We start from the raw sequence: 72,089 nt of genomic DNA on the forward strand, positions 1-72,089 counted from the left end.
GTTGATTTATCCAAACAGTGAAACAACGTAAGAGACGATATAGGGCACTCCTTAAGAACATGAGTTTTGGCATCACCATACCAGTGTTTGAGTTCTTGCTCTGCTTTGCATTAGTTGTAATCTAAGCTATCTGATTCTCAAACTTTTTTTGCCTTGCTTATTTTATGAGGGAGATTTGGGCCCTGGTGAACTCTGTTACGTACAACTTCTTATAAATCAGTGGAATGACACTCTCCAAAAAAACCTCCAATTATCTTTCTCATCTGTAAAGTTAGAATATTAAAAGTAACATACTCATTGAATAATTATGAAAATTAAAAGAGAAAATTTACATAACTTTTTAACGCAGTGGCCAGCACATACATATTGTATGCTCAGTAAATATTAACTTATATAATAATCATTATTCCCATTTACTTTCTTGAAAACAACAGAAGAAGCCATCTCAGGAGTATTGAGGACATTTTTATTTGACTCCAGTAACCACTACTTTCTCAACAAATATTTTCTTTTTTCCGATTAGATAAATTAAAGGTCATTTCATCTTGCTGGCCTCCTTACCTAGTCCAACCACCAGGCTGTTCTAAAGCACAGTGACATTGACCACAATAGCAAGGCTCCCCTTCTACTTAAATTTAGTTAGATTTCTAACAAATGAAGACAGAATGGAAAGGGTGTTAATTAATATTTATTGTTTTCCTTTGGTGGCTACAGGCATAAAAACCTGCTTTAATTTGGAAAAAAGCAGGCTTCGCATGTGGCCTAGAGCTGGGTAGATGGAAAATCACTGTGGTAGGGTTTTATGAAGGCCAGTTTCTCCATGGGCCAAGACAGTCCCCAGCCCAATAATGAGGCAAAGGTACTAATGATTCCATATAGAGGAATCTGATCTTCTTTTATGGATCCCTTGGTGTATGTTTATTTTCTTTAAACAGTTTCACTTTATGCATCAACATTTATTGTGATTTATGTGCCCAATATTGATCCTAAGATAGTATGTTGACTTAAATTTAACCCAAGATGTAAATGTCCATCAGCTGCTAATTTCCTGAACCACTTTTTATATGTGGATGATGGTCCATGGGAGCTGACAGTAAATAGATTGCCCTCAAGAGAGAAAATAGTAAGATCTCTGAAGGGAAACATTTATCATTTAATTTCATCCAGCATCGGCCTCTATATTGGCTAGAAGAGTGTTTCTTAAAGTTTAGAGGAGCTTTAAAAATTCACATTTCTGAGTCCTATCACACAGGTACTGAATCAGTTCTCTGATGGGGGTGGGCAGGACTCAGAGTCTGCATTTGTGTAAGTTCCCATGTGATCTTTTGAACACTCAAATTGGAGCATCTCCATCTTAGAGAGATCAGCTCTATGACAGTGTGCACAGCCATGGAGAGAGAGGTTACTGTGCAGGCCTGCTGGGAGCAGACACGTGTTCACACTCTGCCTGCCTGCCTGCCTGCCTGCTTGGGAAGGATGCCATTTAGGAGGTTGCCTCTGCTCTCCATATTTATAGCTCCCAGCATGGCTCAATGCAGCCGCCAGCTCCTTCCTCATTTTAATATTTTTTCCGGACTCCCTGCCCACTGATAATATTTTTCTGTTCCAAACTTTTAATTTATGAATGCTTCCCTAAAGAATGCAGCAACTGTTATTTGCTGCACCCAGGAAAACACACACACACACACACACCAATGCCACAAGCCACCATATTAGAGATATGATTAATACTTGCTATTCCCACCCTATTTGAAAGCCTGGTGTTCATTTATGTTAGTAAAAATAAGATGCCACTATCATCTCGACCCTTTCAATTATGCTTGCAGGTGCAGCTGACATTTCCCTGCAAATTTTTCAGTAACAGCCATGGGGTGCTGCTCCCAGGTCCAGCTGTACTCTCTGCTTTTGCATTAGCTGGTCTGCACACATTCAGACCTCAGTTGCCCACAGCACAGCTCTACGAATCTTCAGTCGTAGTTCTAACCCTTTCTTTGAAGGTCCTGGAGAGCAACCCTTAGTGGCATGTCTGTCCTGCTCCCTGGCTCCTTTCCTTTAAGTACCCACTCTCTCAGACCACACTTTCTCTTTGTCTCTCTTTCTCAGTGGGTATCAGCTCACAGGGCCCACCCCATAATGGACTGAATTAAGCTTTGGGAGAGGTCACTTTAGCTGTGGGGAGTCTGGCCTTGGGACTAAGCACAGACCTTACATACTGGTCCAAGGGGATGCCAAGCGTTTGGCACAATCACTTCATTCAGGTCACTCCTGCAGCCAGAGGAACATGGCAGGCCCTCACAGCACTCTCCTTGGACCGCCTAGACTCTGAAAAGCACTTCCTCAGAGCCTCAGATGTGGAGAAGAAAGTTCACATGGGACACCTTTATTCTTCAGCCTCATTGGGCTGTGCAATAGCTATTAACCAATTGCACACACTGGCTGCCTCTACCAGCCAGGGCCTGAGCGTCTAAGGGCAAACGGCAAGCGGTCTGGCTCATGCAGGCTTTTCAAGGTTCAGAGAAAGAGCAATGTCAAAAGCCAGAGGATGCACACAGGGCTCACTCTGTGCGCAGACATTTTAAAATGTATAAATCTTTTTTCATTATGTAGCTTTTCAGAAGGAGAGGAGAAGCACATGCACAGTAACGGATCTTTTGAGAATGTGTATGTGTGAAAGAGACAAAGAACTATGAAAACTGCATTTCTCTCTTTGGCCACACCAAGGGTATCAGCCTTTCCCTAATGCCATGTGGTCAGGGCAGCAGTGTCCTGGGCAGTCCCCCCACTTCCCATTGCCCTCCCAAGACAAACTGGGGCCTCACATCATTATATGACATTGACAATTTGGGGAGATAATTAACATCCTAAGCAATGTTTGAGTATGGGCAGTAACGTAGCTTACTCAGTTCTAAGCCATGACTTGAAATAGGAATCTGAATAGCTTTTAACTTTTCAAATATCCTGAGAACATTTAGCAGATCATCTCTACTACTGATATCATAGGTTCCTCGATCTACTCTCTGATGTGAAATTAAATATAACATGTCTGAAGAGATCAGACGGTTCAGGTGAAGTTTTATCTAACACTGGATCAGATATACTTTTTATACTTAGTTATTTTCACTTATTTCTGATACCAATTTATGCATTTTGAGTGTAGTTGCTGTGTTTGCTCATTTGGTTAAAAGATTCTCCATGCGCACGTGCACACGCAGAACTAATATGCTGGCTGTTTCCATTATAGCCAAAAGCAAACGTGTAATTGAAAACACTTGATCTCTGCTTTTAATTGACCCTTGCCCCTCAGACTACTCTGGGCCCTGGAGGACAGAGATATCATTGAGAGTTTTTCCAGGGAGAGAAGATTTAGGATGGTTACTGGGAGAGATGAAGCGAAAACGTAAAGTGGAAAAACCAAGAGTTCAATTGCCAGGTGAAAGATGTGGAGGTGAGAGGAGGTCTGCTCTCAGGACAACTACAGAGGAGAAATGGACACAGAAGTTAAGAACAGGAAATGATCAGAGGCAGGAATTGGAATAAATCTACTAAGCTGTTGATCAGGTGTGGACCTGCTTTAAAGAAGCAGATAGCTTTAAGGGGTGCAGAAATGCAGGGATAGAAAGATATGTTACCTTCTTCCAAGTTCATTTGTTGGCCATAGCTGGAAAAAAGAGGTATGTACACAAAAACGTTAATTAAGACAAAGATATATGCCCGATAGCCTCAGAGCAAATAGCTGGGGGTTGTCAAGAGCTAGCAAATGATCACCATTTGGAAACAGCTACCTATCACAGGGAAACCCATTAGACAAAGCAACAACTCTCTCACATAATGTTCTGCATCACCTGCAAGTGTGACAACTACTGCCACATCCTGAACCATTTTAACAGCATCAGCATCCTTCCTTAAATCCCCAGAAACTCTGACTCATGTTGCTAAGTGCTATGGACTGAATGTTTTTCTCATCCCCGAAACTGATATGTTGAAATCCTAACTTCCAGTGTGGTGGTATTAGGAAGTAGGGCCTTTGAAAGGTAATGAAGTCAGGAGGGTAGGTCCTCACGAATGGGATTAGCGCTTTTATAAGAAGAGATGCAAGAAAGCTTGCTTCCTTTCTGCTCTCTCTGCCAAGTGAGGATACAGTGAGAAGATGGCTTTCTTCAGTCAGGGCACCAGATATACTGGCATCTTGACGTTCGACTTCCCAGCCTCCAGAACTGTCAGAAATAAATTGCTGTTTAAGCCACCCAGTCTGTGATAACTTGTTATAACAGCCTGAAATGATTAAGACACCAAGATTAACTAGTCATCTGTAGTTGTCTCTAGGCCCGCAATAAAATCTCTTCACATAGTAACAAGCTACAGGGCCTTGGACTGGCAAGCAGGCTGAGAACAATACCCTTCTCTACTAATCAAAAGGCTGGAAATCCCTGGGCTAGAGCTCCCCCATTATGAATGCTGTATATCAGAGATGGGACCAAATATGGTAGAGAAACAGAATATTCTTACGGAACCATACACTTTTTATGTACACATTAGTAACCTGTATAGGAGCCCTTGTATATACTGGCTCCAGGGTTAATGCTTCAGGTTCTCAACATATTTTCCCTTATTATTGGAAAACAAAAAGATCTTTGTTTTTCCAACTAGCATCCAAACTTTCTTCTTTTTACTACTTAGCTGTGACCCAGTGCTTTGCTTCTTATCCATCTACCACTTACTTTAACCTCTGGAGTCTGATTTTCACCCTCATAACTATATTGAGACTTCTCTCTTGAAAGTCACCAGTATAGTCCTCTGTCTTATAAAATACAATTCTCCTTAACTGCACTATTTGACTCTTTGAAATCTGTTTCTTCTATAAACTTCTTGTTTCCTTGGTTTCTATGACATGGTACTTTCTGAACTCTTCTATTTCTCTTATCCTTTTTCTGTTCCTTATTCCCCCGTATTGTTTTGGCCTTCTTGCCTCTCCTTCCCTGATCCTCAAAGATGGCGGCTCTTTAAGATTCCTGATCTTGCTCTTTGCTTTTCTCTCTTTGAAAGTTCCTCTTTGATTAAGGTCATTTATTTTGTATCTGCAGCATCACTGTGAAGATGAGCACTTCGAAATTGGAAATTAGCAGCATAAATTTTATGCTATAGTATAGGTCTAATATTTCCAAAGTAATAAACGTCAGTTTACCTTAAAGACAACATGTTATAATTCTTTTTTTTTTTTTTTTTTGCGGTACGCGGACCCCTCACTGTTGTGGCCTCTCCCGTTGTGGAGCACAGGCTCCGGACGCGCAGGCTCAGCGGCCATGGCTCACGGCCCCAGCCGCTCCGCGGCATGTGGGATCTTCCCGGACCGGGGCACGAACCCGCGTCCTCTGCATCGGCAGGTAGACTCTCAACCACTGCACCACCAGGGAAGCCCTCATCTATTCTTACTTTGGGCCTGTAGCTGGGTCCAACCGTTCAGTAAATGATTTTCCTCACAATAGCACTGCTGCTCTCTGCCTCAGGGTTATTTTCCCTGAGGACAGAGATTTCTAGGACAGCCTCAGTCTGGTGCCATCTTCCGCAGCTGTTGGTTGTCTTAGACTCCCCTCCTCTCCTTGCCAGAAATTAGGAGGATCTATGTGATACTTGTCTCCCAGTTATAGCTGCCAGTGGAATGAATATTCACTGGGGAAAGAGAAGCCTTGTTACCAGACTTTGGAGTCTTCTTTCAAAATATTTGACAGATTAATTCCCAGGAACCTGCTTGCTCTGAGATAAGAAGTGTGTGAGAGTATGGGGGCAGGTGGTGGTGTATTTACAGTGATGGCCATTTCTCAGTCATTCAACAGCAAGCATCGGCTGAAAATTATTGTAAAAATGACAGTGTCACAATATTCAGGGCTACAGAAGGTCTGGGAAGGGACTGATCCAGAATGAGGGGCCCAAGACAATCCACGACAGACCCCAAATATAGGCAGGGAAAGAGGCAGCCCTGGGCTCTGCCTGCCCCCTTTGGCGTTGCACCAGGGTTAGGGTCCTTCGCCTTTTCACCCTCTCGGTCATACTCAAGTTCAAAGAGATTCAGAACACAGGCTAACAACGGAATCTTCACTTGGACCTGAGCTTTCTGCTTGAATCTCTTTCTGTTTCTCTGTGATAAACTGTACTAGAAAACACCAACAGTGACCATTTAAAGATTGTCTATTTACTTTTAATATATTCTACCTCACTATGTCCATAAGTGCATCTGTTTTCGTCAGAACAGGCCCCAGATGAGCTGGGTGCTCCTCTTGCTACTTTAAGCTGTAGGTTTCCAAGAGCCAGCTCCCTCTTCTGCCCTCCTTCCTCCCTTCTCAAAACACGGGCACATGTGAAATCCTCTGGAAGCTTCTAAGCATTTTTATATTTAGAGTTATTATCGTTATGATCCTGTTGCCAAACATACTGGTCCCTACTGTGATGAAGCCAGTAAATGGGCAATGGGCAATGGTCTTCTTTGCGTTTAGCTGACTCAGGTGATTAAGTTCTTGCTAATGAAAGGTAAGCAAATGTGTTGCATAGAAATCCTGGGAAGTCTCTTTCTTCCTTTCTACTTTTCTTATACTGATGCAAAAATGTGGCTGTGATAGCTGGAACTCCAGCAGCCTTTTTGGACTATGATGATGAGGGCTGGATCCTAATAATAGCAATAAGAGCCTGAGTCTCTGGTGACCATGGAGCTATCATTCCAGCCCAGGCCTGCTGACTTCCATGCTTCTTTTCTTATGTGTATGAGAAATAAACTCTTATTAGCCCTTTCACCTCCAGTTGGAATATTATTTTTAATCTTATATTAACTACAGTATGTCAGCATGTGCTAACATACTGGGTTTACTTTTCTCCTATTGTTATTAAATTTCTCCTATTGTTATTAGATTTCTATGGTAGCTCTTAACATCATTACATATCTTCTTCTATTTTCAATTTTCCCTTAAACAAACTTCAGTGGAAACCAGTGTTCCAGAAACTATGCCAGACTACTGGAAAACAAAGATTAGCAATGTAATATTTCATGGGTGTGAGACATTCACCAGATCCCCCATTCTAAAGAAGTACAGGTGAGTGATATCAGATGAATATCACGACCATACAAATCAGACTTGCTGTTGGCATCATAAAAAGAGTAGGCCTGGTCTCTGGCTTTGGAAAAAAATTTAGCCTAATAGAAAGGGAGAACAGAAGGACATAAAATAATGAATGTTTACAAGCAGCCAGGGAGAGCTAGATTAGTGCTTCTTTTCCTTTCAGGCTTATTGTTGAAAAATTAATAATCTCCTGGAGGTCTGCTATTGCAATAGAATCAACAATGACCTAACAGGGAGCCCATCTTTCAGACTGGGCTCCATCTTCCCTTCACTGGCTGGGTGCAATCCAAAAGCAGGATGATGATGAATGGCCAGACATCTGCAAAACAGCTTTTCTTTTCTCTAATTCTTGCAATTGTTTTAATATTTATTTGAAACAAATGTACTTTCAGTCCTTGAGCCCTATTAGAGTATTCTAAAAATATGGCTGAAAGTATAAAAAGGGAAAATTACACTTTTTTCTCACTTTCTTTAATTTAGGGTTTTTGAGGTTGGTTTTAGGGGACAACATGTCCAGTACACACACACATTCTTTTTTTATAATTGAAGTATAGTTTATTTACAATATTGTGTTAGTTTCAGGTGTACAGCGAAGTCATTCAGTTATACATATATATTTTTTCAGATTATTTTCCATTATAGGTTATTACAAGATATTGAATATAGTTCCCCATGCTATAGAGTAAATCCTTGTTGTTTATCTATTTTTTACATAGTGGTGTGTATTTGTTAATCCCATACTCTTAATTTATCCCTCTCCCTGTCCATTTCCCCTTTGGTAACCATAAGTTTGTTTTCTATGTCTGTGAGTTTGTTTCTGTTTTGCATATAGAGTCATTTGTATTATATTTTAGATTTCACGTAAGCGATAGCACATAATATTTGTCTTTGTCTGACTCACTTCACTCATTATGATAAACTTTAGGTCCATCCATGTTGCTGCAAATGGCATTATTTCATTCATTTTATGGCTGACTAATATCCCATTGTATGTATATACCACACCTTCTTTATCTATTCATCTGTCAATGGATGCTTAAGTTGCTTCCATGTCTGAAGCCAAGTGTTCTTGATGCTTATGAATGGGTACTGGGTACCGAACCTGTGTGTATTACTATGATACTGACTTGTCCGTCTTTCTCTTCTCCTTACTGCTATGGCTGCTGGCTTTGATCAAGTGCATATTGTGTGCTAGGTAGTACATGTGTTCTGACTTTACATGAATGATCTCTTTTAATCCTCTCAGCCACTCTATGAGGTTATATTTTACAGATGAGGAAAGCCAAGCTTGGAGAGAGGATGTAACCTATTCTAGGTCACTCAGCCAGAAGTGTAGCCAGGGTTTGGATCCAGGCGGCATGACTCCAGAACTCTTTGTTTTTAACCATGACATTGAAGTTTATATGAGCTCACAAGTATATGGAAGGATCAGAAACTTGTCAGGTCAGAGAGTTAGAGCCCCAGGGGCAAGCTGCCTCTCTGTCTTCTCCCTTCTGTCACACCTATATGGGAGGTTACAATGAGGGAGAAAACTGGAAGAAAAGTTAATTTCAACTTGGAACATGAGAGGCCATCTCTTTGTGTTGAACTTGGCCCAGGCCATGCTGTGATTCCCGTGGTGGGCTGTGTTCTATGACCAATAAAAGCATCTAATACTCTGTCACTGATTGGCCTTTGCCTCCTGGATGCTTGAAGGTAATTTTCATTACCTCAGGACTGCAGGGACCATTACTACAAGGACGAGTAAGAGATATGCCCTGGCCTGTTGTGATTCTTCCTCTTCTGATGTTTTCTCTTTTCCTTGGAAGCTGAGAAATAGTCTCTCTGCTGGGTCCCTGTCCTCTGCCCTCATGCCTTTGGGCCAGCTGAAAGGATAACCCATCTGAATGGAGGCCATGCTAACACACAGTTTTATCGCTGTGGAAGACTGTCTGGGTCAGGAATCAGGCTGCTCGTCTCACAAGTAAATAAAGAAAACTGACAGCCTTTGTGTTTGCTCTTCTCCCTGCCAGGAATGTTCTCCCATTCTTATAATTCAGCTCTCAGTGCAAACGTTACCTCCTCATCCAGGATTGCTCTGGGCAACCTCCTTAAATATCTTCCTCCAATATCATCCCACAGTGTTAATTTCCTTCAGAGAAAGTGCTTTTATTCTCTGAAATCACTAGTTATAATGATATATCACTAGTTATAATGATATATACTAGTTACACCACTAGTTATAATGATATGACTAATGGTGTATAATGATATAACTAATGACTAAAACTATAACTCGTTATAGTCTCCTTGAGGACAGGGGTCTTTTGTTCAACACTATATCCTCAGCTTCTAGAATTAATGCCTGGCATACAGAGGGTAGGTATTAACTATTGGTTAGATGGATGAATGATTGAGTCCCATTATTTTCTTTGGATAGGACTAGCAAAAGCAGTCTGTAAAATGCAACTAGAGTTGACAGAACTTGTGCATAGCTTTAGTATGCATTTCCCTTTACAATAAAGTTCAGAAAGTGGGGAGCTTCTTTCCTCCACCTGACCAATATGTGCGTTATATCGTGTGGCCAACCAACTTTCTTCTAAGAGTTCTGAGAGAGGGGCTATTGCACTCCCTGCACCCTTGCCCCCCATTCTGCCAGAGGAAAAATGACAAACTCTCTTTGAGCTAATTGCTCTGTTTGATACCATTGTCTTGTACTTTCCTGTGTCGTGTGTGTGTGCGCCCATGCATGCACACACAGGTGTGGTACCATCGAACATACTCTCTGTGCTACAAGGTGCTTTCCTATCTGTCCTCCTGACAGATGAATCCAGCAGGAGAATGCTTGTGACATGGGCCAGAGGCTGATAACAGTAGGCCAGGAATATTGCCAAGCAACTCCCTACTGGAACACTTCCTTACCAGATAGCACCCAGGCATGAGGGGAAGCCATCCTGCAGATTTCAAAACAGGAAGGCAAAAACAAGATAAACTTCCTTTTGCAACCCAGAATGAAGTTCTTTGTATAAGCTACTGCCATTTTCCACCTGGTGCTACCTCTAGGGCTACCAGGGGACCTAACCCATGAAGAAACACAGGCATTTTAGGTTCCCAATTGATTAATCCTACAAACAATGCATTATTCATTGCAGACCTGCAGTGCTCAGCTTCAATGCTACCATGCTCTAGGGGATACAGATGACATGGACCTGCACTCTAGGATTTCATATTCCGAGAGGATATATGAGACCAACTCTATTTAACACAGAATATAATTAAGGCTAAGTTGGTTTTCAGGACAATATTGTACTGTTAAAGCATTGTTTCAGGTTTGTAAATCTTGTGTCCAAAAAAAAAAGATTGTAAATTACAGGGGTGCCGTGAATTACTTCTAAATTTTTAGTGACAGCAACTTGTGCGGTCCTGGGTACAAAATAGACCCTCATGGGAAGAAAATAGTGGTTGGAATGTTATGGAGCCCTATAGAAGTTGGTCCAGGCTGCTTTATTACTAATTGAAAGGAACGGTCGGTGGGGCAGAATTTCTGTTCTAACCCTAGGGCACCTTTCAAGAAAAGAGTCACCTGAGCCATCCCTAGAAGTGCCACTGAATTGCTGAAGGAGATTGGCTTCGAGTTGCCCCAGAAAGTTTCAAGGTGTCCCCAGAAAAGGTGACAGCTATGAAACTGTCCAAGTCATGCCTGGGAGACCAAATAGTGCTTTGACACTTGGTATCCTGAGCTCCCTAATTAGTTACACTGTTGCCAAACTCTCGGGAGCCCTAGCTCTGTCAGAGGCCTGGGAAGCTCCGCCTGACCTCGGTGCCATTGTCTGCCTGCTTTTGTTGTTGGTATGCCTGCTCTTTTAGTGAGTTTAAGTTTGCCCTTCTTTTGTTCAATTCCTTTTTCTGACCAGCTGCCCTGAACTTCATTCAAATGCCATGTGCGTGTTTTTGAAACCTGGCCATTTAATTCACAGAAGAGCCTCAGGTCACATTGCTTTGAGTTGCAGCTTCCAATTGATGTTTAAAAAAGACTAAAAGCAGGACTCCAGCTGCACCTTCAGAGTTTCACCAGGTGTGTTAGCAGAAGACGGCGAGAAAAGGAGTCAGACAGATTGGAATCATATCACAGTATTTCAAATTGATGTACTGTACTTGTACTATGGTATTTCATAGGTGGTTATTAGTGTTCATCACAATAAACTGAAAATATAGGAAGAGAGGAATAAAAAAGCACTAATGAAAATGATGGATCATGTGTTCCTGGGATCCCCAAGCTGAGAACTGGAGAGTTCAAGATTCTAACAGTCTCTGCTTTGGGCTGTCCTTCCCACTGAGGCTTTTGTGAGGCCCCATAGTTTCTGCAGACCTCTACACCCTTATCTGTCTAAAAGAAGGAAAGAACCCAACCCAAGTTTCCAGAGCCTTAGGCCTATGAGTGAATGACTCAGTGGAGAGATCGGGAAGTTCATACTGTTTGGAATCTCAGTAATAGAAGTAAGGAACATCTCAAGTGGTCTCACACCATTTTTTTTTTCCAGAGCACTGTTGCAACCAGCCAACCAGAAAGACAGTTATTTACTGTTTTATTCTGAAAATGTTTCTTGGAAATTAGATTTTTTTTTAGTCAAACCTTATTTCCCACTACCTCTTGTTGAACACTGGGGTATATGTAGGACAACATAGGCTAAAAGCTAAGAGAAGTGGATGGAATGAGCTTCCCTGAGTTACCGTTCCAGCCAGAGACTCATTGGTGTGCACACCTGGGGTTCCTCTTCTGTATTGTCCTTGGGATCTGCTCCCTTGGGTACAGAGTTGTCCCTGAAGAATTATGCGATTGTTACAAAAGATGTCATGTGCATGAGGGAGTGTAAAAGTTTAAGAGGAAAAGGGGTTTCCCTTTGAAACAGAGGAAGCTAGCGAGCATGGCACTCACGTTTGCAATCAAACCTTTTTCGTCACCATTTTAGGTCTCTCTTGGTTCATGGTAAGAGTTGTGCTTTTAGTTACATCTTCTATACTTCATAATGAACCGCTAGACCTTGAAGCCAAGCCATGTCAAGTTGAAAGTATTTTAAGCTCTTCATTCATCTAAAACCTCATCTCAACACAGAACTTGTATTTTCTCTGAAGCTTTTCAAATTGACTTCTTTTGCAGGGGAAAAAAACCTTTGCATGCATTAAGTTCTTTGGACTTCCCTATTTTTATTTCCTAACTAGCATATTGTCATTTCCTCTGTCATACACAATCTGGCCTTATTGTATTCCTTGCCATTTGGTCTCCTGAAGTAGCCCAGCTTCATCAGCCTCTTCTCTGACTTTGAGAGTTTTTGCCTTATGCTGAATATAAATTACCACATTCCAGTTCTATGAAAAACTAGAGAGTTTCAGATTTTATCTGATTTGCTCATAATATTAAACTTCAAGAACATACTCTCAACAGCTGAGGTCCAAAAAAATGATCAGAGCTAAATTTGGTAAAGACCAAATTTGCTGGCTATTAAATTCTTCAGTTGATTTTATATTTTGTAGTTTATGCATCTTATCTTAGTTATCCTTTCTTGGGTCTCTGACATTCCATCCAGCAAAAGAATAGATGCCCTCTCTGTTTAAGTGACTTCTGGAGAAATTAATAGTACTTACTTCATTGGGTTGTTGATAGATTAAAACAGATACTAAATGTTCAGTATTTAGAACAGTGCTTGACATATGGAGACTGCTCCAAAACATTGTTGTTATTATTGTTGTAATAATTATTCGATGTGTTATTGAAATGACATTTGGTTCCAAATATCAGATGTTAAAAATGTTGAGATCATTTATGACAGAAAAGGACTTTCTGAATATACCTAAGTGATACTGAGGCCCTCACGGCATATCCTGCTGGCGTCTTGGACTAGTCACCATCATGTGACATTAGTTTGCCCTCTCTCTAATTAATAGCCTTGCTTTATTACTCTTTTTTTTTTTTCACTTCATGCTCCAAGTATGTTTCCTTGCTTAGGCTAATTACATTGTGTTACCCTAAAAATGCCTACTTTTTTATCAACAACTTTCATTTTCCCTTTGTATCACAGGGTCTAAAGGAGTCTGAGATCATTTAGATCCTCCCTACCATCAGATTGATGCCAATTCAGCCACCTCAAACAGGTAACACACTCTTTTAGAGTACCTCGAGGGAAGGGCACTACACAACACCCTTTGTAATTTATGTCAAAATACCAAATAAAATTTTTGTTTGACAGTTATCTTCAAGTCTTATTAGCTTTGCTACTCTTTGCCCTAGTATGATTCTTTTAAGACACTTAAAACAATTTCTCCAAGGAGCATCCTGTGCTTTTCTGGTCTTTAAGTGATATCCCCACTGATTTTTCCATGGAGTTCATACTATCTGTTAAATTCAAGTGACAGAAAACACAATTCAAACCTACTAAGAGATTTAATATATAATTTAACTGAGAAGAGCAGAACTAGGGTGGCTTCGGATCCTGTTTAAGCCACCAACAGCACCAGGATTGGTTTCTCCTCTGTGTCAATTCTCTACACTCTTCCTGTTGGTGCCATTCTCCTCCAGGTTCCCTCTTCATTTCCATAAGATACTACAACAGTTCTGCACTTTATTCTCAGCTGGTAGTCCAGAGGGAAAGAGAGAATCTTAGTGAAACAAGTTTAGATATTTGCAAACAGCATTAATCATAGAAGTGTGATAGAGAATTGGTGATAAGGTGAGCTGGGCAAGGTGGTGGGGTAGGGACTTTTGGAAGGTGTTTTTTGACTTCAGGCCTAAATGAGAAAACAGCCATGAAAACATCCTGAGAAAGATTGTTCAAAGCAGAATAAACAGCAGGTGCAAACGTCCTGAGACAAAAATGGGCTTGACCTATTCAAGAGGCAAAAAGAAGGCTGGTGTGGCTAGAACTGTAAATGAGGAGGTTTGGAAGAAGATAAGGTCAGAGGTTTCAGGGTCACATTTTGTGGATTCCTGCAGACCATCACAAAAAGGAGTTTTAGGGCTCCCCTGGTGGCGCAGTGGTTGAGAGTCCGCCTGCCGATGCAGGGGACATGGGTTCGTGCCCCGGTCCGGGAGGATCCCACATGCCGCGGAGCGGCTGGGCCCGTGAGCCATGGCCACTGAGCCTGCGTGTCCGGAGCCTGTGCTCCGCAACGGGAGATGCCACAACAGGGAGAGGCCAGCGTACCGCAAAAAAAAAAAAAAAAAAAAAAAGAGTTTTAATTTTTATTTTGTAGTAAAATAAAGCCACTGGAGTGTTTTTAGCCAGGGATGAATTGATTTCAAAAGCTAAATGTGGCTGCCCTGAGGAAGATGGACTATGATAGGTATGTTAGCCTGCTGCCCCCAGGCTCCCCCATGCTCCCCAAAGTAAGGACTAAGGCAAGAATGTGCACATAGTGTATATAGAAGATGATCCCAGGGAGCCTGAGTGAGAGACCTAAGTTAAAGAAATAGCTATATAGAAACTAATACAAGTTCCAGAAATAGCCACCTCATTTCTCACCACCTCTGATTAGGTTACTTGCCGGTTCTCTGTAGCAATCACTCAGGGAAATCCTCTGATTGAATGTGACCTAAGGCACATAATAACTCTGGAGTCAACAGCCAAGCCTTTCCCAAGTGTGGGAGCTAACCATGGGGGAAGGGTGATGGCTCAGAGAGGACCTGAGGCACAATTACCAGAAAAGTGATGAATAGGTAATAGATGCCATAAATAACGGAGGATCATCTTCATAGTTCCTCTTCCTTAAAATCCATAGAAGGTTGGGTCCCCAAATAATTGCATCTGGGTCTTATATATTGGAATTTCTTTATATTATTCTTCTATGATATGGAATGGTGGGCTTTTGATTTTTATTGTATTTAAGTAATACAGATGAAAAAACACAGATACACAGCATCGATGGTAGAAAAATGTTGAAAATAAGAAACCTGATAGCAAGTTTTAAGATACTCTGCAGGACTTGATTAGATGGCATTGTTACAGTAATTTTTGCTGAGCAATCTGTTATAGGGAAGGATATTTATTTAGCATTTTATGCATCTGTGAAAGGAGGCTTATGTTTTGAAAGAAGCACTTTAAATATTTCATATCTCTCCGTTATTTGGGATCTAAATATATCATAAAATAATCTTTGAACTAATTTCAATTTCAGATTATTTTCAAAGAACCTACCTCTTATTCTCAAAAAGAAAAGAAAAAAAAAAGCGAGCTCAGAGAACACAGGAAAAGTTCTGATACTGGAGGGCCTGGCACCATAGTTGAAGATAAAAGAGTGACACATCTGTGTGTTTGGCGATCACTAACAAGGTAAGGCTCGGGAGAGATGTGCCTATCTTTCCATGAAGCAGAGGGTCAGCAAACACAGAGAAAGAACTCAAGCCAGGAAACATTTAAAAGGATCCTACTAAAAGATAAAAAAAGGGAGATCCCAGACTGTGAAAGATAATATTGTTCAAGGTATGTGGAAGCAGTCCCAGTAAAAGGAAAAAAAAAAATCAAGAAATAAAGACACCCCAAGTAGAGAGGAATAATGTCTCACACATAACTCAAAGGTCATATGGCTGTGCTACATCTACTTGGAGAGGTGAAAGAGGAAGGAGAAGAAATTATTTGAATTTGGACTAGTGCCCATAGGCTGTCCTGCAGGGACAGTTCTCCCCTGGAAGACTGGTCAATGTTTTTTTGTGGAAGCCTGATTTTCTAAAAATTAATTTCTTTATCCTGGTCTTATTTGCTACTTCCTTTAGTGTCACTATTCAAGTATAAAAACTTGACATGTTATTGTTGAAGGACATGCTTTCCTTCCTGTGGTATCTAAGATTTCTCACTTCCTCTCTCATGACCCTAAGGAATTTCATATCCCCAGGCTTGGAAGCTGTTTATCCTAAAAAAAGGCTGTCAAACTCCAGGTGGGTTTGACATATAATTTGTTTTTCAATATAATTTTCACTCTGTGGGGGCTTGTTTAGTAAGATCCATTGCTCTGGCCCCCAATCTTCAATACAGTCTCCAAATTGGAGCCTAAGCCTAAAGATGTGATAGAGAAGCAAAGAAGATAGATACAAAACACAGCTGAGACTCTCAACGCGGAACAAAACAAAGCAAACAACAGGAAAGTCTGCGCTGGTTTTGTATTTGTTGAGGTAAAAAACACTAGTTGCTGTGACAGCCAAGACCTGAAATGTCTGTAATTTAACAAAGTAAAATGTTTTTCTTGCTCATCTCGGGACTATTCTAGTCAGCACGTGAATGAGTGGGTAGGTGGAGGAGTCAAGTGGGAGGTGATTCTGTTCTACAGGACTATTAGGGAACCAGGTTCCTTGCTTCTTGTGTCTCTGTCTTTTGGGATCACTGAGTCTTCTCCCTTAAGCTAGCAGATGAGAAAAGAGAGCTAACATCTCATTTGGGGAGAGAGGTGGGTGGGAGGGCCATCAGTTAGGCCTGAAGGTGATGCACTGCACTCCCACTCATATTCTATTAGCCAGAACTCAGTGCACATGACTGTATCCAAGCGCAAGAAAATTGTAGTACCATTGTTTTCCCCCAGGGGTACCAGCAAGCTCTACCACAGGGTGCTGGACTGCTTCTGCTCCCACCTGTTCACTGTCACTCAGACCATCCTCCAGCTGGTGGGCTGGAGAGGACTAGTTCTAGACCAGAAGAGCCAATTGCCAAATTTTCAGGAATTTTGAAAGCTGGTTGTTAAACACAGCCATTATTAAAAACTAAATTATACAAACCTACTATTTGAAAATGTTTAAACCTACTATTTAAAGGTTAACTACTACTTTAAGATTAAAGATAAATGCTGAAAACCCATCCATTTTAAAATTATGCTACCACTTTGTTTCTTAACTCAATTCTTGAGGTGACTAATCTCTAAAGTATCTGCGTGGTGGAAGCACCATAGAACAGTGTGTTACTGTGTATATTTCCCCAAATTCACATTCATTGACTTTACATTGGTAGCGTGAAATCAGCCAATATGGGAGTATGTTCAGTCTGGCAATAGGCAATGCTACAGATCAGGGGATGATTTATTGTTCAGTTGATTGTCTGGACTTAAGAAAATGTTAATAATTCAGATTAAATTTAAAAGTATCTTATGCTTACAGCCTTTACATAGTGGATAGGATAGCACCTTTATCTGAGGAAATATTCTTCCAGTATTAAACACGATCATCTAATTCAGCAAAGAAGTTGTTTGCCTCACTGATGAAAGAGTGAAGTTTGAAATACGGTAGCGCTGAAGCCAAAAGAGTTTTCTATTTAATAAATCAAATTTGTATAAGGACGAAAAATAGTTTAAAAGTAAGTCACACATCAAATTTAGTGGCAATAAATATATTAGGTAAAGTTAGTGGATTGGGATGCTACTCTCATTGTCAAATCATGGTTAAATTGAAACTATAGGTTGCTCAAGCATGTAAGAATTCAGTAAAAGTTTTTTTATTGAAGTATAGTTGATTTACAATACTGTATTATTTTCAGGGTACAAAAAAGTGATTCAGTTATACATATTTTTTGCACATTATTACCATTGTAGGTTATTATAAGATATTGAATATAGTTCTGTATACGTGTATGTATGTATGTGTGTGCATATATATATATGGCACATCTTCTTAAGCCAATCATCTGTTGATGGGCACTTGCACTGTTTCCATGTTTTGGCTATTATAAATAGTGCCGCTATGAATATTGGGGTGCACGTATCTATTCAAATTAGAGTTTTTGTCTTTTCTGGATATATGCCCGGGAGTGGGATTGCTGGATCTAGTTTTAGTTTTTTATGGAACCTCCATACTCTTTTCCATAGTGGCTCTACCAATTTGCAGTCCCATCAAGAGTGAAGGAAGGTACCCTTTTCTCCACACCCTCTCCAGCATTTATTTATTTATTTATTAAAAAAAAATTTTTTTTTTTTTGCGGTACGCGGGCCTCTCACTGCCATGGCCTCTCCCGTTGCGGAGCACAGGCTCAGCGGCCATGGCTCATGGGCCCAGCCGCTCTGCGGCATGTGGGATCTTCCCGGACCAGGGCACAAACCCGTGTCCCCTGCATCGGCAGGTGGACTCTCAACCACTGCGCCACCAGGGAAGCCCTCCAGTATTTATTATTTGTAGACTTTTTGCTGGTAGCCATTCTAGCCTGTGTGACATACCTCATTGTGGTTTTGATTTGCATTTCTCTAATAATCAGCGATGTTGAGCATCTTTTCATGTGTATGTTGGCCATCTGTATGTCTTCTTTGGAGAAATGTCTATTCTGCCCATTTTTTGATTGAATTGTTTGATTTTTTGATATTGAGTTGCATGAGCTGTTTGTATATTTTGGATATTTAACCCCTTGTCAGTCACATTGTTTGCAAATATTTTCTCCCATTCCATAGGTTGTTTGTTCATTTTATTAATGGTTTCCTTTGCTGTCCAAAAGCTGTTAAGTTTGATTAAGTCCCATTTATTTATTTTTGCTTTTATTTCTTTCTACTTGGGAGACTAATCTAAGAAAATATTGCTACAATTTATGTCCAAGAATGTTTTGTCTCTGTTCTCTTCTAGAAGTTTTATAAGGTCATAAAAGACCTTATATTTAGGTCTTTAAACCAATTTGAGTTAGTTTTGGATATGGTGTGAGTGAGTGTTCTAATTTCATTGATTTACATGTAGCTGTCCAGCTTTCCCAGCAGCACTTGAAGAGACTGTCTTTTCCCCACTGCATATTCTTGCCTCCTTTGTCATAGATTAATTTACTGTAGGTGTGTGGGTTTATATCTGGGTTCTCTATTCCATTCCACTGATCTATATGTCTGTTTTTGTGCCAATACCGTGTTGTTTTGATTACTGTAGCCTTGTAGTATAGTCTGGAGTCTGGAAAGGTTATGCCTCCAGCTTTGTTCTTTTCCCTCAGGACTGTTTTGGCATTTCTGGGACTTTTGTGATTCCATATAAAATTTAGGATTATTTGTTCCTTTAATTTTAACATTTTAACAATATTAATACTTAGCTATATCAAGTCCTCTTCCAGGGCCTGTCTGCCTGAAATAAAGTGCTTCACTGTTACACACTCTTGTGGTGCCACCCAGTACATGCGCTGACAGTATCTGCCTGGCTAGACCCATCATCCCTGTGCATGCGCTGACAATGGTCGTCACAGTTTAGCCTGGATCACACCTCAGGTGCCCTGGTCTGTTTCTGCACAGCTGGACCAAACATCTGGTTGGGAAATGTGACAAGGCTGCAGCCACCAGCAAAGGTCTCTTTCTGCCCTGATTGTTAGCAAGCCAGCGCACGTGCACTCCTCTTGAGGAGATTCTAGGCTTCTCCAGCCCCTCTGTCCCAGAAGATTTTGCACAGTCAAGGGGGCTCACCAGGGCGAGGGTCTCATTCCCTTACAGATTCCTCCCAGGGGCATCGGTCCTGTCCTGGTGCCACCCCACTTTCTTTTCCTGCCCTACCCAGTTATGTGGAGATTTTTCTTGCAGCGTTGGTTGCATAGGATATCTTCTGCCAGTTTCCAGTTGGTTTTCTGTGAGAATTGTTCCACACATAAATATATTTTGATGTGTTTGTCGGGGTTGGGGGTGGTGAGCTCCATATCCTCCTACTCAGCCATCTTGATCCCCTTCCCCCAGCAAAATTTTTGAGAATCTCTTGGCTGTAAGGAATTAGCAATAAAGAGTATTTAATATTATTGTTATTTGTAAATTGTGGGCTACACATCATTCATATTAAACTTTACAATAAACTTACATATGTATATATTATATGTATATATAGATATCCATATATTGTGTATATAGACATTTTTTCCCCCTAGAGACCTCTTGTTAAATATTTACCAGCATAACTGCACCCACCTCCCATCACAGTGGGTGAAATTCTCAGCACTTTTCCTCTGTTACCTGATCTCCCTCTCACTTCCTTGCTGTTTACCCTAGTTCCTTCCTTTCTTCTCCCTTTACCCATCATTTGCACATCTTATTTCTTCAAAAATCACCTCAAGTGTTTTTGTCTTCAGGGATTCTTTCCTGGGTGAGGTTTCACCTTACCCTACCACAGTGAGTTCAGGTATCCCTTCTTTATATTCCCACAAATGCCTTATGGACTAACTGCTATTATGATTTTCATGTTTAGCATTGTCTCACTTTTTTTATAGTTGTAACTCATTTAAATATATATCTAAGGAATATATTGTTTTAAAATTTATGTAAATTATATATGTGGATTCTTCTAAATCTTGCTTTTTTTTAATTCAACATTTTGGGTCTGATATATATCCAAATTGAAGCCTGTAGCTATAACACACTTATTTTCACTCCTGAGTGACATTCCATTGTATGAGTCCACCTCAATTTATCCATCCTCTGCCTACACACATGTAGATTTTTTTCCAATTTGTCACTATTAAAAACATTTGCCTGTCAGAAACCTGAACATTATGACATGAGTTTTCTATAGTTTTCATGCAAGTGAAGCCAAAATTAAACTTTGTAAGATGATACCAAATAATCTTTTATATTGTTTTATTAATTAATACTTCTACCAGCAGTCTATGTGCATTCTTATTGATCCACATTCACTCATTTGCTTTGACCATTTTTCTACCAGGTTTTCTTTTTCTTATTGTTTTTATTGAGCTTCCATTTTCATTTTCTTTGTGGTATATTTTGATAACCAGAAGTTCATAATTTTAGTGTATTCAATCATTTATTTTATGGGTTATATACTTTAGGAAATTCTTTTGACTCTTAGTTTATAAAGATATTATTTTATATTTCTTCTGAAAGTCCTTAAAGCTATGCTTTTCTCTTTTAAGTCTAATCTAATTTTAGATGACTGATTCTTTCCCCAGTTCCATTTATCAAAGGGTTTATTCTTTCCACCCTGATCCATCATATATTATGTTTCAGTATATGCATGGGTCTGATTCAGGGCTATATATTCTGGTTCATTAGTCTTTATCTGCCTCTGCACTAATACTATGTTATAATCCTAATAAGTTTTTAAAAATCATTATATTTAGAAAGGAGAGCTGTTTTATCTTGTTCGTATTCAGGATTGTCTTGGTTATTTGGGGCCAATTTTATTCTATATCCATTTATAAGAAGCTTGTCAAATTTCATGAAGTACTTCACTGACAACTGTTAGTACTTTCATTTAATCTTTAGTAGAACTGTAAGAAAAGTGACATCTTTACTTTATTAAATCTTTTTCTATGTGGACATAATCCGCTTTCCTTTCCATAAGTCTGAAAGAGTTACCCCATCCTGCTCAAAGCCCAGAATTACCTGGAGAGTGCACTGTGCTCTTTATAAGATTTTCAGGGCCCTCATGGTCCAGCAACCCCAGGTCTAAAAGACAATTTCTCTCATATGGGGATTGTAGGGATGATCCATTTTGCCCTCCATTCCAAATCATAAGACTCGTTACCCCTGATGTTGGGAGTGCTATTGGATGACAGCCCTCAGTCGCCTTACCCAAGATCATGACACCTTCTGAGGTCTAGTGACAGTTCTGTGTGAGAATAAAAGTCCAGTTCTCTCAACCCATCTCAGTGCTGAAGAGATATCCCATCTTTTGGATCCCCCACTGGGAGGCTGAAGCTTTCCATAAGACTGTCCCTCTTCATCTTCTCAGTCCTATTCCTTAGCTTTTCTCCACAGGTGGTGTTCCCAAGAGCATGTTCTAGTAAACCTCCTGGTGCAACCTCTGTTAGAGTCTGCTTCCTGCAGAAAACATTCTGTGACATTCTCCAAAAGCAGAATTAGGGTCTAATTAAAGAAGTTGTTTCACTGCTAGGTGGAGGGACCTCAGAAAACTCACCCTGTAGAGTTACTTCATGGATTAATGTCTGTGATGTTTCTCATGCTTCCCTTTTCTGAATGGAACTTTATTTGGCTGTTATCCTTTTCCCACTGCTCCACTGTAGAGTGGCTTGTCTTCCACAGGGGTGGAGGAGAGCGTGACCATAAAAGGGTATCATGGGGAAGTTTCTTTGGGTAAATGAAACAGTCCTGTATCCTGATTATGGTTGTAGTTACATGAATCTATACATGTGATGACGTTTCATAAATCTAACCTTTATTTTATTTCATAAAAGAACATATAAAAACAAGTGAAATCTGAATAAGGTCTGTAGTTTAGTTAATAGATTTGCACCAAAGACAGCTTCCTGATTTTGATCATTTTATTATAGTTATGTAAAATGTTATTTGAGGAAGCAGGTTAAAGGGTACACAGGAGCTCTGTACTATTTTTGCAAATTCTATGTAAGTTTAAAATGATATCAGAATCAAAAGATTTTTTTAAAAAGCTTCTTTTCTCATTGCCTTTAAACTCAGACTCATGGTAAATATTAATTTAAAAATTATCCAAAGCTTTTTTTTTTTTTTTTTTTTTTTGCGGTACGCGGGCCTCTCACTGCTGGGGCCTCTCCCGCCGCGGCGCACAGTCTCCGGACGCGCAGGCTCAGCGGCCATGGCTCACGGGCCCAGCCGCTCTGCGGCATGTGGGATCCTCCCGGACAGGGGCACGAACCCATGTCCCCTGCATCGGCAGGCGGACTCTCAACCACTGCGCCACCAGGGAAGCTCTAGCCAAAGCTTTTAACGAGAGTGAGAGAAGTCTTTTTCCACACTCTTAGCTACATAAAAGGAGGTGTAGATTGATGTGTAAGAGGGTGCCATTGACTGTCTCGGTGTCAGTCAATTATCATGGTAGGACATTCACTTCATGTCTAACACTACACTTTGCTTCCAGTTCCTCGGCCACTGAGACTCTACCATGTTTGACCGCCAGGCCTCCCATAGACTAGGTTTCCTATCTCTGAACTTCCCAGAGGCCACAGATTTGGGGACACTTGGGGATGGGAGATAGGTATAGGAGAGAAACCAGTCCTGTTCCCAAACTTATCATCTTGTTTGGGAAGTAGAAGATGGCCACCTGAAAGGATTTGGCAATCTCAAAATACCACATGAAATAACTATAAATGAGTAGGTAAGTAAATAAATGTGGGAAAAGGAAGAAAAAGGGGTGAGGAAGAAATATGAGGGAAGGACCTAATTCTAATCAAACTAGATGTAATGCTTAAACAAGGCCAATTTGGTCTTGTGGTGGATTTAAAATGACTGAAAATTCTTTGGCATCCCTCCCATCAAGAGGTTGGGTCTCTTTCTTTTCCCCTTCAACCATCTGGTTTGTGACTGCTTTGACCAATGAGGTACAGTGGATATGATGTTATGCCAAGAGGACTGGCAGCTTCCTGCTCCCTTGAGGCCCTGAGCATCCTTGTAAGAAGTTCCTATATCCCGTGGAAGAGACTGCATGGTGATGTAAAGGGGGTGAGTGTAGTTCAGCTTTCCAGATGCCCCTGCCAAGGTGCCATTCATGTGATTGAAGCTGTTTTGGGCCCTGAAGACTAGTCCAACTATCAGCTGAATACCACCCAGTGACCCGATCAGCACTCGAGGACATACGAATCATCTAGCTGAGCTCTGCCCAAGTTCCTGACTCACACAATTGTGAGATGGGTTTGATCAGGGAATGAAAGACCTAAAATAAGTGATTTATTATAGAGTTAGACATTACAATACTGTGAGAAAAGTTGGGGAAGTAAGTCTGGCAGGGATGGTTAAAGGATCAGAGAAGTCACTAGGGGACACGAAGGGAAAGAAGTCAGAGAGTCTTAGTTTGTTCACACTGCTATGACAAAATCCCACAGACTGGGTGCCTACAAAGACATATTTATTTCTCATAGTTCTGGAGGCTGGGAAGTCCGAGATCAAGGCACCAGCATGATTTTATTCTGCTGAGGGCCCTCTTCCTGGTTCATAGCCAGTGGCTTTTTGCGGTGCCCTCACATGGCAAGACTTCTCTCTGGGCTTCCTTTACAATGGCACTAAATGACCTAATGGGAGCCCTCATGACCTCATCACTTCCCAAAGACCTGGCCTCCTATTACCAACAGCTTTGGCCATTAGGATTTCAACATATCGATGTGGGGTTGGGGGACATAAACATAGAAACCACAGCACTAAGGAAGGTTCTCGCTTCTGCAACTGGGAGGGGGTATAATCACTGTCGGTCCCCAGGACAAGCAGTGGGAAGGAAAAGCTAGATGTAAAGCAGGGACAGACTGGAATCTGCAGGGCGAATTGAATCCATAAGGACAAACTGGAACTCGCATGAGTCTCTCCCTGTATCTAACCTCGATGACGGGGATGATCTGCAGAAAGATCTGGGGCCCTTTGCTGCAGAGTTGCACAGGTACCTGAAAAAAAAAAAAAGAAAGATTATGTAGCAGTTGAAGGGCTACAGTCCCAAGTTGCTGCTGTCTGATGCAGTGAGGTGAACCATCAAATCAGCAGCAGAAGGCATGAGTTTTAGAGACTCCGCATGAGCTTAACGGCTGCTACTACACCCCACCTCCACAGCGAGTGCAAATTCTTCTGTGGCAACACTAACGTGAACCATACAAGGAGGGAGACCTGAGAAACATATTGGGTTGGCCAAAAAGTTCATCTGGGTTTTTCCATAAGCTGTTACTGAAAAACCCGAATGAACTATTTGACCAACCCCAGTAGGTCTCACTTAAGCTAAAACACCTGTTTTATATTTTGGTTTTCTACTTACTATTTAGGGGCTTAATGATGGTCAGAATAGGGCTACGTGGGCCTCTTGGAAGAACTGAGTGACTTGGGAACTACCACGAAAAGACACATTTTAGAATTTAATCAATGGAAACCAAGACAAGGAAAATGAGTTGGATGTTTTAATGAGCCAGAGGTATAAATGGAAATGACAGCTAGGGTCCTTGGCTCCGAGTTCCCTTTCCTCCTTTATACCAAGTTGAGGAAATAGCAAATTCATTCATCTCACTGTGTCTTATTTCACAGATCCCTGAGAAGCTCAAAATTATTTAAATGGCTTCTTTTCCTTCTCAGAGAAATGTTTGTTGCATTACCTATTTCCTTCCTGGCAGGACTAAAAGTTGCATCATTAGCAGATATCACCATTTTCATTTTTTCTCAGGGGACTTGATGGGTTGGAACTTAAGCATGAGTATTCAGTAGAGACCATACCCTGTGATTCAGGTTAAATGTGACATAATTCCATACATACTCAGCGTCTTCACACTAAAGCAGCATTATCAAATAAAGAAGGTTTGCCTTGGCTTTCTAGGATTCAGTGTGACCTCAGAATCTTGACACTTCATGTTTCTTTCGAGGGCAAGCTTGAGCTTTCCTCTCTTGTTGTGTTCATGTCTAATGAATGTGTTTTTCTTGAGAGACTTTGATGTCAAGTTATTTCTCACCCAGAGCTACACTTTAATGTGTTGTCTGCAGAGTGCAACTACCAGAGCTTTACAGTGTCATTAATTAGGTAGGTGTGGGAGCTGCTGCAGCAAAGCAAGGCTGGAATCTTTTCATTTTACTATTAAAGAATTCCCATTGGAAAAGGAAATGGGTTGCTTTTAATTTTTATTTGGTCTGTGGCCTTATGAAAAAAGGAGAGAAGAAGGTTTTCCATTAACATTGTGCCATTATGGGATTTCAAATAATATACTATACAAAGGTGATTACAGTTAATTTTAGCCTTTGTGAGAACTCAGCTACCAGGGCCCGTCTCTCTAAAGAGGTTGGATTGCACAGAGAACAAGAGAAATTACTGGGTTCAGAATGGCGGGAAAGTAGCAACATCAAGGAAGACAACTTCCCCCTTTTCTTCTTAATGCTTTGGGAGAGGATTCCAACACCGTTCTTGTTATTCCTAGTGCCAGTCGGATGACTGAAACAGACTTTCAGTTCTTGGGATTTCTGAGCTCCTACAAGTTAATGAGCATCTAGACTAATAGCTCTGTTGAGAATTTAATTTAGAGTTTTATGTAAGGTAATATCCACTTCCATGGGAATAAATATTTTTTATCTACACATAGGGTTTAGCTCTTAGGATTAAAACAAAGTCATCTATTGAGTAAATTTCTTCTGAAATTTCTTGCCCAAACTAAAACAGCAGCAAAATCCAGCCCAGCCTTGTGATAATGATGATGATCATTAACACCTTCATTTTTCTTTCCGTTCAGAATAGCTTATTCTTTAGAGCAAACATAAAGTGATTTGAGTCTATGCATAGGAGTATCATAAATGCCAAAAGAAATGCTACTCTGCATTAATAAATGCATTGCATTAAAGTCAGCTAGTAGTCTCTTGGCAATAGAAATGTTACTGGATGTCATTATATCTGGATTTAGCTTTTGTGACCTTTAGAGGCTACCTAACATGGAGGATGAAAGAAAGACATATCTTACTGAGCAGACAGTGCACAGTGTAAGACAGGTTGCAAAAAGCTATTGCTTTCATCACATAAATCTCTCTGCCTCAGTGAGGTTGGAAAGATCATAGTGATTCATGGCCACAAACTTTAATTTACTATTTTTCCTGGGTGCCACTGAGGGATGGTAGGAAGGAGAAACCTTCTTACAAGGAGCACTGTTCTTCTATTAGGAAAAAAATGAATGAAGAGAAGATTCAAAGGTTGCTCTCATCATGCATTTGCTTGTTATCAAGAAGACTAAATAAAATCTCTGTGCATAATTGTTTGAGAAGTCTTGCAGCATCATTCATTTTCTTCTGGATTGCACAAATACACCAAAGAAATAGGCTGGTGTCTTGAATGGTTAAGTTCTCTATTATGTCAGGATAAACTGAAGAAAATCATTTTCATGGGCATACTGTTTTATAAGCACCCGCTGTTGTGAAGTATCTCGAAGTAATATGTGTAATAGATGAAACGGGTTTGACAATCTAGTGAGCAACACAATAAGCAGAGATGTGTCACGTACCCTCCTTTTTACTTGGGGGTTTGTCACGATTCTGGGAGGAGATGTTTCAGAATTTGAAAACTAGGTAGAAAATACCACCTCTTCGGACTATGATCTCACCCTTGTTTGCTATGTGCTAAAAAAGTCCCGAGGCATATGGACTGTGGCTTTATTTCTGATAGTGCTGTACGGTCCCATTTCCTAGCACTGTGGTAGAGCCATTTTATTATTATTACGCCCGGTTTTCTATGGGGTGCAACGTAAGTCATCTCTGGCAGAGACCAAACCCAAAACACACACTTTAGCATCTCATTCAGCACTTGAGATGGCACCATCAGACATTCGAAGCCACGGCAAGTTCCTTGGAAAGTGATTTCTCGGTGTTCACAGCACTGCCACAAGTCCTCACACCTGCCCTTTAATAGGTGTCCCTGGAACTGTTTTGCAGATCATAAGCCTGCTTTCACAAGGCCCTTCCTAAAGAGAGGCTCTTGAGGTAATGCTCTAACACTGGTGTACTCTAGGATGCACCCAGCGTCTCAGAGCACAAATCATGTTGGTAAATAACGTTTAATATATAAATCAAATAACATGTTCATTATCTCCAAGGACCTTGAAATTAGCACTGGAAATTAAGTTGAGTTTCAGGCTGCCTCTGTTCTGCTTTGAGGAAAACAGCAGAGAATTGGAAATATTTTCATGGACACCAATAATACTGTCATTTGGGAATGTTCACCCTAGTGAAACTAGTGATTTATACATCTTAAAAATCGTAATGATGATTAAAACAAAAAATAACTGTTACTTTTTTCTTTTTAACATCTTTATTGGAGTATAATTGCTTTACAATGGTGTGTTAGTTTCTGCTTTATAACAAAGTGAATCAGCTATACATATACATATATCCCCATATCTCCTCCCTCTTGCGTCTCCCTCCCTCCCACCCTCCCTATCCCACCCCTCTAGGTGGTCACAAAGCACCGAGCTGATCTCCCTGTGCTATGCGGCTGCTTCCCACTAGCTGTCTATTTTACATTTGGTAGTGTATATATGTCCACACCACTCTCTCACTTTGTCCCAGCTTACCCTTCCCCCTCCCCATATCCTCAAGTCCATTCTCTAGTAGGTCTGCGTCTTTATTCCTGTCTTGCCCCTAGGTTCTTCATGACCTTTTTTTTGTTTTGTTTTTTAGATTCCATATATATGGGTTAGCATACGGTATTTGTTTTTCTATTTCTGACTTACTTCACTCTGTATGACAGTCTCTAGGTCCATCCTCGTCACTACAAATAACTCAATTTCGTTTCCTTTTATGAACTGTTACTCTTTTTTCAGTAATATTTACAATTGGACGGGTAGAGCATATCAATGGAACTTAGATCATGAAGGAAGTTTTCTCATATGCTCTTTTTTCCTGGCACAGCAGGAGGAATATTCTAGGTTCAGTGCCTATTTCTCAGGAACTGATATACTCAGGACAGCTCACAGTAGGTACGAAGTGGGACGTGCTTTAAAACAGGCACATTTGCCGTTTTCCACTTCCATTTCTTTGAATATTATTAAATTGTTCTATACCCATAGGCATTGTATTTGTGTGACAGGACCGTGTGCTAAATAATAATATTTGTTTGATTTTTCTGAAGTTTTTTCCAAGCAGGTAGGCAGCCTCTTAGTATTTTCCCACTTCAGGATGTTTTTGTAGAGCCCAAAGCAGAAGCCACCTAAAGGTTGTTTCTGTCCCTTTTGTAACAGCATAATTTCTTTGAAGGAATGATGGTTATGCCTCAGAGGGAAGAAGGAGAAAATGGGTCTCAGGAGAAACCAGTGCAAACCTTGTGTGTGCTGTGGCAGGGCAGATGACGTTTGCAAAACCCTAGGGGAAGGGAGAGCTGCAATAAGGACTGCAATGGAACTCAGAATTGGATTTAAATGTACTCGTAAAGAATACATTTAATATCTCCTACACCCTAGGTTATGGGATAAGATTCATACCCTCTCATCTTTTATGTGTCCTAGCAATTATGTGATACCTTACATAATAGTTTGCTTAGGTCATTCTGCTAGAGTGTAAGCCGCAAGGGTGTACTGATTAGTAAGCCTCTATCTCAGCTTCAAATGTACCCTTTCATGTTCTACCTTGTGCTGAGACTCTACAGTCAAGGATCTGCTTTGCCCTACCGCCTCTCTGTTAGGTTCTGCCAGGAAGGAAACTGGAGGGAGATGGAAGGCTGGAAAAGGACGAAGGCGCACTTACCTTACTGCTTCCTTCATGTTCTTGTCAGTGTCACCCCAGGAACACTTCTGCATCTTAGCTATGGTGGGTCATTCTAGCAGGAGCACTTGGTTTACATTTGCACTTTCCCAGAACCAGTGGCATTGTGTCCTCGCAGAGATCCAGCTCCCGTCAGCCAAGCTTCCCTCTGCAGAAGTCTGGTCACCAACCTCACACAGCCTTTCTCTGAGTTGAGACACTAGCACCTGCTGGCTGACCCCTCCTCAGAGGTCTGAGTGGCAAATCTGTGGGTCCCCATCTTCAAAATTCTAAGTTTTAAAAATTCTAAACTTTTTCCTCTGATCCTCCAGTTCTAGGGGCAGAATATGTGTCCTGCTACTACATTTGTGATACTCAGACATTTATTTTATTATGATTTTTCGGTTCTTCAAGAGCTAGTTCACTGTTCTATACACTGTTTATATGATATTCTCTCTGATAAAGTAACCCATGTGGTTTCTGTCTCCTGACAGAATCCTGACAAGCACAAAGGCAATTTCTCCTGCATCCTCTACCTTTGCCCTTCTTGTCTAGAATGGTGTCTTACACTTACATGCTCAGTAGTTTTGCCTTGGTTTGATTTAATTCGCTGCCATAATATGGCAAGAAATTTGCCTTTAAAGCAGCGTGGTGAAGACCAGGAGCTTTGGAATTTGATGATGTTGGGTTCAAATCTTGGTTCTGCTACTTAGTAACTGTATTATTTTAAGTGAACTATTTCATCCTTCTAAGCCTTAATTTTCTCATCTGTGAAATGTACACAATAAAGTGTCCACCTCTTGGTGTTGTTACGAACATCAAATGGGCCATTGAATGCAAACATCTGAGTAACTAGTAAGTGTTCAATAAATGATTGTTATTATTATTTGTAAAAAAAGAGGTGAAATTCAGAAGAAGAAGAAAAGTGAGTTTGCAAAGTACAGAGCCTTGGAGGAAGGTGAAAGAAGGGAATAAATGGGACAAAGTTAGGAAAACAGAAAAGAGCTGAGTGTGTGTTGGGGTTAGGGGGAAGGGGAATAGGTGGTAACATAGGGAGGAAAGTGAGTAAATGTGTAAAGGTGCCTGAACTGATTTTTAGCCAAATTTTTCGTCCTATCATGAAGGGTCCATAGTGTGCTTCATTTTGTCCTTTGTCCATTTAAAAAACCATGACAAGTCACAATGATGTTTAATTTAGTCAGCTTAAGATAATTGAATTTTTGAACATCAAAACTTTTTTCATGTTTAACTGCTTATGGTAGAAACCTTTCTAATGGAGATTACATATTTCATTACCTTCTTTTAGTCTTTTCACTGACTTACACTTTAGGAGAGAAATGTTACTTCATACCTCGATAACATGTCAAATGTTTCTTCTTATCTCTTCTCTAAACTGTTCCCTTTTTCTCCTGTTGAATTTAAGAGTCCATGTTCTTAAACATGGATCTCGTAGCAATTCTGTCACAGCCTTAAATTGTACTGTGAAAACATAACATTCTTATTTGCTCAAGCGGATGCTTGGAACCATCTCACTTTTGTGGAATGACAGGCTACAACTTGCGAACAGTGTTCACGAACCGATAATTGGGCTGAGCTCATGTCTTGTGATCTTTCCCTGGTATGTTTTCTAGTATTTGTATGTTATGCTGGATGCCACGTATAAGTTAGTCTGTGCCCTTGCAGAGCATGCTGGTAAGTTGGACAATAACATTTCATGTCTTCAGAAGAGGTCTCATATGGACCAAACCACTCAGTGCATGTTGTCGTTGACAAGTCAGTAAAGGATGACACTAACTTGAGTTGACCTATAACAATTGCTCTGGTTTGTTTGTTTTTTTTTTTAAAAAAAGCCACATGCTTGCTGTGACACATGCACACCATTAGTGCTGGTCAATATGAATGTTATACCGATTCGTTTGTCCCTACACTGAGTGGTTCCAGGTTGCTGAGAGGTATGACAAGGTCGGTGGTGAGAGCAGACACAAAAAACTGTAAAATAAAACCCAGCTCATGCTTGTTTATGTCGTATATATGGATCTATGTATGTATATACACATATACATGATAGATATAAAAATATATATGTGTGTGTATCACACACGTTTTCTTCACTTTTTTCTGTTGTTGTTTTTTAAGTGTTTATGGACTCCTTTCTCCCTGTTTGTTCATGGACTCCTTTCTCCCTTTCTCCTTTCTCCCTCTTTCTCTCTGTTGTAATCTGTTGTCCCCTACTGGAAAGAGAGGGAAAAAGTATGCTGACTGCTGTGGGTCCTGAGAAACTAAAACCAGAGATGGGGCTTTCTCTTATCTGCAGTCCTAGTGACGGAACAAGGAGAGGAAGCACCAAAATGGTGTGTGTGTAGGTGTGTGTGTTTGAGAAAAAGACAGAGAGAGAGAAGGGGGTGGGGAGATGTAATGGTCAATCCATAAGACTGTTAGAGGTACCAGGGCAACAGGAGATGGGTATCAGGATGGACAGAACCAGTGAAGATACAAGAGTCAGTGAACTGAGGCAGCCTGGTTAAATGTAAGTGACTGTTGATGACATTGGCTGGTCATTTAAGAACAAAGGATAAGTTTGTGTGAATGGACACAAACAATTTAAGGGACCTAGGACAGAGCAGGGTGCATTTGCCAATCTGCCTTTTTCCAGAAGACCCCCCAAACTCTCTTCAACTACAGTTTTCTGTTTAGAGTCTGCTAGGGATTAGAGATCTAGATAATAAAATTGTTAGACTGCTGTTCACATTAAAGATAAAACAGCTGTGAATGAGATTATGTTTGTAGAAGTGCATGGGATTTAACCCACAGATGGCCTGATATGTACAGTGAGTTCTCACAGGTTGTCATTTCATGTTCTTTCAGGAGAGTAAGGATTTTCAGGTATGTGACTTTCATATACGGAAATAGTGAATTATTATATATAATTATTAAAGATGTTTGTTGAACAAGACTGAGAGGACTGCGGAGAATTATGAAGCTTTTACAACACAAGTAAAGTATAATTTCATAATTACTTGGAAATTTTACATCCAAGAAGTTATAAAATAATGGCAGTGAGATATTTTGTTAGGAAGAATATACATAACCACATGAAGAAAAAAGTACATTTAAAATAGTAGCCTTTATTTAGAATTTATGGATAAAATATAGCAAACACATAACTAAATATTTAATTAGAATTAAATAAAAGTATTATACTGTAAGAGCTCTGCACTAAGCAAGAGGTTAAAATTCAATATGTCAGTTAAAAAAAATCAAAGGGTAAAAATTGCACTTATATGAAAATTATTAGGAATACATTTCCAATTAAGGAATCTATGAGTCCTTGCTCTGAATATCACCTTCTCATTCCCTCTGGTTGTGCCCAAATTCACACTTAATAAATTTCATTTAATTTATTTATTAATTCATTCAAAAGACGTTAGTAAGGTGTCCACCACATGCCAGAACTAGTCTAGCCACAGCTGATAGAGCTATTAACAAGGTAGACATGGTTTTGTCCTCCTGGAGTTTACATTCTTGTGGAGGAGACAGAAAATAACCTCGTAATCCAAGAAATACATCATATGTTTTCAAAATAAGATCTCAAGAAAAAATAAAGTAGAAAAAGGAAATGGAGAGGGAACATACAGGGACTGGTCTGTTATATATCAGAAATGGTGGTGAACAAAGGCCTCCCTGAGGAGATCAGAGTGGATCAGAGTCTTGAATGCAATGAGGAAGTGAACCGTGAAGCAATTGAAGCTTCCCAGGTGGAGGCAACACCCAATCAAAGGACCTGAGGCAGAAATAAGCCTGTCATGTTCAGGGAAGAGCAAGAAGACCTTAGGCAGACATGGAATGAGGGAAGGGAAAATGGAAGGAGATGAGTTTGGAGAGAAATATCAATGACCTCGTACTATCTATTACACACACTTAGTCTCCTAAAACGGCAGCCAAATGTTTGATCACAGTTCCGCAGTTGGGCTGGTTTAGCTGAGGGGTTCTTCTGCCACCTGTGTCTAGGCTACAGTCACCTGGTGGCTCAACAGTGACTGCTGGTCTGAGATGGTCTCACTCACATATCTGAAGGTTGGTGCTGGCCCTTGGCCGAGTTATATATCCCCAGCCAAAGTTTCTTAACATGGTAGTGACAGTATTCCAAGAATATGAACCCCAATTCCCAAGCACTTTCCAAGCCTTTGTTTCTTGATGCCCCAAAGACCAAAGCAAATCACATTATCAGGCAGAGTCAAGGTGAAAAGAGGATGTGCAGGGCTTAGGATACCTGGAGGCATAATTCATCGGAGTTATGAGTATGAAAATATACCACAGAAGGCATGAAAGGGTCAGGGGACTTTATTCCTTCTTGTATTTTGACTCTTCTATTCCTTTTATCTTCTTTCTTTATGCTCTAGACTGTGTTATGATTTTCCCAAGAGTTTAGATGAAGTCCCTGCCACCCTCTAGCAATTAAAAATGATCCCAAGCCTTTCTACACAATGCAACACACAAAACGTGATTATATTTAAATGTACCACTAGGGTAATTAGATGAAGTATTTGTTGCTAGAGATAACCAGCCCTGGTCTCTGGGGGAGCAGCGACAGCCTATACCCCATGTGTGGCAAACTAATGTACTTTGGTATGCTACTTGGGAAGTCCTGAACCCCAAATTCTTCTTCTAATATCTTACTTAAGACCCACCGTTTTTAGATCCTTAATAATAGCTGACACTGATTTGGATGACACTTTATTCCTATCCAATATTCATTATCCTCTTCTCTCCTGCTTCGTAGAAGACAGATGTTGTTTGGGACAGCAATATGCTTTTCCCAAGCAAGGAAGCCTGATAGATCTAAGCCAATCATAGGCATTGTTTCCTTCACTTTCTCAGAGTTTGTTTGAACTCGTAACATCTCATTATTACTGACCCAGCTAAGGAAGAAAAAAGGGAAGCCTGCTAGAGAGATTCACTTAATTGAGAATTTTAACTTTCCTAATTAAAGGGACAAAGGGTATTTGTGACATTCTTTATTATTTTTTCTTGCACATAGACATGATATCTGGAGATGTGACACCCATCTTGACAGAAAGAGAGAAGTATTGGGAGGTTGCCAGAGATACTGGCCTTCAAATCTCTATTAGTTTCTTAAAGCTGCTGCAACACATTTACCACAAACTGTGTGACTTGCAACAGCAGACATCTATTCTCTCACAGTTCTAAAGGGCACAAGTCTGAAATTAATGTGTCAGCAGAGCCATGTTGCCACTAAAGGTTTTAAGGGGTATCTTCCTTGCCATTTCAGCTCCTGGTGGCTCTGGGCAATCTTCAGCATTCCTTGGGTAGCACACATGTCCCTCCAATCTCTGCCTCTGTCCTCACATCACCACTGGTGCTTGACGCTCTAGCCTTGTGTTCTGCTGCTGCGTATCGTGGAAGCATGTGTTGATATCAAGGTGTCATAAGATCAAAGGAGCTGATGTTGGGCTAACACCTGGGGGACAGCTTCTCAGGAACTTGTCCGCAGAGCACATGTCTGCAGAGAACTTACGAAAGGGCTCCGTGAGAGTTGGAGGTTGTTTTGTATCATAGAAAACCTAACCTGTCTTGACTCATACACTGTCTTTGATGGGTAAAGGAGGGGAAGAGGCTTTAATTATTTATATGTTAATATTCTTCACACGTGTGTCTTCTCATTTAATCATATATCTGTTTGATAGACAAGGAGACAACGGCCCAGAGAAGTGAAGTTGCACAAGGGCACGCAGCTCCTAAGGTGGCAGGGCTGGGGCTTAAACTCGGGTCAGAGTCCACGCTCCTAGAGTTCATACTCCACTGTCCCCAGCAGTATTCGCTCACTCACTAGGTGGGGCACTGCACTCTTTTCCTCACCAACATCGTGATCCTCCTATACCTGGTTAGTACCAGTTGTGTTCATGGCCTCATCCCAGATGGTAATATGCCAAATTTAGCCATAGAAGAGGTGGTTTTCCTGATTTTATGGAACTTCTGTATTCTTCTTGTTATGATGATGTGAAAAAAACAAAAGAACTATCAGCTTAGATTCACTTTGTTATACAGCAGCAACTAACACAACGATGTAAAGCAATTACACTCCAATAAAGATGTTAAAAAAAAAAAAGACCCAATGCAGCCAAATAAATAAATATTAAAAAAAAAAAAAAAACACGTGGTATGCCAGATTTGGTCTGCGCCATCATTTCTGGCCCTGCTGTATAACATTGCCCACTTCCTCCCTGCCCTTAATTATTTTCAAGTAGATCCAAGATATCATTTTTTATCTATAAATATTTCAGTATCTCTAAAAGATAAGGATCCTTTAACAATAATATAATATTGTTATATATACTGTATTATATATTATAATATAATCATGACTCCATGATACTTGAAGTTATTCCTTAATATTAAATATCCAGTTAATGTTCAAAAAGAGAGCAATCAGCTTATAGTTAACAATACTGTATTTATTGTTACTGAGAAAATTGATAAAAGAGTAGATCTCATGTTACTTGCTACAGTAAAATGTTCTTACTACAATAAAAACAAAAAACAAGAGAAATTGGCTTTCTCACAAAATATACACAGATATGCAAATGCACACGTGCATAGTGTCATAGGCTAACTGCTCTGTCAAGTACCAAATAGGCACAATATTTATTCCAGTTATTTATAATGTATATGATTTTAATTTCCAAAATGACATTGAGTGGCCACCTTATTTGTGGTTTAATTACATTCCAGTGATGTACGCATAACGAATCTATGGAAGGCATGTAAAATGAGATTAGTCCATGTAGAACGAGGTACATTTAAATGACCCATTTCATTGCAACCCCCCTTCCAAGCTGACTGGTTTAGCAGAAATTGTCGTTTGTCCAAACTACGCCAGTGATCCACTCTGCTGACTTCTCTCTCAGTTGCCTTTGGAAGTCACTACATTTCCCTTCAAACAACTCCAACTATTGTAGCAACCACACTTCACAAAGCGTTATGTAACACCAAGTTCTTGTCCCTGAAATAAAAGTCTGGTTACATTCCTCGCGAATGCCTTCCTTCAGCTGGGTGGAATTGAAACTTATCTGTTTTCATCTGTTCAAATAACTACCAGGTCACACACAGAGGCCACAAAGGAATCAACAGAAATAGTTGCTGCTCAACACTTCGGTGGCTCCAGCCATTGTCATTAGAAAGTAGAATGCATTTTCCTGACATAAGCCACCTACTTTGTAATTTTCCCTGTGCCTTCCATATTCAAGAAGCTGTGATTCAAAAAACAATGCAATTTCCATGTTTATATTAAAAGTCTACTCCAGATATTTTCATTGAATATTTTATCTTTTCTGAAGTGTAGGAGTTTCAGATGTAGATAAACAGGACTCTAGGCCAGGGGTCCCCAACCCCCGGGCCGTGGACCAGGCCTTGGACCAGTACTGGTCCGTGGCCTGTTAGGTACTGGTCCGCAGAGCAGGAGGTGAGCAAGCAAAGCTTCATCTGCCGCTCCCCATCGCTCACATTACTGCCTGAACCATCCCCTCCTCCGCCGTGGAAAAATTGTCTTCCACTAAACTGGTCCCTGGTGCCAAAAAGGTTGGGGACTGCTGCTCTAGTCTAAGACCTCTGGTCTCTAGACTTGGTTTGCATTTGATAAAAATTAGAGCAGTCAGATCTGTAGCAGTCAGATTTGACTCTAGTTCCTGATAAAGTAAGACTTTACCAGTTTAAATCCTACTTTAAAGGACATCAGGACAACCAACTAGAATTTGTAAAAATTATTAATGTTCTGAATGTTCTTACAAAGCAAAAAAAGGAAACGCTTCCCAAATTTCTTGGTGCTTTCACTCTAACATAGGCTCCTTAAGTTGTGCTTAAAATATAAAGCATTGACTGATATTTGGAGACATCTGATTAAATGCTTACTAGCTTAGGGGTGGTGAGCACGAAATTAAAAGTAGCAGAAAATAGCAATGATGACTACCTACTACCAAGAGAAATTTAAGTGGCTTTACGTTACATCCCGACACCAACTTTTTTCTAGTTGTGCGTTTCAACAGGATGTGCATTCAGCTTTACTCCTTTGTTAAGTAAAGTAAAGGATTCCTTCCAAATTCACATAGTGCCATGCCCTTGTTTTGCCTATGCCACCACAGAAAGGACCTAAAACTGAGTGTGAAATATTTTGGTCCTGGAATACTACCGAAAACTACATGTACGTGCTTCCTAGCAGAAGCCATGTACTTATCTCATCAGTAGATTATGAAATTGGCATTGTTTATATATTTGAACATCTCAAAGCTCCCAAAGAGTCCAGTTTATAAGAAAGATAATAAATCATAGGACAGCTGCTATTCATAGAAATAAAATTATACTTTACATGATGTTAACAAGGGTTATTAATAGGAATCTTTTTTTTTTATTCAGACTTTGATGTATGTTTTGGTACTTGATTGCTGCATAAAACCTATTCCAAAACTTAGTTATGTAGAATGAAAAACAGATAAAATAAGAGGAAATATTTGCATACCATGTAGCTGATGAGGGGTTAATATCTAAAATATATAAGGTTCTCAAGTAACTCAATAGCAAGAAAACAAATATTGTCTAGGTCCATCCATGTTGCTGCAAATGGCAATTTTTTGTTCTTTTTTATGGCTGAGTAATATTCCATTGTATATGTATATGAACTTCTTCTTAAGCCAATCATCTGTTGTTGAGCATTTGGGTGTTTCTATGTCTTGGCTATTGTAAATAGTGCTGCTATGAACATGGGGGTGCATGTATCTATTTGAATTAGTGTTTTCATCTTTTTCAGATGAAAAAGATAGAGTGGTATTGCTGGATCATATGGTAGCTCTACTTTTAGTTTTTTAAGGAACCTCCATATTGTTTTCCCTAGTGGCTGCACCTTTACATTCCCACCAACAGTGTAGGATGGTTTCCTTTTCTCCACACCCTCTCCAGTATTTATTCTCAATATTTGTAGACTTTTTGATGATGGCTGTTCTGACTGGTATGAGATGATACCTCATTGTGGTTTTGATTTGCATTTCTCTAATAGGTAGCAATGTCGAGCATCTTTTCATGTGCCTGTTGGCCATCTGGATATCTTCTTTGGAGGAATGCCTATTTAGGTCTTCTGCCCATTTTTTTTTTTTTTGATTATGTTGTTTGTTTTTGTGATATTGAGTTGTAGGAACTGTTTGTATATTTTGGATATTGACCCCTTGTTGGTTGCATCATTTGCAAATATTTTCTCCCATTCCATAAGTTGTTTCTTCGTTTTGTTGACGGTTTCCTTTGCTGTGTAGAATCTTTTAAGTGTGATTAGATACCATTTGTTTATTTTTTGCTTTTATTTCTCTTGCTTCAGAAGATAGATCTAAGAAAATATTGCTGTGATTTACATCCGACAATGTTTTGCTTATGTTCTCTTCTAGAAGTTTTATGGTGTCATGTCTTATATTTAAGTCTTTAAGCCACTTTGAGTTTATTTTTGTATATGGTGTGAGTGACTGTTCTAATTTCATTGATTTACATGTAGCTGGCCAGCTTTCTCAACACCACTTGCTCAAGAGACTGTTTTTCCTCACTGTATATTCTTGCCTCCTTTGTTATAGATTAATTTACTGTAGGTGTGTGGGTTTATATCTGGGCTCTCTATTCTGTTCCATTGATCTGTATGTCTGTTTTTGTGCCAATACCATGCTGTTTTGATTACTGTGGCTTTGTAGTATACTTTGAAATCTGGAAGGGGTACTCCTCCAACTTTGTTCTTTTTCCTCAGGATTGCTTTGGCAGTTCTAGGTCTTTTGTGGTTACATATAAATTTTAGGATTATTTGTTCTAGTTCTGTGAAAGATGTCATGGGTATTTTGATAGGGATCACATTAAATCTGTAGATTGCTTTGGGTAGTATGAACATTTTAACAATATTAATTTTTCCCATCCAAGAGCATGGGATATCTTTCCATGTCTTTAAATCCTCTTCACTTTCCTTTATCAATGTTTTATAGTTTTCAGCATATAGGTCTTTCACCTCCTTGGTTAAGTTTATTCCTAGGACTTTTTTTTTTTTTGGATATAATTTTAAATGGGATTTTTTTTTTTTTTTTTTTTTTTTTTTTTTTTAGTTTCTGTAAGAGAGTAGATCTTAAATGTTCTCACCAAAGGGGCAGGGGGGAAACAGATAACTACATAAAGTGATGATATGTTAATTATCTTGGTTGTGGTAATTATTTCACAATGTATACATATATTAAAACATCCTTTAATATATGGAATTTTTGGAAATTTTACCTCAATAATGCTCAAAAAAAGTAAAAATAAAACAATTATTTGCTCATGAGCTTGTAATTGGACAGGATTAGGTGTGGTCAGTTTGCTTCTATTCTGTGCTATGTCAGTTGGCCCAAATGATGCTGATAGATTCATTTATAAGCTGGCTTACTCATATGGTAAACAAATTGTTTGATGTCAGCTGGTAGGTCAGCTAGGGCTGTTGGTTAGAAGCCTTGATTCTTGTTCACATGGACTTCTCTGTGTAGCTGTTTGGGCATCCTCTGAGCATGGGGGCTGGGTTCTAAGAGGGAGAAAGCAGAAACCACTAGTCTTCCTAAAGATTCAGCCTCAGCCTGGCACAACATCATTTCTGCTGTATTTTACCAGTCAAAGAAATCCCAGGCCAGCTAAATTTCAAGAGGGTGAAGGAATAGACTGCATCTGTTAAGAAAGTGGCATGCATGTATAAGAAAGTAATAAATTGATAGTGTCCATCTTTGCATACAAGCCCTCACACTGTAATTAATAGAGGACAATAGGTTTGAAAGGAGGAATGAGTAACATTAGACATTTGATTTCTGGTCAAATAGTCCCCTGTCTTTATTTCAGGAGATTTTAGAAACTCCCTTTAATTGTTGACTAGTCATTTTCTCCTTTGTAAATGTCAGCTACCAGTGTTTATTTGAAAGATAGAGAAGACTGATGTCTATCACAAAAGTCTATCAGACACAGAGAACACAACTAGTTTGGAGATGGGGTACTTGAAACCACAGCCTGATCAAATATCTTCTGATTTGATAGGGCTCAGGAGTGCCTGAAAATCTGACTAGGTTCCTGGATTGTAATATTTTTCAGTATGACTATAACTAATATTTGGTGCTTTTTTTGCTAGAGATTGAAAAGGAATATTTAGAAATCAAGTTATGAAATAGTGATATGGGAAATACAAAATAGCTGAGTTTGCTGGATTATAACTCAGAATACAGGAATAAATGCCTGCATTCACAAAAGTAATATTTTTGCCTAATTCCTTTAGAGGATTTCATCTGAGAGGGTGGTTTCTCTCTAGGCAAAACTAAAATAAACATTTTGTGGTGAAGCTACTGCTCTCAATGTCAGCTTGAGTATTTCAAGCTTGGTATAATACGGTTAGTAGTCTTGAGAACATCATGTCAGGGTTTGTCAGCCTTGGCAGTATTGACATTTTAGCCTGGATAATTTTATGTTATAGGGGGCTGTTCTGTGCCTTGTAGGATGATTAGCAACAACCCTGGCCTCTACCCACTAGATGCCAATAGTTCTCACCAGTTGTGACAACCAAAAATGTCTCCAAATATTGCCAAATGTTCTCTGGGATAAAATTGCACCTTTTTGAGACCACTGGGTTTTAATAAATTGATAATTGGAAAAAAATTTCCCTAAGGCTACTTTCTTTGTCTCAATAGTGTTCTTCTATCTGCCCTTTCATAGTTGGAGGTGTCTTCTTGCCCGAGATTTGTCTTCCATTTAAATGAAAAAAAGCTTTCTTCAATTTAAAATTTAAATTGATATTTCAAGAAATATAAATGGATGTGTTTGCTTATTTTTATGCATTTACTCCGGTGCTATTTTTGGATGTCCCCAATAAGTGACTTTCTAATTTAATAATTTTAAGAAAGGAATTTATAAAATAGAAAATATAAGCAAGACTTCATGTATCATAGTGCCAGAAAGAACCTTCACTATCACCTATCATAGACTCATATGACAGTAGAGCTAGAAGAGCTTTAGATAGCATGCTGTTCAAAAAATTCTTATTGACAAAAAAAAATCAAGGCTTAGAAAGTCATTTGACTTGGTCACATCTTCAGACTTACTCACAAGTAGAATCAAAAGTAGAAGCCAAAATCTCTCAGTTTTGAGCCCAGCTCTCTTTTCACTATCCCATGGTGCTTTTCAAGGGAGTCCTCCCTTATTATCTTCACGGTGCAGTATTTTTACATAAACATATGCTGCAGTATTTTTAGACAGTACCCTATAGCACTGTGGGTGTAATATTGAAAAGCTGCAGGAAGGGAAGAGCTAGCAAGGAATGCTTATTTTAAGGAAATTTCATGTCTGTGGAGTCTGTTATGATGAGGTTTAACCATACTAATAATCACTTGGATATGTATTTTCTATTTCCAGTGTTTGGCTATAGCTATACCTATATATGAAACCACCTCCTGCTCTGCTCTCCCACTCCCAATAGCCCTGAGAGGTTATTTGACGTGCTCTTGAGAGTGTAATTTACCCACCTGTTTAAGAAACAGGCAAGTCTATTTCCAAAGTTTCTCCTTAGGGTGACATTCACACTGTAGCTTGAATATATTTTGACTGGTTTCCTGTAGAAACTGGGCCTGAGGAGCGAAATCAAAAGAGGGGCTAGCTGTAGCGTGTCTTGCCCAGATGGGGAGAAGAGTCCAGAGAAAAGGCTGCCTTGGAGAAGTCTCAGAGCCAGAACTCTCTTCTCCAAGGTTCAACTGTTTCTACTTTCTAGAATCCTCCCAAAACTCTCTGCCCCTGTGCTGCCCTTTTGCTATTCCTGATGCCATAAAAATTTATTCTTTTAGTTCAGCCAATCCATTTTTCATTTGGCCTTTAAAAATTAGGATAACTCTTCTAAACACCCCTTTCTTGAGAGGCAATTTACTGATGCTAGCAAGTGACTCAGGAGGGGTACACTCTAAAGGAAGGTAAGACATATTCATCTTATTCTAAAGATGGGAAAATACAGGCACAAGAAATGAGTGCCTCAAACACCTTATGCCCTTAAGCAATAATGCTGATGATTCAGTGCTTTACACTAGACCCTACCCTTCCAATACTTCTTAATGCATGATCCTTAAGATGAACTAGAGAGGAGCAAAATACTCAGCATCTCGTCTGCTGAAAAAAAGAAAATCTGAGATATGGGAGTCAAAAGTAAATGTTCATAGTGTGAGAGGAAGTAGAAGGTATTCTTCACTATCTTCCTCCCTCTTCTCTTCAAACAGTATTTTTAAAGATAACTTACTTTAAAAATAGAAGGATTACATGAGACTGTCATTGTTATTCTCGAACTGGATTCAAAAATATCGGTCAGGATCAGTGCTCTAGTAGAAAGATTGGTATTCATGAATTCTCACCAAGACAGTTTCTGTAACAGCCGGCAAGTGAACCACTTCAAATTCTTTGGGATATAGGCAAGGGATATATGCTTGGATGGGTAGGTGAATGGATAGGTGGATAGATAAACAGATGAACCATAGATAGACAGAAAACTTAGGATTCCTACTACATTATTAAGTATATAAATCTAGCTTTTGATTGGTTGGAACATTCTTCTGAGGCTATATATGCCTTTTCTTACTCCTGTTTTGTCATTGGTACATAGTCTCCTTCCCCCTTCCCCCAAGTGTAATCAGTATCTATTTCCACTTGGGAAGGGGTGAAGACTTTGAGTTTCTAAACTCTTTACTTAGGACACCGAAGAATGATGCTGAACTCTGAAAAGGAGCAAAGGAAGATCACCAAAAAGAGGAAAGTACAGGTTTCTCTATTTTAACCATTGGTACTTTTTAGGGAGTCAAAGCAACTAGGTACTTAAAATTATTTAATGATTACAAAAAGTTTGAATGGATAATAAAGTGTATCTTACTGACCTACTAATGTCACTGACCTATTCTCATTTGGTATCCATTATTTATGTTCATTTTAACTGATAATCAATTTACTGGTTTGAGTATATATATATATATATATATATATATATATATATATATATACACATATATTTAAGCCCAAAGCATAAAAGCTTCTTTTTTTCCAACAACTTTGAATAGTTAGTAGTTAATATCTTCTCTGTAAAAGGCTTGTTTATGATTGGTACCAAGAGGTTCCCAAACATTAGTTCTCTATGTACTCTTTCCATTTTAAATTTTCTCTACTCTTAACACCAGAAACAATTCTGTTTAGGTCATTTAGAACAATGCATTGTATTTTTAACAGTTTACATAAGAAAAAAATTTGTTGTCAGTTGTCAGAATGCAACAAAATTGTTAGATCATCTTCTGAAATGATGAGGGAAACATTTTTAAAGACTAATGTACATAGACATTTATCATAGCCTTATATATAAAGAAACAAAAAGTGGAAACACTCCAACACAGTAGATTAAATTGTGGTACATCCAAACAGTGGGACACTGTACCCTGAAAAAGCAAGCCTTCAAACATTCATTAATTGAGAAAATGCTCACCTAAAATGGCATGTGTCGACTCTTGTGGTGAAAGGGGTATGTGTACAAAGATTCTTCTCTACCCATAGGACAAGGCTGCTACTAGCCCACTGACCATTCTGCTGGAGGCTGAAGTTTTGGGTATGGCCAAAGAAAGAGGCAGTAATTCTAGTGTCTACATAGAAGGCTTCTTTGAATTTTCACACTTGCTCTTGGAACTCTTGTCTCTCTAGATTCTCTCTCTTAAAAGTACATGGTAGGAAAAAAAAAAAAAAGTACATGGTGAGTGTAGGGGTCCAGGAGAAAGGGAACAACAAGTCTGTTAGTCTAATCCTAAACCAAAGGGACTGACATAGCCCCTTGTTGCCTATCAGATATGGTCAAATTCCCTGAAGATGGGATTCTACAAAGAAGCATAAAGCTAAAGGCTAATAGTAATAACAAGAGTAGCTGCTTTGAGGTTTTGGGAGTTTATGGTCCCTGCTGTCTGTCATTCTCATGCATGATACTTTTACATTAAAAAAAATCAGTCTACCAAACAGCATGCATGACACATATGAAATATCTCAACGATGTGATGGATATAACAAAACATTAAGAATGGTTATCTCTAAACGGAGAAATCATGGGTAACTTTTATTAGTTTTTCTTTAATCTTTTCTGTATTTTCTATAATGATATTTTATCAGAACAATCACATACATGCAGACTTTTACACACAAACATACATGCCCAAAGAATAAAAAAGAAGTAAGTGTAGAGTATATTTCAAATTCTGTGGGTGTAAGTTTCAAGGCAAGATCAAAAAGCATAGCTCAAATATGTTCATTGCTTATCTGAGAAAATAACACACTGTGATTCTGTTGAATATTAGAGTAGATCAGTGTTCATCTGGTCGTAATTCTATGTGACGGGTATATCCTTAGAATGTCTAAACAAAGCATAGCTCATTGTTTTGGGTCTGCCCAACAGTATACTCTTCCTTAAAAAGGTTGTTTGTTTCCTGCTCAAGCATGAAAAGAGCAGCTCACTGAGCAAAGATAAAGATCTCTTTGCTCAGCTCAGTTCTCTCAGGGCCAATGATACAGGAACTGGAAGCCAAAATGTCAGGAGGGCCAGCATTTCTCCCAGTTCCTCACCTTGGTGAAGCCAAATGAGGATTTTTTCAGTTTGATTTGGAGGGGCATAGTCACAGGAGGTAGCAGCCACACACAATGAGAATAGATTAGGCTGGCCCATTGTGGGTGACAGATAATTGTCCCTGCAACAGCTCCTTCAGGGCCTGGAGGTGTTTTCAGCCAGATTCTTAGCATGTATGGCTTTCCATCTCCAAACTCCTGCCCATTAACTCTGTCCTTCCTCTCTTCAGGGGGGTCTCAGTTGAGCTACTGATATAATTCTGCACAAAATCCTAACCCTCTTAGTGTCCAGATGAAAAGCTGAGAACTGAGAGAAAGAAAAAAATGAGAATTGGACCTTTTTGTGTCTCACCACTGAAAATTTCTGGTCTGTTCCCAGAAATGTGTGTCTACTAGTGCCAGATACTTCTGGGTGCTCAGTAACTGTTCATTTTGGTGCTCAGAAATCTAAGCACCAAATTCTATATTTTGGTGATTCCAAGTTGTCTCCAGATCAGTGATGTTTCTGAGGCAGTTATGGAAGTTTGGAGAGCTATGGATGTTGCTTTACAGATTCAGACCCCACTCCAGCCTCCCCAGGAACCTCTGAAGCATCACTCATCTGGAGATGGTCAGGTTGTCTCAGTCAGTACTGAGGCTAATGCCAGACTATAGAAGCAGCCCCAGGAGGCACACTTTGTTAACCCAGAAGACCTTTAATTTAGTGAGAATCTGTGGATGGTCATGTGACTTGAAATCTGGACTTTGTAGCTAGAAAACACATTGGAGTAGACAGAATTCTGAGATGGCCCCCAGGATTCCAGCCCTCCTGGTATACATGCCTTGTGTAATTCTCTCCCCTGAGTGTGGACAGAAACTGTAAACATAATGGGATATCATTCCCATGATGAGGTTATGAATTAGTTGGCTTTGAGATAACCAAAAATGAAATGATCTGGATGGGATTGACCTAATCAAGTTAGCCTTAAAAGGTCCTAGGCCCTTCCTGAAAGGGAATACGAAGCATGAGAATGTGAGAGGGCCTAAAGTGAGTCACAGGGCAGGGACTTAAGAGTAGCCTGTAATAACTTAGAGTCACTCCTGGCCAATAACCAGCCAGAAAATGAGAACGTAGTCCAAGAACTGCAAGGAACTGAATTCTGCTAATAGCCTGAATGCATTTGGAAGAGAACCCCAGGCATCAGATAAGACCCCAGAACTAGTTGACTCCATTCTTTCAACCTGGTGAGACCTACCTAACTCATACCCAGACTCCTGACCCATGAAAACTGTGAGATAATAAATTTGTGTTGATTTAAGCTGCTACTTTTCTGGTAACTTATTACAGAGCAATAGAAAACTAATATATGCCTCAAAGTTCATTTAGTTTATGATGTAAAAATTACACTGATAACATCCATGAAGGTGATCATGCAGCTTCTCTTTACTTACCTTCAGTTCAAGGAACTCATTCTCTTTCAAAGCAGCTCATTCATTTGTTGGGAAGCTTTTAATTATTAGACACTATAGTCTTTTTCATATTGAGTTGAAACCCACTCTGTAATTTTTATTCATTGATCTTGGATCCATGTTCTGGAGTGTCATAAAAAATCCCTAATTCTTCTATCATATGTTAGTCTTTCAAGTATCTGAAGATTGCTAGTTTGATCTAACTAGTTCTAATGTACTATTAAAACTCTCAACTCCTGAACTACCGTTATCTGATACTTTTCTAGATATTTCATCAACCCATGCACTCGAATTTGTCAGATACTCTTAAAACATGAGACCCAGACCATTGTCCAAGCTGTGTCCTTATGAGTACAGATCCTGTGCTTTCATCACCTCTTTAATTTGGGTATGGAGCAACTAACTAACAATGTAATAAAATGTATTTAAGTTAGGTGCCCTAGGAAACAGACCGTGACTCAGGGTTTCACTTGTAAACTGTTTAGTGGTGGGTGCTCTTGGGAACAATAAGAGTGGGGTACTGAGGGAAGCACTTAGGCAGAGGAAATGTGGAAGTGCAATGCAGGTACAGCACAGCCCTCAGCCTGCTCCACAGTGAGCTCTGGAACTCTGAGACCTTGCAGAATGGGCCTAAATTGAGCCAAGAGGACTGGGCCTTTATACCTTGACATCGACCAATTATTGGATGTAGCTGGCTCCTGGGGAGGAGGTAAATGCCACTACCATCAACTGAGGCCAGTTTCCAGGAAGGGACTAATCTATGGGCCCTTGGTTGCCAACAGCCTTGGCAGCTGTGGAAGGAGTGTTTCAGGGGGTCTGAGATGGCAACCAACAAGAGTTATTAGCATCCACTTATTGTGATACTCAGATCTGCTTGCTTCATATAAAATTTTCATCCCATCAGGGAACAACATTTCCAGGATTCTGGTTGGTTTCAGCTCCTGGGGAACTAAAGGGAAGAAGTTGAATGGCATGAACTATACAGCCTTCTGCCACTGATACTCATCTCAGGATGCAATTCATACTCATTTTTTGTCCTATATTGCTCAATTTAGAGTCTCCCCACCCTCAGCTGTCATCTCTGCAGGTCTGGGTTGATTATTTGATAAAATGACTCAAATAGTCATCTCTGAAAGGTCGGAGCCCCTAGTCAACCTTGCCTGTTCAGGACATGTTTGCTGCAGTTGTCTCTTTACCGATCAAATTGGGCAAGGAGTAAAAAGAGATGCTCCCATGAATCACCTGGATGTCCAGGTGTTCTTCCCTTCCCCCAACCGTGAAACAGATAACCTACCTCATCCTTATGATTAGGGTCAATTGCCCTGACAGGATGTTAACTCCCCCTTGCTTATTTGTCTCTCTGCACGAGGAACCTGAAATAATCTGGTGGCACACATAGCTTAAAGTTTAACTTGTCTCTTTCTGTGTCTCCTGATAAAAGTATTTCCTCTTGAGACTAGGAGCCGAGATACAAAGCTTAGAATCGTGGGGAAAAATATCAAAAATTTCCAAGTAGGTCACTGGGAATAACGCTAAGTAGTCCTATTACTTCCATCTCTTGGTTCCTGGACCTGTGAATTTCACATACTGAGGACACAGTACTTTATAATGGCAGCTGATTCAGGGCATACATTCTGTTCTGATGGCTGGGCATCACAGGGCATCATAACCAAGGTGGCACTTCAACTGTGTCTTCAAAAGGCCATTTGACTTCTCTGTCATACTGGCAGCTTCTGAGGGCTGATATACATGATAGGATTAGTGCTACCATAGTTATATGCCCACTGACATACTTCTTTTGCTGTAAAGCAGGACCCTTAGGCAGATGCTGTGTTATACAGGATCTTGCGTCAGTGAATCAAAACTCTGTAAGTCCTCAGATAAGCTAGCTAGCTAAGACCCTGTGGACAGAAAAGGTAACTCTATACCCAGAATATATGTCAATTTTAGTCAAGATGAAACGCTGACTCTTCAAGTGATTCCTCCAGAATGAAAGAGACTCAATGCTATAAACTTGCCACTGGTGACTGGCTTCTTGAGGGATAATGCTCTATCAGGGATACAGCATTAGTCTTTGTTTTTGGCAGGTTGGACATTCAGCAGTGGCAGAAACTAGATCGGCCTTTGTGAGTGGGAGTTGCAAGTGTAGCCTACATTCCTGCCACAAAAGTGACTGCATTAACATACCTATGGTATAGGTACTGAAGCAGCTGGTAATGGATATAGGTGAAAATCAACTGGCTAAATCATTCTGTCTGACTCACTCTCTTCTATAGTGGATAAAATCTGGTGGTCATTCACATGCAATAGGAAGGTTTTCACCTTTGTGCCTATTTCCATAGGTATATTCGCATGCCTCTTTTCAGATTTTCTTGTTACAATCTTTCTCTATCCTGTTCCCAAATTAACAAACCAAGCCATTCACCACTGTCAATGAGTTAATGTATATTATTATATCAGGCTACTTTTCTATCTGTATATAAAGTGGATGACCATGCTCACTCTTTGAAGCCTTGCCCCTGTTGGGAGGATTTCTTCTGACCAATATCTTTTAGCAACATACCATAGTAGGGCAATAGTGCAGCAGCAATTCATTTTTGGCTCGTACCAACATATGCAGCTAACCTATCCATGAATCAGCCTTACATGGATTCCGCCCCCCGCCCCCTGCCCCTTTCTTAGCTGTTCGTACGTAAGGACTCCTATGCAGCCATGTGAGGAGAGGGATAGAGAGTGCTCCAGTGGTAAATGTCATAGGGATTTTTAATACCTGCCTATGCAGCCAACTTCTGCCCTCTGGCCTTGTTCACACCAGTTTTCAAATGTGTTTCTTCCATCTTATGATGAATCACTGTTGGGCCCACCCAAATGTATGACTTGGTGGATCTGAGAGAAACCAGCTCACGATAGTTAATCTGGCTGCATGAGTCACTTATGTCTCATGACATTGCTCTGCTTCCCCCATGACTGGCTAACGTGCCGAAAGCTATTTTTCAAAGAGCAAGACCCTGGCATAACCTTTCTCCAAACACTCAGGTTTTGTGTTGTGATTCTGCTACTGGGGCTTGTCATGATATCAAAGGGCATTTTCTACCATAGTTGCCTCAAATGCCACTGGATCTACCAAGCTGCATAAGCAAAGCAGCAGGGTTACTTACCACACAGCCAGGACCTACATCAGAAGCCTTTCGTGGCCTGGACCCTAAAGCTGGCAGCCATCTGCACCTCTCAAAAATGATCAGAGAAGTATTCCTAAGAGTGAAATACACTGGCTCCAGAACCTAAAGAAGTCAACCAGTAATGAGAGTCTTTAAATGCAAAAATGGGTCTTTTACTTTGGATGGTGATGTACTGGTATGTCCCTTATTAATGAACCCCTAAAAAGGTAACGGATGTGACAGGACTGTAACTTTATCAGGTTTATCCCCTACCATCTGGAGCATATGTATCTTACTAAGGCCTTCAACATTTTGCCAATTCTTACTCATTCAGTTTGATTAATGTGATGTCATAGATATATGGACCAATGTAATTTGCTGCTGGATGTCCAAATAGTGTAGATCCCTGAGAATTATATTGTGCGGAGGGCAAAAGAATTAACAGGCTAAGGTGAGACTGTAGGCGTATACTTTTGTAAATCTCACATGAATGCAAACTTCTTTAGGCCCTCCCTTCTGATTGGGATCGAAAATATCTCATTTGCCGTATCAGAGATCATATACCAGCTACCTGAAGCCATGCCGATTTGCTCTACTAGACACCACAGCTGATACAGCAGCAGCAACTGAGGTTGTAACTTGGGCGAATTTGACATTGTCTGCTGTCATCCTCCAGGGTGTTTCTTATGTAGGTCACACTGGTGAAGTAAAAGGGTATTTGATGTGGTCACCACCCGGGCCATCTATGGGCCATTAAGAGTGGCCTTAATTTCTTCCATTCACCCCATATGCACTGTTTTCAACTTAACTATCTTGGTGGGGGATGTGTGGTGGCGGGTAGTTTCAGAGGCTTCCAATTAGCCTTTCCTCATGATAGCTCTCACCCTACTGGCTAGGGGAAAATTACAGCAAGCCGTCAACTACCAAGTACGCCATTTTACATTCAGGGACTTGGGAAATGACCACTGGAAGGGTTTATGGATCTACTGTACCCACCGTGAGCTGTCCCCACCCAAGACTCCATTTACTTCCTTACTCCACAAAACCCACTCTCACAGGAGGGCTATAATGACACTTTGAGTCCCCAGGTATAAATGTCAACTTGATACCTGTTGAACCTGTATTGAACATTTTCTTTCACTAATGTATTATCTTAGTTTGGGCTGCTATAGCAAAATACCGTAAACTGGGTGGCTTATACACAAAGAAATTTGTTTTTTACAGTTTTGGAGGCTGGAAGTCTGAGATGAGGGTGCCAGTGTGATCCAGTTCTGGTGAGAGCCCTCCTCCAGGTTACCCATGGACACCTTTTCACTGTCTCTTCACCTGGTAGCAGAAGGAAGGAACAAGCTGCCTGGTGACCCTCATAGGGCACTAATACCACTCATGATGGCTCCAATTTTATGATATCATCTAATTCTAATTACCTTCCCATCTCCTAATACCATCACATTGGGGGATAGGGTATCAGTATATTAATTGCGGGCAAACACTAACATTCAGTCCATAGCATACACAATTAGCAAAGTAAATGGTCATTGATTCCTTTGGGGAAGAATTTGGTAAATCATAGTCATTACTGTGGTGTTACACAGTCCTTCTTCCAAGGACCAATCCTCTTCTTCACCCAGTGGGTTCTGGGTCTAAAAAGGGGCTCACGTCTAGAATTTGGACAATGGATCATGAGTTTTTATTGAGGTGACTGCTTTCAGCTTCCTAATCTTCCACTTTTCTTTTATTTTGAATGTATAAATTAAACTATAAACTTCTTGGCTACCATCTCTTTTGCTCCTAGAATTCTACATTCCATACACCTCTGTGTTAGGTTACCCTAGATGCCTCTCATTTAAATAATTGTGTCTACCTTGCTTATGATGGATAAGTATCATCATCTGACTTCTATTATTTTGAGATCTCTTTATCCCCATTAACTATCAGGGAATAACAACTTTTTATATCATCAGCTCTGAACCATAGGAGAAAGGCACAGCTGAATTTATCAATGATTTCCATTTCTTATTGTTTTTGTAAACAGGCTGGATTTGGGATATTTTTAGGTATAACCAGAAGGATTTGCTGATGAATTTTGTATAGGGAATGAGAAAAAGAGAAATAATGATGACTACTAGATTTTTGGCTCAAACAATGAGATTAAGATGTAACTATTCACCACCGCATTGAAATCTGCAAGAGTAGCAGGCTTGATGGAAGAGGAAATTGGAGGAGCATGGAAACTTGTATAGTTGAAATTTATTTTTTGGCTAGAAGCTAAGACTTTGCATATAACCCTGGTACATTTCAGCAGCTTATTTTTGGTCTGCCTGGTTAGCCTGTCATATTAGGAAAATAATCATCTGTCTGTAATTGGAGCTTACTTACCAAGGTCTGACTCAGAATGAAACCAACATCTGGGGTGGTAAAACATGAAGTAAAGCAACAAGTCAAGATGCTTGGCACTCTTCCAGTTCTTCTTATTTCTCAATATTCCATATGGCTCTGTTTCTTGGGCTGCTGGCAGCAGCTGCCTTTCAGAATTAAACATCTGCATGGGGGAATCATTTTGAGAAGGAGATGGAGGAAGAAGGTACCACCATTTCCACTATAAATCATGGATTTTCAAGGAAATTAGATAAGACACATCAGTGGAAAGCACACTTAACTGGAAATGGCTTTAATATTACTCAGGGGCTAGAAAATCTGACCTTCTCTGCTTGACTCATTAATGGGGTAGATGGTTCTCCCTACTGCACGGCTACAGCTTCCCTGAAAGAATTAACCATCAGATTGAAATGCTAGTTTGTCAGCAAGCTTTCCTCACACTCTGATTATGGGGGAGACTGAGCCAGCTACCTCATTAAGAGCCTGGCTTTTAGACAGAGCAGATTATGTCAGAGAGCAGGAAATGGTCACACCATTTTACAAATGGGAAAATGAGGGAGTGAGAGCAAGTTTTGATTTTTCTAAATGCATATTGAAAAATGCTAAAACCGTAAAAGAGGGGTACTGGCCAGTGTGGGATTAGTTACAGGGAAATCTGTCTGTGACACAGAAAAGTACAGCAGAGACATGGACTCTGGCAGCACCTGTGTTCATTGGCACGCTGATAAAATTATTGCAATTGGATTGAAAATAAGATCCTACCGGAGGAAGTGGTTTTTAATGGTCTAGCTCTTCACCTCTGAAAGGTTCATTTTAACCCACTTATAAAGGATTACACAGGAAAGAGCCTGGAAGCCCTTCCAACCTCCCTCAGATAAATGTTGAGGCAACTTCCAACTTCAATTCAGGATACACTGATTTTATTTATTTGTTTGTTTTGTTTGTTTATTAAAGCTCTCTTTTCTGGGGTACGAGAGACTTGAGTCTCAAATTTCTCTTACACTTTGAATTCTCCTACATTTGGTGGTTTCTGACATCATATGATGATCCTTTCTAATTTAGGAAAATCCAAAATGGAAAAGAAATTTTCCCAAGCAGTCAAACTCAGAGCCTTGAGTTATCTGAGATGGTTAGTCAAAAAATGCCATTCTCAGAGGATAAAGACCTCAATCAGTGAATACATTAGGAGGAAGAAATATGGTTGGCAGCTAAACACTGGGATTTGGGCAATTAGGATTAGAAGAAATCTTTCCTCATTGCGTGCAGTGCTATTTACATACATCTTTACAAATCCTATGTTCAATAATTACATAGCAACTGAGAAACAGTTAAGTCAAGAAGTATGTTATCAGAAATGGTTTATTCCTTTAAAGTTGTGGTAGGGAGAATACTAGTTGTCCAAAGATGTCCACATCCCTATATCCAGAATTTGTGAATATACTACTTAACATGGCAAAAGGGACATTGCAGATATACTTAGGATTGAGGACCTTGAGATGGGGAGATTATCCTGATTATCTAGGTGGATCCAATCTAATCACGAGTCCTTAAAGCAGAAACCTTTCTGGCTGGATCAGAGAGAGTTGTGACAATAGATGAAGAATCAGAGAAATGTTCTTTTGCTAGCTTTGAAGATGAAAGAAAGAGGCTATGATCCAAGGAATGCAAGTGGCCTCTAAAGTCTGGAAAAGGCAAGTAAATGTATTTCTGTGTTCCAGAAAGGAACACAGCTTTGCACATACCCAGTGAGACCTCTAGAACTGTAAGATTATAAATGTGTACTGTTTAAGCTGCTACATTTCTGGCGATTTGTTACAGTGGTAACAAAGACTAATGCAGAAGTGTTACATCTTTGATAAATTTTACTATAACTGAAAATCTTTGACATGTACAAATATGCTATAATCACCAAGAGGTGAAGTACAAGAATGTGGGCAGATGGCCATAGAGAAGCCATTTCCTTTTAAAGAATAACTTTAAAAGATAAATTACATATTTTGTTGTTTTTCTGATTCTAGAAATAATTTCTATTCAATATAGAAATTCTGGAAAATAAATAAAAAATACAAATAAAAGAAGAAAATATAATGACTTAAAACCTCAACATTCTTTGTCACTACTGTCATCATATTGTCATAATCCTATTTAAACTCTTTCCATGTATGTATATATGTACATATACATACATATACATTTGTATTATGTACATATATGTATGAGTACACATATATACAAATGAACATATATACACATACTTCGAATAATTGCGATTTTATTGTGTACATATATGTAAAGACAGAAAAACCTAATTAGAATCCTTACTCTGCTTCAGGAATGATAGATCCAATTAGTTGTAAAGACTTTGTTTTCCTGAGTCCCTTAAAGGATTTGTGAAGGCACTTGCACACAATCAATATAGTTACCAAGCTAGAAACTTGGCAGTCATCCTAGACACCTCTTTCTCCCTCATTCCTCATCCCCCCATCCATCATCAACCTCTGCCAATATTATTGTCTTAAGATGTTAAATTTCTTTCTTTCCTTTGCTATTACTACTACCCTCGTCTAAGCCACCATCAGTCTACCTGGACTATAACATTAACCTCCTATGTTATCCCATTCTGGTTCTCAAAAGCATATCTTCACATGTAACCAGAGTGATATTTCCAAAATACATACCAAATATCATCGTGAGTGAAATATTTCAGTGATTTTCCATTGCTCTTAGGATCTGACCAAAATATCCTGAATTTGACCAAAAATGGTTTGCATCGTGTGCCTTCTTCCTACTTCTCCAATGTTTTCTTGTGTGGATGAATGCTTTGGGGGAAATTTAAAGAGGTTTTGAGATTTGGGTTTCAATCATCATGGTATATAGTATGGGGAAATGCAGGAAAATGTTCCTATGAATTAATTTTAAGGAGGTTTTGGGCAAAGATGCCCCTGCTGAAAATTGGGCTCTATGTGGTTTGTAGTTCTCTTTCTTTAATGAAATATTATGTGGTAAACATATTTCTGTGTCATTAAAAGTTTTTTCAGATGTAGGAGAGGAGAGTTGGATAGACTTTGGATGTGGTATAGTCCAAGGGATCTCCCATATGAGACAGTAAATAATGATGGAATCTGTAGATCTTGTCAAAACAAACCCCAGGATTCTGCAGTTGCTGCAGCCGCTGGGGTTCATGGTAACCATTTCACCCACTGGTCCCATGGAAGTGTCTCCTCTGCATGCCTCAACAAAGTGAAGGAAAATAGGCTGACCTTCATTTAGAACTCATGCTATGGCAAGCATTGTGATGTTTAGAGACTACCTGAAATATACAAGAAAAGTAGGCAAATCTAATCTCAGTCACTCTGAAGAAGAGGAAGAGAAGTCCATATTTAGGCATTCCTCTGAAAGAAAAAATCATGGAGAAGGCAAGGACCTAGGGGAAGATTTGTAGGGCAAACTTCCACATCCCAGACAAAGAACTGGGTGCCTGTCTGCTTTGGAAACAGATGGAAGGAGAAGCAAAGGGTGAAGAACAAAGGACGAATTGCTCAGGGTCATATACTGATGGTCTTCAGCCCATTTGTCAATAACACATTAATCTGGTGGGTGTGGGTCCTTATTATTTTGAAATATTGATTGGTTTATCCCATCCTGTTCCAGAAATATTTTAAAGTAGACCGTAGGCTATATAAAGTACAATGAGATAAACATTTATTGAAAACAGGTGAAAAATTAGAAAGGAAATGGTCAGGGGTCATAAAGTATCAATAGAATGAAGAACAAAGTAGAGAAAAGTGATGCCTTTGGGATTGTTGTAGATTCTAAAGCACCAAATTCTGCTAATGTACTACCTGCAGGCAGTGGTGATTTAAGTCCTAGTAAGGTTAGGGTAGTTGGGCTTAGCCAGCAGATAAGGTCTCTATGTTTTGGGAGGCTGCAAGGTAGACAGATGTCCATCCTGTTTTCTCCTCAAGTATCTCTCACCACCTCTTTTGAAATATTCATCATACTTATGGTTACCTGTGCAGTGTCTATCTTTAGTGTTTAACTGTAAGCTCCATAAAAACTTGATCTAGAATGTTTAGTACTGTATTCTATCACCTAATACAGAGACTAGCATTTAGTAGTTAAGTTAATGAATACTGGATCAAGGCAAGAGAAACTAGAGAGAAACATGGAGAGAGTTAAAATGGATTCACTCAGAACTTCTTTCCCAAAAATGGCACCTTATGAATGTATAATAAGCAGTCATATGAATGGTGTCATGATACTTTTAAATAACCTCCTGCTGTTGGACATCCTGTCTATTTCCAGTAGCACTCTGCTGAATATTTTCTTCACGAATCTTTACTACTGTCACAGTTCGACTGGATTTCTAAAGTGTAATCATTGTATTGAAGGATGTGAACCTTCTCTTCAATATAGCCTTATAATACTAGCTGGAAGTCTATATCCCTCTATCTTTTGTTATTTAATCTCCACGTTCAGGGATCAGTTTAAACTTGTAACTTCCCAGAAACTACTGCATATTTTAAAAGGCACTACGCACAGACCCTCCCCAGTTTTGTGCCCACCAACATGACACATCTTTGGCAGCCAGAATGACCGCCCCCTGCACCAAGATGTCCATGTCCTAATCCCCAAAAATCTGTGACTACGTTACGTTGCATGACAAGGGGGAATTAAGGTTACAGTTGGAATTAAGGTTGCTAATCAGCTGATTTTAAAATGAAGAGATTATCCTAGATTACTCTAGTAAGCCTGATATAATGACAAAGGTCCTTTAAATGTGGAAGAGGTAGGCAGAAGAGTCAGTGTCAGAGTGACAGCATGTAAGAAAGACTCAAGTGGCCATTGCTGACTTTGCAGATAGAAGGGGGCCAACAGCCAAGGAAAGCCAGCAGCCTCTGGGAGCTAGAAAAAGCAAGAAAGTGGATTCTCCCTTAGAGCCTCTAGAAGGAAAGAGCCCAGCCAACACATTGATCTTATCCCAGTGAGATCCATGTTGGAATCCTAACTTTGAGAACTGTAAGATAATAAATCTGTGTTGGTTTAGGCCACCAAGTTTGTGGTAACTTATTACAGCAGCCATAGGAGGCCACTACAACACTCTTCAGCTTCCAAGCACCAAGCTCTGCCTAGCCTCAGTTATGCTCTCTTTAACTAGGAAAATAACTCTTCCCATTCAAGCAGCAAGTGCTTAGCCAGCTGTCCATGCTGCTGTACCTTCTGCTTTATGGTTGTACCCCATGAGACACAAAATAAAAATAAGTACAGAGGAATGGGATTGTCAGGTCTAAGCTCAAAACTCCAGTTTGGAATTTAAATTCATTGATGTCTGACCAGAAGATCAACTGATACTGACAAACACCATCGCTTGGCCATACCCCTACTTCTTTGGCTTTTGTCCTGAGCTCTGCCTCCTTTGATAGATGCTAATCAGCAAATATTCTCCAAAGGAGAGAACAGTCTATTAGCGAAACCTCTTAACTTATTTCAGAAGCCTGGTCCTTCTCCCTTACAGATTCCGAACTGAAAAATCTTTATACATTTTTAAGTACAAGCAGCAGACTTGGATATGGCAGATGATCTTAAACAAGGCGATTTTTTAGCCAATGTTTATTGCATCCTCTCTGTCAACAAATCCCAAAGAGGAGATCAATCTCTGTGTGAGTCTCACTGAGAAATAGATTATTGTTTTATGGGACTCCTGTTGCAAATCCCTGTGAACTCTAACGTCAGTCATGGGCAGCAGTTGCAGTGTAGGGATTTAACAAATACACACAGTCCTTCCCTAAGAGCAGTGCTCATGGTTCGGTTGTTCAGTCAATGGTGCCAATGTCAGGTCCAGATTCAACTAATGTTTGATGGGCACCCACAGTGTAACAGACACTGTGCCAGGAATTGTCACATTATCTCATCATTCTCACAACAGCCTTCATTTTACAAAGGAGAAAACTGTGATTCATAAGGGTTAAACACATTTCCTGAAGCTCATACAAGCTAGTAAGTGACAGAGCCAGTACTTGAAACACCAGCCTTCTGATGTGGATTCAATGCTCTTTCCACTCTACACAGTCCCTACCTCACAGCATTTAGACTAGGAGGGTGGGAAGTGCAGGCATGAAGCCGGCACCCTCTGCAGCGTAGCCCAATGGCCAGTGTCCCAGGTTGACACTTTCTATTGACCACCCTGCTCATGGGCTCCTGTTGTGGTTAACGCACAGTAAGAGGCTGTTGGTTGAAGCCATGGGGAAGAAAACACAACTTCAGCAGCCTAGGAGCAGAAAGTGTGTCAAGGGAAAGAATATGGTATTTTCTAAAGGGGAATCTGGTTCTCCAAGTGCAGCCCCATAGAGAGAATCATACAAGTATTTTAACAATGGAAAAATTATTTGAATAAATGGGACTTAGAATCATAACATTCTAGAATTAGAGGGGACCTTAGACATCATCCAGTTCTATTCCTCACTTCAAAGATGAGGAAATTAGGGGTAAGAAATATTAAGGTTCATGGGCAAAATCTTACATGAAGCAATCATGGAAGTTGAATTAAAACTTCTCGGAATGGAGCCCGCGTTTCCACAGAGCTAGAACTCCTGGCTCAGGGTCTCTTCCCTCCACCATCACCGAACTGCCCAGGACCCCGAGGGGAGGGCGGCCTCACTGGGGCTGCCAGCTCTGGAGGGGCCCCAAGCAGCAAAAGCCACAACAGTCCTGGGGACCGTGGGCCAGATCACTCATCCTAGGGTAAGTGAGCTGCCATGTCATGAGGACACTCAAGCAGCCCTATGGAGAGATCCATGTGGCAAGGAACTGAGGCTTCCTACCTACAGCCATGTGAGTGAGTCATCTCAGAAGTCAAAAGATTTAATTTTATTTATTTTTGGTTGCGTTGGGTGTTCGTTGCTGCACAGGGCTTCCCAACCTGGAGGTCCAGCAATGGGAGAAGGAATTCCTAGAGAATCAGACTTTGAAGCCTACTGGGATTTGATTGCAGGACTTCGACAGAACTAGGGGAAACAGAGACTCCACTCTTGGTGGGCACAAAGTAGTGTGCGCATCAGGACCCAGGGGAAGGAGCAGTGACCACAGGGGAAACTAAACCAGACCTACCTGCTAGTGTTGGGGGGTCTCCTGCAGAGGTGGGGTGTGGCTGTGGCTCACCGTGGGGACAAGGACACTGGCAGCAGAAGTTCTAGGAAGTACTCCTTGGCATGAGCCCTCCCAGGGTCTGCCATTAGCCACAACAAAGAGCCCAGGAAGGTGCCAGTGTTGGTTTGCCTCAGGCCAAACCACCAAAAGGGAGGGAACCCAGCCACACCCATCAACAGGCAAGAGGATTAAAATTTTACTGAGCTCTGCCCACCAGAGCAACAGTAAGCTTTACCCACCACCAGTCCCTCCCATCAGGAAACTTGCATAAGCCTCTTAGATAGCCTCATCCACCAGAGGGCAGACAGTAGAAGCAAGAAGAACTACAATCCTGCAGCCTGTGGAACAAAAGCCACATTCACAGAAAGATAGACAAGAAGAAAAGGCAGAGGGCTATGTACCAGATGAAGGGACAAGATAAAACCCCAGAAAAACAACTAAATGAAATGGAGATAGGCAACCTTCCAGAAAAAGAGTTCAGAATAATGATAGTGAAGATGATCCAGGACCTCAGAAAAAGAATGGAGGCAAAGATTGAAAAGATGCAAGAAATGTTTAACAAGGAACTAGAAGAATTAAAGAACAAACAAACAGAGATGAACAATACAATAACTGAAATGAAAACTACACTAGAAGGAATCAATAGCAGAATAACTGAGGCAGAAGAATGGATAAGTGACCTGGAAGACAGAATGGGGGAATTCACTGCTGCAGAACAGAATAAAGGAAAAAGAATGAAAAGAAATGAAGACAGCTTAAGAGACCTCTGGGACAACATTAAACGCAAGAACATTCACATTATAGGGGTTCCAGAAGGAGAAGAGAGAGAGAAAGGACCCGAGAAAATATTTGAGGAGATTATAGTGGAAAACTTCCCTAACATGGGAAAGGAAATAGCCACCCAAGTCCAGGAAGCTCAGAGAGTCCCATACAGCATAAACCCAAGGAGAAACATGCCAGGTAATATTAATATTAATAGCAATAGTAATAGTATTAAATTGTAATAGTAATAGTAGTGTGCTACTATAGTAGTAGTAGTAGTAGTAGTAATAGTAATCAAATTGGCAAAAATTAAACACAAAGAAAAATTATTAAAAGCAGAAAGGGAAAAATGACAAAAAACATACAAGGGAACTCCCATAAGGTTAACACTGATTTCTCAGCAGAAACTCTACAAGCCAGAAGTGAGTGGCATGATATACTTAAAGTGATGAAAGGGAAGAACCTACAACCAATATTACTCTACCCAGCAATGATATCATTCAGATTCCATGGAGCAATGAAAAGCTTTACAGACAAGCAAAACCTAAGAGAATTCAGCACCGTCAAACCACTTCTACAATAAATGCTAAAGGAACTTCTCTAAGTGGGAAACAGAAGAGAAGAAAAGGACCTACAAAAACAAACCCAAAACAATTAAGAAAATGGTCATAGGAACATACATTATCGATAACTACCTTAAACATGAATGGATTAAATGCTCCAACCAAAAGACACAGGCTTACTGAATGGATACAAAAACAAGACCCATATATATGCTGTCTACAAGAGACCCACTTCAGACCTAGGGACACATACAGACTGAAAGTGAGGGGATGGAAAAAGATATTCCATGCAAATGGAAATCAAAAGAAAGCTGGAATAGCAATACTCATATCAGATAAAATAGACTTTAAAATAAAGAAGATTGCAAGAGACAACGAGGGACACTACATAATGATCAAGGGATCAATCCAAGAAGAACACATGACAATTATAAATATATATGTACCCAACATAGGAGCACCTCAATACATAAGGGAATGGCTAACAGCTCTAAAAGGGGAAATCGACAGTAACACAGTAATAGTGGGGGACTTTAACACCTCACACCAATGGACAGATCATCCAAAATGAAAATAAATAAGGAAACAGAAGCTTTAAATGACACAATAGACCAGATAGAGTTAATCGATATGTATAGGACATTCCAACCCGAAACAGCAGATTACACTTTCTTCTCAAATGTGCATGGAGCATTCTCCAGGATAGATCACATCTTGGGTCACAAATCAAGCCTCAGTAAATTTAAGAAAATTGAAATCATATCAAGCGTCTTTTCTGACCACAGTGCTATGAGATTAGAAATGAATTACAGGGAAAAAAACAAAAAAGACAAACACATGGAGGCTAAACAATACGTTACTAAAAACCAAGAGATCACTGAAGAAATCAAGGAGGAAATAAAAAACTCCCTAGAGACAATTGACAATGAAAACACGACGATCCAAAACCTATGGGATGCAGCAGATGCAGTTCTAAGAGGGAAGTTTATAGTTATACAAGCCTAACTGAAGAAACAAGAAAAATATCAAATAAACAATGTAACCTTACACCTAAAGGAACTAGAGAAAGCAGAACAAACAAAACCCAAAGTTAGCAGAAGGAAAGAAATCATAAAGATCAGAGCAGAAATAAATGAGATAGAAACAAAGAAAACAATAGCAAAGATCAATAAAACTAAAAGCTGGTTCTTTGAGAAGATAAACAAAATTGATAAACCATTAGCCAGATGCATCAAGAAAAAGAGGGAGAGGATTTCAATCAACAAAATTAGAAATGAAAAAGGAGAACTTACATCAGACACTGCAGAAATACAAAGCATCCTAAGAGACTACTACAAGCAACTCTATGCCAATAAAATGGACAACCTGGAAGAAATGGACAAATTCTTAGAAAGGTATACCTTCCAAGGCTGAACCAGGAAGAAATAGAAAATATGAACATACTAATCACAAGTAATGAAATTGAAACTGTTATCAAAAATTTTCCAACAAACAAAAGTCCAGGACCAGATGGCTTCACAGGTGAATTCTACCAAACATTTAGAGAAGAGATAACACCCATCCGTCTCAAACTCTTCCAAAAAAATTGTGGAGGAAGGAACATTCCCAAACTCATTCTATGAGGCCACCATCACCCTGATACCAACAGCAGACAAAGATACTACAAAAAAAGAAAATTACAGACCAATATCACTGATGAATATAGATGCAAAAATCCTAGCAAACAGAATCCAACAACACGTTAAAAGGATCGTACACCACGATCAAGTGGGATTTATCACAGGGATGCAAGGATTCTTCAATATACGCAAGTCAATCAATGTGATACACCATATTAACAAATTGAAGAATAAAAACCATATGATCATCTCAATAGATGCAGAAAAATCTTTTGACAAAATTCAACACCCATTTATGATAAAAACTCTGCAGAAAGTGGGCCAAGAGAGTACCTAGCTCAACATAATAAAGGCCACATATGACAAACCCAGAGCTAACATCATTCTCAATGGTGAAAAACTGAAAGCATTTCTTCTAAGATCAGGAACAAGACAAAAACGTCCACTCTCACCACTATTATTCAAAATAGGTTTGGAAGTCCTAGCCACAGCAATCAGAGAAGAAAAAGAAATAAAATGAATACAAATTGGAAAAGAAGAAGTAAAACTGTCACTGTTTGCAGATGACATGATACTATACATAGAGAATACTAAAGATGCCACCAGAAAACTAGTAGAGCTAATCAATGAATTTGGTAAAGTTACAGGATACAAAATTAATGCCTAGAAATCTCTTGCATTCCTATACACTAATGATGAAAAATCTGAAAGAGAAATTAAGGAAACACTCCCATTTACCATTGCAGCAAAAAGAATAAAGTACCTAGGAATAAGCCTACCTAGGGAGACAAAAGACCTGTATGCAGAAAACTATAAGACACTGATGAAAGAAATTAAAGATGATGACAACAGATGGAGAGATATACCATGTTCTTGGAGTGGAAAAATCAATATTGTGAAAGTGACTATAGTACCCAAAGCAATCTACATATTCAGTGCAATCCCTATCAAATTACTAATGGCATTTTTTACAGAACTAGAACAAAAAATCTTAAACCTTGTATGGAGACACAAAAGACCCCGAATAGACAAAGCAATCTTGAGGAACAAAAATGAAGCTGGAGGAATCAGGCTCCCTGACTTCAGACACTACTACAAAGCTACAGTAATCAAGACAATATGGTACTTGCTCAAAAACAGAAATATAGATCAATGGAACAGGATAGAAAGCCCAGAGATAAACCCATGCACCTATGGGCAACCAATCTATGACAGAGGAGGCAAGGATATGGAATAGAGAAAAGACAGTCTCTTCAATAACTGGTGCTGTGAAAACTGTACAGCTACATGTAAAAGAATGAAATGGGAACACTCCCTAACACCATATACAAAAATAAACTCAAAATGGATTAGAGACCTAAATGTAAGACTGGACACTATAGAACTCTTAGAGGAAAACATAGGAAGAACACTCTTTGACATAAATCACAGCAAGATCTTTTTTATCCACCTCCTAGAGAAATGGAAATAAAACCAAAAACAAACAAATGAGAGCTAATGAAACTTCAAAGCTTTCGCACAGCAAAGGAAACCATAGACACGATGAAAAGACAACCCTCATAATGGGAGAAAATATTCGCAGACAAATCAATGGACAAAGGATTAATCTCCAAAATATATAAACAGCTCATTCAGCTCAATATTAAAAAAATGAACAACCCAATCCAAAAATGGGCAGAAGACCTAAATAGACATTTCTCCAAAGAAGACATACACATGGCCAAGAAGCACATGAAAAGCTGTTCAGTATCACTAATTATTAGAGAAATGCAAATCAAAACTGCAATGAGGTATCACCTCACACCAGTTAGAATAGGCATCATCAGAAAATCTACAAACAACAAATGCTGGAGAGGGTGTGGAGAAAAGGGAACCTTCTTGCACTGTTGGTGGGAATGTAAATTGATACAGCCACTATGGAAAACAGTATGGAGGTTCCTTAAAAAAACTAAAAATAGAATTACCATATGATCCAGCAATGCCACTACTGGGCATATACCCAGAGAAAACCATAATTCAAAAAAGCACATGTGGGCTTCCCTCGTTCCGCAGTGGTTGAGAGTCCGCCTGCTGATGCAGGTGAAGCGGGTTCGTGCCCTGGTCCAGGAAGATCCCACATGCCGCGGAACAGCTGGGCCCATGAGCCATGGCCGCTGAGCCTGCACATCCGGAGCCTGTGCTCCACAAGGGGAGAGGCCACAACAGTGAGAGGCCCGCGTACCGCAAAAAAAAAAAAAAGACACATGTACCCCAGTGTTCATTGCAGCACTATTTACAATAGCCAGGTCATGGAAGCTAAATGTCCATCGACAGACGAATGGATAAAGAAGTTGTGGTACATATATACAGTGGAATATTACTCAGCCATAAAAAGGAACGAAATTGTGTCATCTGTAGAGACATGGACGGATCTGGAGACTGTCATACAGATGAAGTAAGTCAGAAAGAGAAAAACAAATATCGTATATTAACACATATATGTGGAACCTAGAAACATGGTAGAAATGAACTGGTTTGCAGGGCAGAAAATGAGACAGAGATGTAGAGAACAAACGTATGGACACCAAGCAGGGAAAGCGGCAGGGTGGTGGAGGTGGTGGTGTGATGAATTGGGAGATTGAGATTGACATGTATACACTGATATGTGGCTAATAAGAATCTGCTGTATAAAAAAATAAATTAAAAAAAAATCTCACAATTTAGGACAATGTTTTTGTTTATGCATGTTGTTATCTCTTCTAAAGAATGATAATTGAATATAATAGCACTGTATGATTTGGCTATATAATTTTCACATATTTTTATGAAAAAGTGCCATTTCTTCATAGTAACAGATCCTGTTAAAATGACTAAAAAGTACAGTAGAGCTCTAGTGAATTTTGCGGCCTCTTATTGCAAGACCCAGAGGTAAACCATGAAAAGCAGACAGACATGATTTGTCTGCATGAGTGGAATCCTTTGATTGTGGCTTTTCTTCAAATAAAACAATTAAGGTAAAATAATGAGTTATATACTTAAAGAGAGATTTATCTTTCATTGAAATGTAAATCATCACTGTTAATAATGATAAAATATCAACTGAGGAAAGCATAAAATTTTTGTTTCCAAAGCAGCAAAATGACCAGTAACTTTATCCCCAGTGCTTATATTTGCTATATATAAGTGTACAGTGAAAAAAATAAGCCAGAATAAGAACAGGCAATCCTGGAACAGCTTCTAGAATGACTCAGTGCAGCCATACGTCTTCTTAAATTGACTATGAAAATCCCCCACCATAGATTCCTTCATTGATCCTGATTAAGGACCCTGATGGTTTCTGATTGGAGGCAGTAAAATTTTTTTTTTTTTTTTTGCGGTACGCGGGCCTCTCACTGTTGTGGCCTCTCCCGTTGCGGAGCACAGGCTCCGGACGCGCAGGCTCAGCGGCCATGGCTCACGGGCCCAGCCGCTCCGCGGCATGTAGGATCTTCCCAGACCGGGGAATGAACCCATATGTCTTTCATCGGCAGGCGGACTCTCAACCACTGCGCCACCAGGGAAGCCCTAGATGACTTTTATAATCAAAAGTTCTCAGGATGGCAACATCCTTTCCTCTTTCTCTCTTTGGCTAACAGAATTCTCAACCCTATCCACTGGCATAATTATCTGCAATCAGAGTACATTTATTAAGAGATTTATTTATTAAGAGATTTATTATTTATTAAGAGATTATGTGCTGAATTCCTTGGTTTAGAAATAAGTCAGCCTAAAACTTGATTCCAATTCCGTGGAGAATTGTTCCTTTTTAGGTGGTCAGCCTAAGATCTGTTTTCTTTCATCTGGATCCATGGGAGACAACAGGCTATTACTATCCTCCCAAATCACTTCAATTCTCTCTAGATAAAATAGGCAACTGCATTTGTATTCATTTAATTAATACAGCTACGTACAGATTCTTTTTGCCTAGTAAAAAAGTAGAAGATCGATTGCAAGGAAAACTAGTCCTATTCAAAGTCTAAAATATTTCTATCCAGAACTCAATAGCATTTTCCTTTTTATTCTTAATGTTTCAATGATAACACAATTATATCCCTGCCACAATGTTTACTATAGTTGGTGGAATATGCATGTGTGTGTGTGTGCATGTGCATGCGCACACATGTTCTTGAATGAATGTATATGTCTGCATATTTGTACATGCTTGCAAACCTGGTAAGCATTAGTCTAAGATGAAAGATGAACTAGAAAGTATGCTAGGTGTTTTCAAAATGAGTCCTGAGGATTTGGAGTCTCAGTAATCTAACCCTTCAAAGGGGGATCAGGAGTGATACCAATTTGATTCCAAGTCACTTTGTAAGCTAGTAATTTGTTCTCTGCTATTTCCAGAAACTGTGTAATTTTTTTTTAACAGTTCCTTCAACATCCTGGTGAGGCTGCTGTTGTTTTCCATTTCATATAGGAAACAAACTAAATACGGAATGACTAAGGGATGCAATTATGTTAAAGAAAAGGGAGGTGGGAAATGATGGCTCAAGATCTCTATGCTGGAAAGTCTTGGCAGCGCCAGGTTGAATTCTAATTCTGGGCCAAATGGAGACCTACTTGGCAAGGACCTGTCTTTATGGTGCCAGCACAGGAAGGCAAAGAGTGATAGTAGAGAGTGGACAAGCTCTTCTCTGGCAGTTCCATTCACTTTGATTCTTTTTTTGGCTGGCTCTGTTTGCTTGGCTCAAAATTTTGTTTTTATTTTGGCATCAATGACTTACTTCTTAGGGATCTTGAAGAGATTATTCTAAATTTAACAGAGTAGTTTAAGATGTTTTAAGTTTAGTAGAGAGAAAACAGTAGAAATCTCCATAAATAAAATATGAAAAAGACCTATTCTTCAGCCACTGGAAAGAGAAAACAGGTTGTGCCTATGTATGTGTATTTATAGTCACTGGAAACATTTCTTGCCACGCTAACCTCAGAGTCATAGGTTACAGATGATAATCACCCAAACTAGAAAATATTCTGCAACATCTTTATTGGGATAGTATTAAAGTAAGAAGATTGGAAAGAAAATATCAGAAAAATACCAATAAAAAGTAATCCAAGTGACCATATTATAATAAAAATAAATAAATAAAATCACAGCATTCTGAATTTGCAGCATGGTAAGCTAAATAATGGGAATACATTTCCCATTAAAAGCATTTAAAAGAGCTGAGTATAATATAAAAACACAAAAGACAGTTTAGATAGTCATATTAATTTCAGAAAAAATAGCCTATAATAAAAAAGTTATTAAGAGAGGTAAAGAGTGTCACTTCATAATGATAGAAGAGTTAATTCACCAGGAATATATAACAGTTTAAATTTTTTATAAACTTACTAATGCCATTTCATATTTTTAAACCCCAAAGTGACAGAATTTTAAGAGAAAATATTCAAGTCCACACTTTGAGAGAGACTTTTAACATACCTGTCACAGGAACTGAAAGATCAAGCAGACAAAATAAATATGTAAGAATATAAAAAATTTTAATAGCACAACGAATAAGCTTGAAGTAATAAACATTTAAGGACATTTCCACCTAACAAAGGCTGAGGGCTCAATTTTTTTCAAAAACAGGTGAAAAGTGTAAAAATTAGCCACATATTCATGTCTGTCATTTACTGGCTTTCTCTACTTTGTTTTTTTTTGTCTGTTTGTTTTGTTTTTTAAAAACTCTCAAGTCTCAATTTCCTCAACTATAAAATGATACTAATAGCAGTTATCTTGTAAGACTATTGTGAGGATTGCATTAAACAATGTATGTCAAACACTTAGAAGGTACGAACTACTCAGGAAATGTCGTCTATGCATTATCCTAATATTGACTTTGCCCAGGTTTCAAAGAGGAGAGCCTTCATAAAGCTGTCCTAATATATCAAGGATTTGTAAAATAAGCTTATATTCAATTTGTCCCTAATTTTTATGGTTTTATATAATTTCAAGGTTTTTTTCTGTTTCTGTCCTGTGCTTTATAGTCCAATATTTAATAATAAATATTTAATTCCAAAAGATTCTATTCCTACGCTTCAATCACTGTAATTTTCCCTTTCTGTAGTTGTATTCTATTTTTTGAGCATAATAATGCCAGTTGCTGCTGGACGGTAAGTGCTCTAAGGTTTTTGGAGTAGCTCTAAAATTCAGAAGAAACTTTTATTCAGAGGTCACAAATTCTTCCCCATATATATTCTCAGTGTCTACAACTTCCCACAGTACCCAAATCGCATCCATGTAGTTTGTTCAAATGCTATCACTTTTCAAAAGTATTCATAGCAATTACTTAATGTGTTCTGTCATTTTTTTTTGTTTGCTTGCTTGTTTGCAGTGTATATATGTAACTTAGCCAGAATACAAACTCGTAGGAAGGCCCAAGGTTAATTCCTCGAATTCATCTACAATTCTTAGCAAGCGTTAAATATGGTCAGTGCTGAATAAATATATGCTGATCGGTAAAGGACTAACCAGACTCTTAACAGATTAGAGAAAGGTCAAGAAAGAGGAAAGGAGTAAGTGAGAGCAAGAAGGTAGTATATGGAGGAGAAGAAACTAAAACAGGCTTCAAAGACTCAATGTTTTGGAAAATACTGCAAGTACAATAACATGAAGTCCATGATGGTGTGAGATTGCTCACAGGTCATTGATGATGTAGAGAGTATGTGCGCAGGCTGATTTAATTTTTTGTTAGCAGTGGCACAGACTATAAAATATTTATGTTCATATTCTAAATATGTATGCCTGGAGTAAGTAAATAATTTACTGTTCAGGCTATAAATTATTTACTAAGTTATTCTAAATATATATCCTATTTGCATTTTGCTGAAAGTAAAACAGGTAGACTGATGGTATTTTAGGGTCCTGAAAGAAAAAATGGAAGAAAAATGAATCAAGACTTAAGCTACAAAAGGAAGTTTTCTATTAAAGAGAAAGAAAAAGCAGAAGAAAGCCCCCAAAACATTGCCTTCCTTGTAGAAAATATCAATTTTATCTGATATCCCCAGTGCCTAACCATGAATTATCCGGATTTTTTTTGAAATTTTTGAGCTGGGCTTCTGAATTAGAAAATTTGATATCACAAAACTTTTTTCTTTAAATTCCTTTCATTCCTTAAGGCTAGCTGTGACTTAAAGCAATAAGCAAGATAATGTCCTGTTTGGGTTGGGTGCACCATAAAACGTGGCTATTTGGCTGGTTCATTCTTTGGAATCACTCTGCCAAAGATTTCAAATCCCCAGCAATGATTTGGAAGAAAGCTTCTTCTAATACACTTGCTTTCTTCTTAAGCATATTACCTGTTCGTTGGACAAACAATTCAGACTCATTCCCTTGGCAAGCAGAATTCTGAGTCAGAGTCATTTGAGGACACATCTGTTCCCAATATCAAGCATGGAATCATGCCTTCTTGCCTTCCACACACAGACCTTTATATACTCAACATGGCTTGTGGGAGTTAAGTCTGTGGTGATTAAGGGTGTGGTTCTGTTGCAGAGAGTTCTCATCTCAGTCCTTGAGACAAAGCATGGACATTGATTTAGTAAAGAATGATTCCTCCCTATGTACCCAAAGAACTTACTTCACACTGCATAATAACAAGACATTGGCTCTAGAGGCCTCCCTATTTTATCTGGGTGATCTTGGGCAGGTCAACCTCTATGTGCCGCAGTTTTCTGATCTCTGAAATGGTAATAATAATATTACATACCTTATGGGCTTGTTATGAGGATTGGATGAGTTAAATCACACAAAACACTTGAATAATGCTTTACATATAGTAAGTGTTCAATGAGTGTTGTTATTATTATTGCTATTATTGATACATAATAGTTTTCTCTATTAAATTTTGAGCTTTTTTTTGAAAGCAATTTTCCTTATTCATTTTGGTAGCTAGCAGGATATTGTCATGTCATATGATCAATAAATACTTATTAAATGAATTAATAGGTGGGTATATATGAATAAATGAATTAACAAATGAACAAATGTAGTGAGATAAATACTTCAGCACAGTGTGAATCCTGAATAGTTAAGAAATTTTTGTCCCAACTTTGGCTGGAAATTGAAAAGATATTGCTCTGATTTCCCTATGCCATAGGCTAGAAATCTGTAAAAATGAAATGGTGTCCTCATAAAAGAGAATCCCTTGAACTTCTTGGTAACCTTCTTATATTACATTGTTGGGTCTCCCTTACAAGCTTCCTACTAGTGAACCCACATTACAGACAACAATCTTCGGGTGATAGAGTGGCGGACAGCAGGGCTCTTTCCTAAGAACAACTGTACTTACCTCTCTCCAGGAACTGTGGAGTCACTGTGGTTTCCCAGTCCTTCACTGGATTATAGTAACATTGCTACCAGGAAATCCTCTGAGAACATGGAGTCTGATGAAGGTAGAGCTGGTTAGAATTTGTGGCTGCCAATGAGGGGAAGCAATGGCAATATTTCTCTCTGGATTTTCCATAAACAACCCAGGGCCCAGATCTGAGCTTGGCTTGATCCAGTTGTCAACCTATGAATGGGCAGGTGAAGTGTTGCCTGGACTAGGGCCAGGTGGAAAACAACCTGTGTTACCATGTGCAGACAGACCATTATGGTAGGGGGGAGGTAGCCTATCTTATCAATAGGCAACAGCATCCTCAACTTGAGTGGAAGAGCAGGGAATGGAAGCCACCAAGAAAAAATCTGTCCTATTAAGACTCAAAAGAGAGGCTTCCTAGTTCTGCTCATTTTTACATGTGTAAGAGGGGTGCAGAGAATAGTATTTATTTAAAGTTTTGATCTGGCCTAAAAATCATTCTTGGCAGTCACCCTCATTCCTTCCTTGATATTCACGTTATCCCTGAGCCTTGCCAAGTCAGTGTCATTTACATCAACATTGGACTATCAAAAAGGGAAAGCGTAATGGATGGAATAAAGGAGAGTGAGGCTCAGGGATATGATGGTAAGGACTTCCACTGTGTATAACAGTTGATCATAAAGCTATGTCAATATTTTGATGTAAATGACCACCATATCAAAATAACATTGTCTCAATTATTTTTAGCAATGGAGTTTCTCATAAGAACTTATGTGTTTCAATACATATTTACTAATAGAGATAATGCTTTCTGTCTCTAAATTATTTGCCATCTACTTAGAGTTCAAAGTTCTTATAGCTTTTTTAAAAATTTTTTATTTTATTTTATTTTTTTGCTGTGCTGCGTGGTTTGCGGTATCCTCGTTTCCCCACCAGGGATCGAACCCAGACTCTGGCATTGGAAGTGAGGAATCCTAACCCCTAAACTGCCAGGGAATTCCCTCAAAGTTCTCATAGCTTTTTGCCACTGCTTTCTTTCTTGTTTTTCTCTTAAAAAATTATTTGATCTGTAAGAGTTGAAATGTTAATAATGCTTTTCTTTAAGATAGTGATTTTTATTTTCATTTGTGTGCTGTTGTGTACTTTCTAAATATTATACAAAGACCCTCCATCACTTTAGTAATCAGAAAAAACTATTAAAGTAATAATGGGATTGCAAAAGTAAAGCTCGCAATACTTCCCGTGAGGCCCTCCTCTGGCTTTCTTCCATGAAAACATTTTCTCTCTGCATGTGAGTCACAAGAAATTGCACAATGCTTTGTTATTCTTATTTCCATCAAGTCTCTTTTACAAGTCCCCACCTCATTCATAACCCCTGCTTCTACTCTTGTAATAAGACAGTTCATGGAGGGGAAAATAAAGATGCTATTTGTCAATGAAGAAACACAAAATACTTCTTCCAAACTTGTAGCTTTGATTGTAAGTCTAGACGCTATACTGCACCTCCTTACCCTCCCCTATCTGCTCAATTAACATTTTGTGGCTGAACATGGACCTAAAAGAGGGAAGCCATGTGCCTTCTCCCACATTCCACACCTTTGGTGCCACCTCTAGTCTGGGTGTCAGTGATGCTCAGTTTCTTCCAGCCCTCACCAAAATACATGGGTCTCAAGCTACCATAGCAAGGTCAACCTGCTTTTACTCAGGTCTAGCCACTAGCTCATGGCCACCAATTTCCTTCCTGTCTCTTACGTTTATTTCTTAACAATTCAAAAGAGAGCGAAGCTGCCTTTTCTATCCTCCTTACGTTTTCTGTTTCCACTGCTGACTCAATGTCGGGGCTGCTAGTTGCTTAGAGAACATTGCTGCCATGGTA

This window comes from Stenella coeruleoalba, assembly GCF_951394435.1.
Source record: "Stenella coeruleoalba genome assembly, chromosome: 3".
NCBI lineage: Eukaryota > Metazoa > Chordata > Mammalia > Artiodactyla > Delphinidae > Stenella > Stenella coeruleoalba.